The sequence below is a fragment of the Clavelina lepadiformis genome, chromosome 3 (genome assembly GCF_947623445.1).
Source record: "Clavelina lepadiformis chromosome 3, kaClaLepa1.1, whole genome shotgun sequence".
NCBI lineage: Eukaryota > Metazoa > Chordata > Ascidiacea > Aplousobranchia > Clavelinidae > Clavelina > Clavelina lepadiformis.
This window is the reverse complement of record NC_135242.1, coordinates 1528341-1585599: the sequence shown is the minus strand read 5'-3', so window position 1 is coordinate 1585599 and position 57259 is coordinate 1528341. Positions and strand designations below refer to the sequence as shown.

At 34.6% G+C, this 57259-nt stretch overlaps 5 protein-coding genes and 1 pseudogene across 7 annotated transcripts; all 6 read right to left on the bottom strand.

The window, feature by feature from the left end:
• Positions 1 to 2191: 2191 nt before the first annotated feature.
• Positions 2192 to 10583, bottom strand: LOC143448581 (uncharacterized). The gene is made up of 3 exons (XM_076948388.1): positions 8780 to 10583; positions 7948 to 8131; positions 2192 to 7198 (listed from the first exon to the last, which is right to left on the bottom strand). Exons 1-3 carry the CDS (start codon positions 9943 to 9945, stop codon positions 5588 to 5590), a joined length of 2961 nt encoding a protein of 986 aa, XP_076804503.1. The 5' UTR covers positions 9946 to 10583; the 3' UTR covers positions 2192 to 5587.
• Positions 10584 to 17754: 7171 nt separating this feature from the next.
• Positions 17755 to 25364, bottom strand: LOC143448580 (uncharacterized; annotated as a pseudogene).
• Positions 25365 to 28475: 3111 nt separating this feature from the next.
• Positions 28476 to 33486, bottom strand: LOC143449188 (uncharacterized). Its single transcript, XM_076949284.1, has one exon. The coding sequence runs from the start codon at positions 33450 to 33452 to the stop codon at positions 31872 to 31874; it is 1581 nt and encodes a 526-aa protein (XP_076805399.1). The 5' UTR covers positions 33453 to 33486; the 3' UTR covers positions 28476 to 31871.
• Positions 33487 to 33491: 5 nt separating this feature from the next.
• On the bottom strand, positions 33492 to 36230 carry LOC143448579 (uncharacterized). Its single transcript, XM_076948386.1, has 2 exons — positions 35751 to 36230; positions 33492 to 35692 (listed from the first exon to the last, which is right to left on the bottom strand). The coding sequence occupies exons 1-2, from the start codon at positions 36228 to 36230 to the stop codon at positions 35063 to 35065; spliced, it is 1110 nt and encodes a 369-aa protein (XP_076804501.1). The 3' UTR covers positions 33492 to 35062.
• Positions 36231 to 40931: 4701 nt separating this feature from the next.
• Positions 40932 to 56426, bottom strand: LOC143449195 (uncharacterized). Of its 3 annotated transcripts, XM_076949295.1 has the most exons (4): positions 54095 to 56426; positions 46912 to 47191; positions 43334 to 45342; positions 40932 to 43300 (listed from the first exon to the last, which is right to left on the bottom strand). In XM_076949295.1, exons 3-4 carry the CDS (start codon positions 44185 to 44187, stop codon positions 42778 to 42780), a joined length of 1377 nt encoding a protein of 458 aa, XP_076805410.1. In that variant the 5' UTR covers positions 44188 to 45342; positions 46912 to 47191; positions 54095 to 56426; the 3' UTR covers positions 40932 to 42777. The 3 variants fall into 3 exon arrangements, with proteins under 3 accessions (XP_076805410.1, XP_076805408.1, XP_076805409.1); XM_076949293.1 differs by having other exon boundaries at positions 40932 to 45342; XM_076949294.1 differs by lacking the exon at positions 54095 to 56426 and having other exon boundaries at positions 40932 to 45342; positions 46912 to 48390.
• Positions 48667 to 50510, bottom strand: LOC143449199 (uncharacterized). The gene has a single exon (XM_076949300.1). It carries the CDS (start codon positions 50471 to 50473, stop codon positions 49145 to 49147), a length of 1329 nt encoding a protein of 442 aa, XP_076805415.1. The 5' UTR covers positions 50474 to 50510; the 3' UTR covers positions 48667 to 49144.
• Positions 56427 to 57259: the final 833 nt, after the last annotated feature.

Below are 57259 nucleotides of genomic sequence, written 5' to 3'. Positions count from 1 at the left end.
CAATAAATTTTAACTCCACACGCACTTAGCACCCTGGACTCTGCAGTCTCAATCTGCAATGCCCATTCGACTCCATTTAAAAATTGAATTTGAGGGTTCACCAAACCATTTTTCAAAAAACAAAAAAAAATGGAAACAAAACTTTTCTATTAAATAACAAGGATTTCTACTTTCTAGTGCCAACAGCCAGACCTATCAATCATTGCGATTGGGGTTTGTGTAAATTGTGTCATACCTGGCTTCTTGTTAACCTGTGCCACTCAAAAAGTAGTTCAAAGAGTAGTTCCATTTAAAAAGTGAATTTGAGGGTTTAAGGTTCAAGGTTCAAGGATCACAGGTTTTCTATTAAATAACAAGGGTTTCTACTTTCTAGTGCCAACAGCCAGACCTATCGATCATTGCGATTGGGTTTGTGCCATACCTGGCTTCTTGTTAACCTGTGCGTCCTATACCATGTTTAGCATTCTTGAACAAAAACGGTAATTACCCTTTTACGCGACCAAAGTTTACGATGAATAAATGTGATGCATAGATATCTTATATATAAAACCTAGATATCCAACTCCGGCTGAAAAGTGAAGTAAATCTGCGAAGACACTTGCTCCCTAAAGCGTTGGGTTAGAGCAAAGCAAAGGCTTTAAGCTCGTTGTACATTGGATTAGTTCTGTGTAGCCCTAATTCTATTGAAGTTTTTCGAAAGGCCGAGGTGTTTGTACCGCATTATCACTGACTGTTTTTGTAAATATTTGTATTTTTGCGGTATCGATGAATAAGCTTGCCTAAGGTAATTGCCTATCGGTACCATTTAGCATAATGCAAACGGGTAACCCTTCATTAGAGTAAGAAGTATTTTTATATATAAGTCGTCTATGAGATGACCCCATGGCTTTTAGATTATTATATTACACCATATAGACACAAATTACACGTTGACACAAATTACTACGAAACTGCTTTAATTGAATATCAGTTTAGTGCAGCAACCATCTATATTAAACCATTCAACAGAGCCCATTTTAAGCCCCACTTATTACATAAAAGCTCAAAGTTATTGAATTAGACAATGGAAATTTTTGCTATACTTGCGACTGTAAATATTTTTTTAAACTATTAAACTAATGCTGTCTTCGCAAACCAACCCGAAGCTAGAAAGTTGAATATGACATTGAACTTTGGATGTCCGACAATTTATTTCAAAACTGAGAAGAACTCTGTATTGTACATCACCAAAACAGAAACAAAATTAAGAAATTGGAAAGTATAATTATATTATCGAATGCTATTTACCAACTACAACAATGCAAAGCTGTATTTTACTTAAGTGGAAAATACGATGTTGAAAAAGGTAAAATTGGAAATCCAAAACAAAATTTACTCGGATACAGAATCAGGGTGAGAAGCTCCTAAATATTTTCTATGAACGCCACTTAGTAAAAGCTTTCTCACAATACTCGCATAATTATGTGATCGTGACCTATTTGCTGTCACCAACTTCCTTCAACTTCCCATTAACTAAAATGATTTTCACACTAAGGACAGTAGCGTGGGTGTTCTCCAGTGTAACTTTGTAAGTGGTCATTTAAGTTTGCAAAGTGGCACATTGCGAAAAAGATTTTCTTGTTTAATTTCGTATCGGTTCATTTCTACTTGTGACACACTTGCCAATAATAATTGCGCATTCTTGAATGAATAGTCATGTAAGTACATAAATTGCAACTTTGAGTAAATGATTTGTGATAAACATGACACAGACAAGGTCGTTCGAATGGGTTCTGATCTGACTGTGCAAGTCATAGCTGAAATAAAATTCATTGTTACACACCCGCTATTGACAAGGTCACTTTCCAGTGTGGATTCTCAAATAAGCCTGCAAATCTCAATTTCTATCAAATGACTTGCAAACCTGGCATTAATAAGGATGCTCTCCAGTGTGGGTAGCAGTATGAGTATGCAAATGGCTCTTTTGGGAAAATGACTTTTGACATACGTGGCATCGATAAGGTCGCTCCTGAGTATGGATTCTACTATGATCTTGCAAATGGCTGCTTCTGGTAAATGACTTGTAATGAAAAGTGGTTGAATGGTACCTTAGCCTGTAAGGTTTGCCCACTTACACTACAAAGTCTATTTCCTTGTGAATATCTTAACAGTGAACTTTGATAGACTTCAGCAATAATGACACAGGAATGACTACTGTATAATCTGATTATATTTGAAGCTTCTTTGAACGAATACATCAAGATAGAACATTATGACAGCAACAGCACAGAGACATGTTGCGGCGTTGAACGTACGACTGAAAAGGGTGAATTAATCAAAATGCACGCACAAGGGAACAATCGATTACGTCACGCAGTGTTATGCTTCACTGATTCGATAGACGAGAATTCTATGTAGTACACAATTTTATATTACATTAATTGATATATTTATCACATAACCTTCCCCAAGAAAAGATCGTAAGTTTTGAAAAAACTCACGATTTTTTATGATCAGGATAAAAACAATTCTCGGTGAACAATAATTAAAACAATAGTGTTGATAACAAAAGTCAATATAACACGTAAAATGTAGATTACATAACAATAAACGTTGAAACATAGTTACAATGCAATACATATTGGCAATATATTCGCAAAAAGATAGTAATATGTTTTCTGTAATTTATAAAGCAAAATTATTATACAAAACAAACAATGATGACATTTATGTCACGACTTTAAATAGAAAACAGAGCACAGGATGTCATTTGACACATCACGCGTATGCTAGCTGTGGTTTCTTGCGCAGGATAGCAAAATGAGGAAACGGCTGCAAATGTTTCATCTCACATGTCGTGACGCCGATTTCCGTAAATAACTTTAGTATAAAATTCTCTTATGCTCACGCGATTTCAGCATCTGGTTTTACCAGTATAGCTGTGTGAATATTTCACTTGGAAATACGCGTATTACAAAATATATATAAAATTAGTCAAATACGTTTTGTAATTGACATTCAACATAGTGTATCGGTGTTAGCCTTGGGCATTTGTTTAACCTTCGAAAACAACCGCTATGTTTTAAAGCATAACAAAATAACACAAAGAAAAATTTCTCCACGGCATGACTTAAACCGTTTAGAGATTATGGCCACTAAGCCACCATCATTTAAGGTAAACTACACAATAACGCTATAATATATACCACATAGAGAAAAAAACAAACAAAAAATCATTACTAAATGTCCAAATACCGACAAAGTTCCTTTACTGGCCTTCCACGCGTCGTGGATGGATCAGCGTGCTTTGTGTGTCGGTCATTCTTGCATTCGAAGTTGGTTGAATTCCAGGCGATTCTTCGTCACCGTCGTTGTAGTTGATTTGTTCGAATATCATATTGTCGAGATGTATGTCGGCTAGATCCAATGAGTGTTGCATGGGTTTTAGACGATACATATCTTCGAAACTTCTAGTCTGAGATCACTAGACTTCTCTCAACCTCAAATTTAATTGTTCATAGGTTGCTCAAAAAAGAAAAGCGTAGTTCTCAGCTATTTCGGCTCCACCACACTTGTAATGGAAATGTCTTTTTTTTATCGTCAATTCGTCCTCACTCGGCTGCATCAGTTTGTAATGAAATGGTGGTATATGTTACCTTAGCCTGTAAGGTTTGCCCACTTACACTACAAAGTCTATTTCCTTGTGAATATCTTGACAGTGAACTTTGATAGACTTCAGCAGTAATGACACAGGAATGACTACTGTATAATCTGATTATATTTGAAGCTTCTTTGAACGAATACATCAAGATAGAACATTATGACAGCAACAGCACAGAGACATGTTGCGGCGTTGAACGTACGACTGAAAAGGGTGAATGAATCAAAATGCACGCACAAGGGAACAATCGATTACGTCACGCAGTGTTATGCTTCACTGATTCGATAGACGAGAATTCTATGTAGTACACAATTTTATATTACATTAATTGATATATTTATCACAGACTTGTGGCAAGCCTGGCATCGATAAAGTCATTCCCCTGTGTGGATTCTCATATGAATCAGCAAATCGCTGTTGCTGGTAAATGGCTTTTGACACACACGCATTGATAGGGTTTTTGTCCGGTATGTTTAGTCATGTAAGTGCGCAAATGGCTCTTTTGGAAAAAGATTTGTGACACACCTGGCATTGATAAGGTCGGTCACCAGTGTGGATATTCATATGAGTTTGCAAACTGCCATTTTGGGTAAAAGACTTGTGACACAATTGACATTGCTAAGGACGCTCACCTGTGTGAGTTCTTTCGTGAGTATTCAAGTTTGCTTTGTGTCGGAATAATTTATCACAAAACTTGCAAAACAAACATAATGCAACCTATAACCGTAATGGGAGTCTTGGGAAAACACATACTTGTGATCTGACACTAATGGTAGTGATGTTTCTTCGGTGGGACATTGCATTGTTCATGGTTTCAGTTTCTTTTGTTTCTTCCATCTTCATATCCAGTCGCATTGATTTGAAATCTTGTGATATCATATTACTGATTGTTTTCAATAAAACACCAACTTGCACTTTGTCTGGACGACACTCCATGACGGTGAATTAATAAGTAGTAAAATTATTTTGCAAATCTGTATGTCTTCTAGTTAATAACATGTTACACACCTGGCAGATATGAGGTTGCTATTAGGAGGGAGTTATCATATGAGTTTTCAAATTGCTGGTTTGGGTAAATAAATGTTCACACAACTGGCATTGATCAGGTCGCTCTCCAGTGTGGATTCTCAAATGATTTTTGAAATATAAGCTTTGGGAAAATGAGTTTTCACCCTCATTGTATTGATAAGTTTGCTCTCCTGTGTGAGTTCTCAGATGAGCTTTGAAGTTTGTTTTGCGTTTGAAGGATCTGTGACAAAAATTGCAAAAAAATTTTTTGGTTTTGTTATTTCCAACAAACAGCTGAGCATTAACTTTGCAAGCATTAATTCTATCACTAGCGCTTGGTTCATCGAAAAACATTTCTGCAGAATCACTGCATTCTTCTCCTGAATTTCTTTCAACACAACTTTAAGGATCAACCATTTTAATTGTGGCAGTTACTCCAACCTCCGATTGTTAAGAAAACATTTTTGAAATGGATAAACTTGATCGATTAGTTTCAGAAACATCCCAGTGCTGCAACAGCAAAGGTTTTTCTATGAAAGCTTCAACAAGAGGAAAAACTGATATAGTCCCTGAATGAACTTCATGAAAAAGCAACCTATTTGTCAAAAAATAACCACATAGTGCAAATTTATGTTTCATGACACATACGAAGTTATTGATAAAAGTGGACAAATAAAACACAAACAAATGGATGCAGCATCTGGATAAATGGTTTGTAAATTTTTTTCAAAGCTAATTTTTTGTCCAAAAATCTTTTTGAAATATTTACATTGCCCCAATGTGAGTTTTAACATGTGTTAATAATTATTGTTTCAACGTAATTGACTTGCGACAAAAAAACAAGCATTGTCAATGTCACTTTCCAATGCGAAAAATTTCATGACTCCGCAAAGTGCTCTTTTGGGAAAATCAATTTTGACATATACGGCATTAATAAGGTCAATCTCCATTGTGGATTTTCATATGACTTTTTAAATGGTTGCTTTGGGTAAAAGACTTTTGACACAGCTGGCATTGATAAGGTCGTTCACCAGTGTGAATTCTCATATGATGTTTTAAATTGCGGCCATCGGTGAATGACTTTTCACACACCTGGCATTGATAAGGTCGCTCTCCAGTATGGATAACCACATGAGCTTTTAAAATGCTGCTTTGTGTGAAGGACTTTTGACACACATCGCATTGATAAGGTCGCTCTCCAGTGTGGATTCTCATATGACCTTTTAAATGGTTGCTTTGGGTAAATGACTTGTGGCACACCTGGCATTGATAAGGACGCTCTCCAGTGTGGATTCTCATGTGAGTTTTTAAATGGCTGCTTCGAGTAAATGACTTTATACATTCCTGACATTGATAAGGTCGCTCTTCAGTATGAGTTCTCATATGAGTTTTCCAATTGCTGCTAAAGGAAAATGACTTGTCGCAAAAATCACATTTGTAAGGTTGCTCTCCAGTGTGGATTCTCATATGAGCTTGCAAACATCCATTCTTGATAAAACACTTGTGACAAATTCGGCATTGATAAGGTCGCTCACCTGTGTGAGTTCTGATATGATTATTCAAACTGCTGCTAATGGAAAATGACTTGTGGCACACATCACATTGATAAGGTTGCTCTCTAGTGTGGGTTCTCATATGAGTTTTCAAACTGCTGCTAACGGAAAATGACTTGTGGCACACATCGCATTGATAAGGTCGCTCTCCAGTGTGAGTTCTCATATGAGTTTCTAAACTGCTGTTAATGGAAAATGACTTGTCGCACACATCACATTTAAAAGGTCGTTCTCCAGTGTGATTTCTCATATGAACTTGGAAATTGCCATTCTGGATAAATGACTTGTGGCACACATTGCATTGATAAGGTCGCTCACCTGTGTGAGTTTTTAGATGAACATTCAAGTTTCTTTTGCATTTGAATAATCTTTCACAAAAATTGCAAGAAAAATGCTTTTCTTTGTTATTTCCAACAAGCAACTGAGCATCAACTTTGCAAGCATTAGTACCTTCAATTGCAGTGGATTTATCGAAAAACATCTCCACAGAATCGCTGCATTCTTCATCTGAGTTTCTTGCAACACAGCTTTGTGGTTTAACAATTTTGACTGTGGCATTCACTCCAATATCTGATTGAAGAGGAAATTTGTTTAACATGGATATATTTGGGTCATCAATCTCAGTCTGTGAATCCTCATACTTTTCCAACAGCAAAGGTTCTTGTTTGATAACTTCAACAATAGGAAAAACTGGTGCCTTCTCAGAATAAACTTCCTCAATATTAAGGCTGATATCTGATTTTACAACTGTTATTTGTGATGTTTCTTCAACTGGTATTGCATTGTTCATGGTTTCAGTTTTCTTTATCTCTGCAAGAAGTGTTGAAATCACATCTTCCATGCTTTCTTGCATTTGTACAAATTCCTTCCTCATATCTTGCCGCATTGATTTAAATTCTTGTGAAATCATATCACTGATTGCTTTCAATAAAACGTCAACTTGCATACCAACTGGATGAGACTCCATTGTCTGATTATTATTATACAATTTTATAATCTATTTCCTGAAAAGAACGTAAAATATTTGAGGATTTTCTTGATAGAGGAAAACTGATAATATGTAACCAAAACTGTTGAAATAAAAATAATAAATCTAAATAATTTTCTCTACATTTACTACAAAGTAAAGAACAGCAGTGACTGTCACATACAAAAACGAAAAATAAAAGATTCCCTGTTGCTTTGAAAAAATGTTTATTAAGACTTCTGCCTAGTTTCAACATGTAAAACACACAAAATCATCTTAAATGACATTACACACCAGTTTGACCTAAACTAACCCAAATTTGGCACACCATAAACATTACTCAAATCAATTAAAAATCTGAGAGCAACACATTTACGAAAGTTATATCCGAATTAATTGTTAAGTCTGTTTGATGTGTTGTTGAAAATCACTGATCAATGACCATTGATTTGATTGAAACATTTTAGGTTCACCTCATATCATCATATCATGATATTTGTACTAGTAAAAACTATTCCAACCGTTTCAACAGTTTCGTTTATGATATCATTGTTTAATTTATTGATGATTGGTAACGTTACGAAATGCCTTGCTTGGTTGAGTTTTCAACTTGGTTAAACAATCGTTTTAATATAAACAATGCCTCAGCGGGATGCGATAAAATTTGCTCACACACAATGTTAGTAGACATTACTTTGTCATACTGCTAAAGAATTCAAGGGAAAAGACAAACAAAATGCAATGCATAACGGTAATAGGAGTCTTGGGAAAACACATACTTGTGATGTTTCTTCAGTGGAACCTTGCGTTGCAAAAATGGCAAGAAAAATGATTTTCTTAGTAATTTCCAAAAAACAGCTGAGCATCAACTTTGCAAGCATTGAGCAAGCATTTGCCCTGGGTTCATCGAGAAACAGTTCTACAGAATCGCTGAATTCTTCATCCGAATTTGTTTCAACACAACTTCAAGGATCGACAACTTTAACTGTGGCTTTTACTTCAATCTACGATTGATGAGAAAACATATTTGAATTGGACATACTTGGATGATCAGTTTCAGAAACCTCCCTATGCTGCAACAGCAAAGGTTCTTCTTTGATGGCTTCAAAAAGAGAAAAAACTGAAGCATTCTCAGAATTAACTTCCAGAAAAATCAAACTATTTTCCACAAACAACCACATACATTGCCCCAATATGAGTTTTAATAATATTATTAATATTAATAATAAATTTTAATACAGTGAATTTACTAAAAGACTGATTACCCGAAAAATCCTCCATGGGGCTCTCTGAAATTTTGCATGTCAATTTACTATGCTTTGAACTGGCATTTCAAAAAACGCCATAAAAAACCATGATTCAAAATTTTTTACAGATTTTGGCATAATTCTGCACGCGACATGGGACATTGAAGCACGTCAACTGCTAAGGCTATTCCCAGGCTGGAAAACAACATCTTCCATGCTGAATTCTGATTGGTCTAAACATGTTTTCTAAAGCTCTACGTAGGACATCCAACAATTTCATAGAGATCTGAGTATTAGGTGTTTGACGCCTACTTTACAATAATCGCTTCATTGTAAATAACTTTTGACAAAAAATAAACCTTGTTAAGGTCGCTTTCCAGTGTGAATAGTTTCATGATTCCGTAAATTGCTCATTTGGGAAAATGACTTGTGGCACACCTGGCATTGATAAGGTTGCTCTCCAGTGTGGATTCTCATATGAGTTTTTAATTGGCTGCTTTGGGTAAATGACTTGCGACAAACCTGGCATTGATAAAGTCGCTCTCCAGTGTGAGTTCTTATATGAACTTTCAAACTGCTGCTTGCGGAAAATGACTTGTGGCACATATTGCATTCATAAGGTTGCTCAGCATCGTGAGTTGTCATATGAATTTTCAATTGGTTGCTAAAGGTAAATGACTTGTGGCACACACCGCATTGATAAGGTCGCTCTCCCGTGTGAGTTCTCAAATGAGCTTTCAAACTGCTGCTTTGGGTGAATGACTTGTGGCACACATCGCATTGATAAGGTTGATCTCCAGTGTGAGTTCTCATATGAGTTTTCAAATTGCTGCTGACGGAAAATGACTTGTGACAAACTTGGCATTGATAAGGTCGCTCACCTGTGTGAGTTCTTATATGAACTTTCAAGTTTCTTTTGCATTTCAATGATCTATCACAAAAGTTGCAACAAAAATGCTTTTCTTTGTTTTTTCCAACAAACACCTGAGTATCTACTTTGCAAGCATTGATTCTTTCAATTGCAGTAGATTTATTGAGAAACATCTTCACAGAATCGCTGAATTTTTCATCTGAGTTTCTTGCAACACAGCTTTGTGGTTTAACAATTTTAACTGTGGCATTCACTCCAATATTTGATTGAGAAGGAATTTTATCTAACATGGATATATTTAGGTCATCAATCTCAGGCTGTGAAACCTCATATTCCTCAAACAGCAAAGGTTCTTCTTTGATAGCTTCAACAAGAGGAAAGTCTGGTGCCTTCTCGGAATAAACGTCCTCAATCTTAAGGCTGATATCTGATTCTACATGTAATGGTTGTGATATTTCTTCAATTGGAATCGCATTGTTCATGGTTTCTGTTTTCTTTGTTTCTGCAAGAATCTTTAAAACCATATCTTCAATGTTTACTTGCAATTGTGCAAATTCCATTTTCATTTCTTGTCGCAATGATTTTAATTCTTGTGAAATAAGATCACTGATTGCTTTCAATAAAACATCAACTTGAATTATGCCTGGATCACACTCCATGGCTTGATTGTTATGAGAAACTTAAAATGTAATTGCTGAAAAAAAAAAAAAAATCTAAAATTTTTTAACAAAAAAGCTAACATTATAATACGTTATCTACAATATGAGTAATAATATAAAAATTTAAATTCGAAAAGTTTAAAACAAAATTGTAATAACAGTTTTTGCTGTGACAATTGCTGGCATTTATGTGTTTCATGTAATTGGTTGAAGTTGCGAGCTTACATATGGAAAATATCGATTGTACGCAACCTAACATTGGTTTAATTTAAAGAAGTTCCTTAAAGAAATTTACAGCAAGTATTAGCAGTATGCTAAGATTAGGCATTTAATATGTCTTTTTAACCAATATTTTAACAAGCCGGCTCTTATATACCAGTGATCACACGAGTTATGCTAATTTCTTAAAACCGAACACGTTCACATTTTTTTACTCTTGTACTTGCTTACTTTGCACAAAAAAAACGCTGTAATCATAACAGCAAGAGACTATACACCACAAGTATAGGCTAGATCAGGAGTGTCCAACCTTTTTCCTTAATGGGCCAAACAGATGATAGATTCTCAGACAGATTTTATACATAGGAAACAGTATAAGCTATAAGGCTAAATTGTAATGAATGTTGTCGCTGCTCAAGACAAAACAGATGTAAGCCAGCTTTGTAGGCTTATGATCAAGAAAAAATAATAAAATTAAATAATTTCAAAATATAGACGTCAGATATTATTATCTGTATAAACGTTATGTGTTAACAATATGAGCAACATAAATAGCTGATGTCCATGTTAGCATGGTAAAACAACAACAAAACAACATTGATGCCACCTCAACTTGGATCAATGGCTTTATTCACTGATACGGTAAATTTCTACTCTGAGAAAAGACCAGTGCATGGAACAGTGTGTGCATGTTTTTGCATTAAATGAAAATGACTGGGACAGAATTTCCTAAAAACACTCAATTTTTAGCTTATAAAGAGATTGAATTATTTAATTCCTCTGTAATTTCACAACTAAATGCCCATAATTGCGCACTTCTAATGACTGTAAGTAAGGTGGCCGGGTACAATGAAAGGTTGAGAACCACTGCCTTAGGGCATTTCTGTTCTACACTGGACGTGTTTTGATGGAAAATTACAACAAGATGAATCAATGGCCTTTGTATGCGCAATAAATTTTAACTCCACACGCACTTAGCATCCCTGACTCTGCAGTCTCAATCTGCAATGCCCATTTGACGCCTTTTAAAAAGTGAATTTGAGGGTTCATCAAACCATTTTTTCAAAAAACAAAAAAAATGGAAACAAAACTTTTCTATTAAATAACAAGGGTTTCTACTTTCTAGTGCCAACAGCCAGACCTATCGATCATTGCGATTGGGGCTTGTGCTATACCTGGTTTCTTGTTAACCTGTGCGTCCTATACAATGTTTAGCATTCTTGAACAAAACGGTAATTACCCTTTTACGCGACCAAAGTTTACGATGAATAAATGTGATGCACAGATATCTTATATATAAAACCTAGATACTGTATCCAACTCCAGCTGAAAAGTGAGGCAAATCTGCGATGACACTTGCTCCTTAAAGCGTTGGGTTAGAGCGGTGATTCCCAAACTGTGTGCCGCCACAGATTCTCAGGTGTGCCGCGAATCTTTTTGGAATTTTGGAAAAGAACTGTATAAATATTTAAAATAAGGCATGCAGACAAGCATAAGCGACTTAAAAGCTTTCTAGCTGCTTCAATAGCTGAGAAATAAGCACATGTGACGATGAAACCAATTATGGCATTATCGATAGAGTAGGGTAATTTTTTAAAGCAACATTTCTTCTCTTGTAAGTGTGCCGCGAGCGTTTTCTAATTTTTCTAGTGTGCCACAAGCTGAAAAAGTTTGGGAACCACTGGGTTAGAGCAAGGCAAAGGCTTTAAGCTAATTGTAATTTGGATTAGTTCTGTGCAGCCCTAATTCTATTGAAGTTTTTCGAAAGGCCGATGTGTTTGTACCGCACTATCACTGACTGTTTTTGTAAATATTTGTATTTTTGCGGTATCGATGAATAAGCTTGCCTAAGGTAATTGTCTATCGGTACCATATAGCATAATGCAATCGGGTAACCCTTCATTAGAGTAAGAAGTATTTTTATATGCAAGATGTCTATGAGACGACCCCATAGCTTTTAGATTATTATATTACACCATATAGACACAAATTACACGTTTTTTTCACTTTTCAATAACTCGTTTATACGTTCAATGTATGGAGATAATCTAAAGTTAGCCGCTTAGACTGTAAGTTAACCTTTATTTTTATTGCTTTTTTGCTATTGAATACTGGGTGGTAACACATACAGATAAAGAAAATGACGGCATTTGAGACGTTGTGGTATTTATTACACAACGCGTTTAAACTTGTTTTTGTCGGTCACCTTCGACATCCAATCGCCAAATTGACCTTCGTCATACGCTTTCACTACACGAGATGCACCCAAGCATTGATACTCATAACCCACATGGAAAAGTTAGCTGGTATGAGCAAGTAATTTTTATCTACGACGCCTGCTCACTTAGCAAACTTTCAAAGATATGCAAATTTTTGAAAAGGTATTTGAACATAAGTCCACCCTTAATATCATCTTTTGTTGTTGTTATTGTTGCCGTTTTACCATGTTAACATAGACATCAGCTATTTATGTTGCTCATAATATTAACACAATGTTTATACCATAGATATCTTATATATAATATAAGATAGCTAAGCCATAATGCCTTATATATAATGTAAGATATATATATCTTACATATAAGATATCTAAGGTTTATACAGATAATAATTGATGTCTATGTTTTGAAATTATTTAATTTTATTATTTTTCATTTATTATATTGCAACATTGTAAGCCTACAAAGCTGGCTTAAATCTCTTTTGTCTTGGGTTTTTGTTGTTGCTGCTAGTGAACAATTAAAAAGGAAATATTTATTTTGGGTTTAGCTAGGGCTACCATATGTCCTCTTTTCTAAAGAAAAATAAATTGTCCTCCGAGGACAGTGAAAAATGCCCAAATGTCCTCCTTTTCTGCATTTTGCGCTTTCTTTCTTATATTTTCAACAGAATTATAAGTTTATGTGACTTTTCGGCATGAGGCCTAAGCCAAGTCAAATGACTTTTCATTGACAGCATGAGGTCTAATCATTAATTTAGAGTCTAAATTTTAGACAAGCAACTGTGTCTTCTGATGAACTGCGGCAGAAGTATCCTTGTTTCAGTAAGCAACATAATGATTTTGAAGCTGAATGCATTACTTGTGCATATGCGTATAATTAAATTATCCAAAACATGTGATAAATTCTTTAAACGTAAAACTCTATTTGCATTGTACTTGCTGGCGAAATTGTCCTCTTTTTTGGCGATGAAAATATGGTAGGCCTAGTTTAGCTGACACTATTTCATTGGCTTTCAACCTTTTACATGGAATACCTAAATGCTACCTATCGTCAGAAACTTTTGTTATGATTTTATTAACTAGAAAGTTTCTGTCTTTTGGGGACCTTTTGTTCGTTTCTGCTTTAAGTTGCTTCAAATTTAATTCCTCGATTTTTTCTTCCATTTTTATAAAATCCTTCTTTATATCTTTTCTAATCGATTTCAATTCTCGCAAAATCAATTTTCCTATTGCTTTCAATATATCATCATTATCAACTTGGACACCAGCTATTAAAGATTCCATACTTTCTTAGAAACACCCTGTAAAGAAAACAGTAAGTGAGAATTAGAAATTAAATATCAGGATTTAGAAAACAGTAATGACAACTATGTGACTGGAGTACCTTAAAATATGATAAAATGCAAAAATGTGATGAGATCAACATAGACAAATCAAGCATTAAACTGGAGATATTTGTCATGATTAATACAAAGTTTAGGACAAGGATGTCACAACTTTAACACAACTGGGTATCAAGCAAGGCTCGTAGTAGTCCTCTGAGTTTCAACTGCTCTGCTATTTAGCTGGCACTACATAGCATATCTATCGCAAGCATGTCAATATAACCTCGTAACATCAACAGAAAACTAAAAGTACATTTTGAAGTAATTTGCAAAAAATAGAATATGACATTAATCAACATATGGCCTGTATAGATGTACACATTGCCAATAAAAAAATTAATTGACTTTACATGATCAATAATTTTGTAATCTCAGCAGGAACGAATAAGAAAATCTATTACTTTTATATGGGTTTTTGATCATGATCATGATCACGACCAAAGCTGTCACAACAAAATAGGCAACAGTGTTGTTTTTCACTTGTGTAGCAAAGTTAATATTAATATCAAACATTTTCCAAAGGTGTGCACATTTCATCTATGTGTAGCAGCTTGTGTCTATTAAGATTGAATTTTTTCGCAAACTGCTTGCCGCAGAATTCACAAGTGCGTGAATCTTCTATAGGTCTAGGCTTTTCGCCTGTATGGAACAGCTTGTGTCTATCAAAATTAAACTTCTTTGCAAACTGCATACCACAAATTTCACAAGTGTGTTGACATTTTGTAGTGTCAGTTTCATCTGGGTGAAGACAACGCTTATGCCTGTTAAGATTAAATCTTTTTCCAAATTGCTTATCGCAGATTTCGCAGGTATACTGGCCTCTAGCGGTTTTAGATGACAGATGTAAGGGTTTTCGTAAATGTGCCTTGCTCATGCAGCCAACCTTAGTCACGGTTTCACGGCAACATATCCTAGTTAAACCTTTCTGATTAAAGGGCTGTTGAAAATGTTCTAAAGCACTACTTGCACAAGGTTCTTTGTTTGTTGCGTTTTCAAAACTTTTCGACTCCTGATCTGACAAAAACCCATCATTCACAGAATAATCGTCAATTCCAGAAGCATTACTTGAAACGTCTGATACATCACTACGACTCAGAGAGGTGTAGAAGTTGTTTTCAAAGTTTTCAGACAAATTCTCAGCTACATGTTTAGGAAATGTTTCAGATTTTTTAAAGTAAAACCGTTGCGAACTTTATTGTTCTTCATCTAACAAAAATTCTTCTTTAATCTTTTCAAAATGAGCAAAAATTGATGAGTTTTCACTGTAAGCTTCTTGATCACAAACATCAGATTGTATAGATGGTGAACCTGATGCTTGCTCATATGATAACGTGTTGCTCACAACTTCAGCTCTATCAGTTTCTTCCAGAAAATGCTTTAAAATCAATTCTTCAATTCTTTCTTCCAATTTTACAAATTCTTTCTCCACATTCATCTTGACTGATTTTATTTCTTGCAAGAACAAGTGTCGGATTGTCATTGTTGCACCATTACCATCAACCTGATTCTGGATCAGGTCAGTTTCCATTCTTTCTGTGTTTATATAAACTCAACATAAATATTTTTAATTGAAGCTGAAATAAACACATCAGCAAAACTGAATCAATAAGACAACAATTACACACACAGGGACAGAATAATACAAAACATGACAAATGTAAACTCTCTGTCCACTAGGCTATAAAATGTAAACATTGAATAAAATGTGAAGACTGCAACTATGTGTACTGTAGTAATCAGATTAAGAGACTTATTGGCAAAACCTGTGTGTGGGCGTGGCGTAATAAGTAATTACACACAAATGTGGTAAAAATGCAATTAAATTGCATCAACCTTGGGTCTTTAAAACATGAAAAACAATTAGTAAACAAAGCCTAAATTATACTAAAGCCAAAACACTTTTTCACAGAATTCACATCTGCGCAGGGCCAAGCAGAACAGATTTTCATGCACAGTATGTCTGTTCATTTGGAAATAGCGATAGCAGAAAAAAGCTTTACCTTAAAAACAATTTCTGGAAAAAAAATTATTTATTTGGAAAGAAATTAGTGTTTGCCGAATTATTTATCAGCAAACAAATGAATGAAACTTTGGATTAAAATTTATAGAAAAAGAATCGAAAAATGAATGCGGTTTTAACAAAAAAAAATAACGTTATTTGGTACCTTAACCTGTGTTTGTTTTATCAAAGTATGTGATGATTTAACAATTCAGCAACAAGTCACAATGGCAGTGGTAAGACAGTGCCAGTTGATGGTGTGAATGACATTGGCTGATTGACATTGATAAATTATTTATAAACCACATGAAAAAACACAAAAACCATCCAAAACGCAGTTAAAACATTAACAAATGTAGAGTGCTCTTATGAACAAAGTTTTTTTGGGGATTTGCATTGTGCATTTGTTCTAAATTTAATAGGTAGGGTAGGTATGTGAAAATGACTACAAATGGATTCATTTAAAACACATTCTATTGGTTGGCCGCAAAAGTTGAAGAAGTCAACAATTTTGCTTGTTCCTAGACCTTAAAAATACAATGCAAGTGAATGCATAAACTGATGCAATTTTACAACTAGTCTAGCCAAGCAACCACTGAAGACAATTTTATCCTTGCTTATAAAAATTTTTACAAGGTTAGCACCAGAAAATCATGAATCCGGCCCTGTATCATTTCCAGACAAAGATTTCCCAGAGTGACAAACTTCTTTTCAACGTAAATGACCTCAGACAAAAGGAACATTGATAAGGTCGCTCTCAAGTGTGGATTCTCATATGAATTTTCAAATGGATGCTTTGGGTAAATGACTTTTCACAGACATCGCATTGATAAGGGCGCTCTCCGGTTTGGATTCTCATATGCGTTTTCAAATTGAAGCTTTGAGTAAATGACTTTTCACACACTTGGCATTGATAATTACGCTCTCCAGTGTGAGTTCTCATATGATTTTTCAATTGGCTGCTATTGATAAATGACTTGTGGCACACATCGCATTGATATGGTCGCTCTCCAGTGTGAGTTCTCATATGAGTTTTAAAACTGCTGCTATCTGAAAATGACTTGTGGCACATATCGCATTTATAAGGTCGCTCTCCAGTGTGGGTTCTTATGTGAGTATTCAAGTTTGCTTTATGTTGGAATAATTTATTACAAAACTTGCAGAAAAATCGTTTTTCTTTGTTGTTTCCAACAAACAACTGAGTCTGGATTTTGCAAGCATTGTTTCTATCATTTGTTGCAGAATTATCAAAGAACATTTCCACAGAATTGCCGCATTCTTCATCGGAACTTCTTTCAATACAGTTTCTGGTATCAATCGTTTTAACTGTGGCTTTTACTCCAATCTCTGAGTGAGAAGTTAATTTATTTGATATGGATATATTTGGGTAATCAGTCTCAGTTTGCAAATCTGCATACTTTTGCAACAACAAAGGTTCCACTTCAATAACATCACATTGAGGATAAATTGATGCCTTTTCAGAATGATCTTCTTCAATACAGGTTTGGGGGTCATCAGTTTTAACTGCGGCATTTATTTCTATCTCCGATTGATGAGAAAACTTATTTGACATGGACATACTTGGATCATCCATTTCAGAAACCTCCCAATGCTGCAACAGCAAAGGTTCTTCTTTAATAGCATCAAGAAGAGGAAGAACTGATGCATTCTCAGAACGAACTTCTTTAATACAAATGCCGATATTATATTCTACATCTAATGCTTGTGACGCTTTTTTAATCGGTGTTGCATTTTTTATGGTTTCAGCTTTCTTTGTTTCTGGCAGAATCTTTGAAACCATATCTTCCATATTTTCTTTCAATTTTGCAAATTCCATCTTCATATCTTGTCGCATTGCTTTGAATTCTTGTGAAATTAGATCACTGATTGCTTTCAATAAAAATTCAACATGCATATTATCTGGATGACACTCCATGGTTTGATTGTGATACAATAAAACTATTATAAAACTATACAAATAATGGCTGAAAATGTGAAAGGTAAAAAGTTTTAATAAAAATAACATATTAATTTGACTAATAAGATGTCAAAACCAAAAAATTGAATTGAAAAAAGTAAAAATGCTTGCAGTGACAGAAAATGTATGATGTGTTTAAAGAGGAACACAAATAACAGGAAATAACCATTTAAATCCCTACACATGATGTCAGTAATCTATTTCAAAGTCATTTTTTCAAATGTAATTCAGTCAATTACAAAAAAACGTTTTTGCTTAACTCATGACAGCAATTGTTTCTTAATTAAATAAAACACTTGACTAATGCTTTCTCCACACATCAACATTAATTGTAAAATTAACATTGGACCTACGTGCTCCCAAAAATTGTGAACCAGGTCAAGCATCATGAACTTTATAGTTTTTCTTAAGTTTTAAAAAAAACATCATAATATATGAAATGGGGGGTAGTTGATCAGTTGAGTGACATTTCATTTGAGTGACAGCTCACTTGAGTAAAACATTTTTTTAACATTCATTTGAGTGACAAATAATTTAATTCATGCTCAACTGAGTGACACATTGGTGAGTACTGATCAAACTACTGTAATGGTTGAGAATTGAATGGCACATACGATATAAATGCAACCGATAACATGGTTTCCGATGCTCTTCACACAAGTAAAACAGAAACCATGTTATCACAACATCACACTAGAAAACATGGTTTCCGTTGCTCTTATCTTATCTTGTCTTATCTGTTTCATTTCACACAACATCGCACCGACGCAATAGGCCCTTTACTTAAATGCAACGGAAATCATGTTATCTGTTGCATTTTGCACAACATCACACCAACGCACAGAAAAAATGGTTTCCGTTGCATTTGTATAAAAAGTAACGGAAACCATATTAGTATAATTAGAAAGCAGAGCATCTCAGAATAACAGATTAGTTGTGTTACTCCAACTCGACGACTAATAACAATGGATGACTTCAGCTTCGTTCCCTCTATCCGTGGAAAGTCAAAGCTCGCCCTCAATGGATTTCTTTGTAGACACCAGCGGAGCCGTGGAGAGAATCATTATTTTCGTTGCGAACGGAATGATTGTCCTGGAACAGCGACACTGAGGGCGGTGAACTACAACGATACAAATGGAAAAGTAGATGTCGGAAAGTCCCATGTCCACGAGGCAGATGATCGAAGGGACCAGGTGTTACAAATGATTGGAAATATTCGGAAAGAAGCAGCAACATCCAATCTCCTGCCGATGACGATTGTACAACAACATCGACAAAATGTTGACGCTGAAGCTGCAAAGATTTTGCCTAGTGAATCAGCACTTTGGTAACTGGCACAACGATCGCGGCGGAAGCATCTGCCGAAGGAACCGGAGAATTTGAAAGAGTTGGTGATTCCTGAGCTCCATGTTTTATCGTCCAAGTTTTCTTGCACTTTATCGACCATATCGTCCATGTTTTCTTGCACTTTCGCAAATTCCATCTTCATATCTTGTCGCATTGATTTAAATTCTTGTAAAATGGCATTAACGTAACCGTTAGTTTTTAATGTAGCATCAACTTGCATTGTACCAAGGTCACGTTCCATAGTTCACGTTAATAATGAATGTAACTAATTACAACCTACTTCCTAAAGAAATTGGTTGGTGTAAAAAACAAGACTGATACAAGTAATGATAGGCGCCATATTAAAAGGATACAGGATGGCGATGTCAGTCGACGATTGTTACAACAGGGTGGAGGCAACCACAATGTTATGCCTCAATTTTATCACAAACACAACTTGCATTGCATCAGGTAAACTACTCGACAAACAACTACAACAATTTTTAGGACTCTATCTTCAAACTTTACTACAAAGTAAAGAACAGCAGTGACTGTCACATACAAAAACAAAAAAGATTCCATGTTGTTTTGAAAAAATAGGTTTCTAAAGACTTCTGCATAATTTGCAAGATGCAAAACACACGTAATAATACGAAATGACATAACACACCATAAACAGTGGTACACACACACACCTGGCACACACTATGAACAGTGCTCAAATCACTTAAAAATCTTAGAGCAACACTTTTAGGAAAGTTATATCCAAATTAATTTTTAAAGTCTGTTTGACGTGATGTTGGAAATCACTGATCAATGACCATTGATTTGATTGAAAGTTTTAGGTTCACTTCAGATCGTCATATCATAGTATTTGTACTAGTGAAAACTATTAAAAACGTTTCAAAAGTTTCGTTTATGATATCATTTTTTAATTTAATGATGATTAATAACAATTTGAATTGCCTTGCTTGGTTGAGTTTTCAACCTGGTTAAACAATCATTTCGATGTAAATAATACCTCATCGGGATGCGATAAAATTTCCTCAAACACAATGTTACTAGATACTACCTTGTCATATTGTCTAAGATATCAAGCAAAAAGACAAACAAAACGCAACGCATAACGGTAATGGGAGTCTTGGAAAAACACATACTTGTCATCTGACACTAATGGTAGTGATGCTTCTTCGGTGGGACATTGCATTGTTCATGGTTTCAGTTTCCTTTGTTTCTTCCATCTGCATATCCAATCGCATTGATTTGAATTCGTGTGATATCAAATCACTGATTGCTTTCAATAAAACATCAACTCGCATATTATCTGGATGACACTCCATGGTTTGATGATGCTATAATAAGTAGTCAAATGATCTTGTAAATCGGTGCTTCTGGGTAATGACATGTGACACGCCTGGCATTGATAAGGTTGCTCTTCAGTATGAGTTATCAAATTGCTAGTTTGGGTAAATGACTTTTCACACACCTGGCATTGATAATTATGCTCTCGGATATGGATTCTCATATGCTTTTTGAAATAAAGGCTTCAGGAAAATGACTTTTCACAAACAATGTATTGATAAGGTCGTTCTACTGTGTGAGTTCTTAGATAAGCTTTAAAGATTGTTAGGCGTTTGAATGATTTTTCACAAAAATTGCAAGAAAAATGAATTTCTTTGTAATTTCCAACAAACAACCGAGCATCAACTTTACAAGGCATTGTTTCTATCAATTGCGCTTGGTTCAACGAAAAACATTTCTACAGAATTGCTGCATTCTTCATCTGAATTTCTTTCAATACAACTTCAAGGAACAACTATTTTAACTGTGGCCCTTACTCCAATCTTAGATTGATGAGAAAACATTGTTGAAATGGATATACTTGGTCGATCAGTTTCAGAAATATCCCAATGCTGCAACAGCAAAGGTTTTTGTTTGATAGCTTCAACAAAAGGAAAAACTGACATATTCTTTGAATAAACTTCATGAAAAAACAACATATTTGCCAAAAATAAACAAATAGGGAAAATTTATGTTTCATGAAACATACAAAGTTATTGATAAAATTGGAAAAAAACAGCACAAAAAAATGGATGCAGCATCTGGAAAAATGTTTTGTAAATGTTTCACAAAGTTAATTTTTGTCCAAAAATATTTTCAAAATATTTACATTGCCCCAATATGAGTGTTAATAATTATCGTTTCAACGCAAATGTGTTTTCACAAAAAAACAAACATTGTCAAGGTCGCTTTCCAGTGTAAATAGTTTCATGATTCCGCAAATTGCTCTTTTGGAAAATTACTTTTGACACACTTGGCATTGATAAGGTCGCGCTCCAGTGTGGATTCTCATATGAGCTGTTAAATGATTATTTAGGGTAAAAGATTTCTCACACACCTGGCAATGAAAAAGTCGCTGTCAAGTGTGAGTACTCATATGAGATTTTAAACTGCTGCTTTGGGTGTAGGACTTGTGGCACACATGGCATTGATAAGGTCGCTCTCCAGTGTGAGTTCTCATATGAGCTTTCAAACTGGTGCTTTCGGAAAATGACTTGTGGCACATATTGCATTGATAAGGTCGCTATCCAGTGTGAGTTCTCATATGACTTTTCAAGCTGCTGCTTTCGGAAAATGACTTGTGGCACATATTGCATTGATAAGGTCGTTCACCAGTGTGAGTTCTCATATGTATTTTTAAATAGCTATTATTGAAATATAACTTGTGACACACTTCGCATTGATAAGGTCGGTCTCCAGTGTGAGTTCTCATATGAAGTTTTAAATTGTTGGTTTGGGTAAATGACTTGTGACACACTTCGCATTGAAAAGGTCGTTCTTCAGTGTGAGTTCTCATATGAGTTTTTAAACTGCTGCTTTGGGTAAATGACTTGTGGCACACATTGCATTGATAAGGTTGCTCTCCAGTGTGGATTCTCATATGAGTTTTCAAATTGCCGTTTTGAGTAAATGCCTTTTCACACAGCTGGCATTGATAAGGTCGTTCTCCAGTATGAGTTCTCATATGAGTTTTCCAATTGTTTCTAACGCAAAATGACTTGTCGCAAACATCACATTTATAAGTTTGCTCTCCAGAGTGAGTTCTCATATGAGATTGCAAACTGTCATTCTGGATAAATGACTTGTGGCACACATCGCATTGATAAGGTCGCTCACCTGTGTGAGTTCTTAGATGAACTTTCAAATTTCTTTTGCATTTGAATGATCTATCACAAAAATTGCAGGAAAAATGCTTTTCTTTGTTATTTCTAACAAGCAACTGAGCATCAACTTTGTAAGCATTAGTTCCTTCAATTGAAGTAGATTTATTGAGATTCATCTCCACAGAATCGCTGAATTCTTCATCTATGTTTCTTGCAACACAGCTTTGTGGTTTAACAATTTTGACTGTGGCATTCACTCCAATATCTGATTGAGGAGGAAATTTATTTAACATGGATATATTTGGGTCAACAATCTCAGGCTGAGAAACCTCATATTCTTCCAACAGCAAAGGTTCTTCTTTGATAACCTCAACAAGAGGAAAGACTGGTGCCTTCTCGGAATAAACATCCTCAATATTAAGGCTGATATCTGATTTTAGAACTGTTGTTTGCGATGTTTCTTCAACTGGCATTGCATTGTACACGGTTTCAGTTTTCTTTATCTCTGCAAGAAGCGTTGAAACCACATCTTCCATGCTTTCTTGCATTTTTACAAATTCCTTCCTCATATCTTGTCGCATTGATTTAAATTGTTGTGAAATCATATCACTGATTGTTTTCAATAAAACGTCAACTTGAATACCAACTGGATGACACTCCATTGTCTGATGGTTATTATACAAAACTTATAACATATTTGCTGGAAAAAAACTTAAAATGTTTGAAGATTTTCTTGATAGCGGAAAACTGATAAAATGTAATCAAAACTGTTTGAATAAAAATAATAAATCTAAATAAATTTTATCTAAATTTACTACGAAGTACAGAACAGCAGTGATTGTCACATACAAAAACAAAAATTAAAAGATTCCCTGTTGTTTTCGAAGAATGTTTCTAAAGACTTCTGCATAGTTTCAACATGTAAACCACACGAAATCATCTTAAATGACATTACACACCAGTTTGACCTTACGAAAGTTATATCCAAGTTAATTGTTGAAGTCTGTTTGATGCGTTGCTGAAAATCACTTATCAATGAACATTGATGTGATTGAAAGTTTTAGGTTCCCTTTAGATTGTCATATCATAGTATTTGTACTAGTGAAAACTATTCCAACCGTATCAACAGTTTCGTTTATGATATAATTGTTTAATTTATTGTTGATTAATAACGTTTCAAATTGCCTTGCTTGGTTGAGTTTTCAACCTGGTTAAACAATCGTTTTAATGTAAACAATGCCTCAGCAATGCAACATATAACGGTAATGGTAGTCTTGGGAAAACACATACTTGTGATCTGACACTAATGGTAGTGATGTTTATTCAGTGGGACATTGCATTGTTCATGGTTACAGTTTCCTTTGTTTCTTCAATCTGCATATCCAAACGCATTGCTTTGAATTCTTGTGATATCATATCACTGATTGCTTTCAATAAAACATCAACTCGCATATTATCTGGATGACACTCCATGGTTTGATGGTGCAATAATAGATAGTCGTATGATCTTGCAAATCGGTGCTTCTTCTGGTTAATGACATGTGACACACCTGGCATTGATAAGGTTGCTCTTCAATGTGTGTTATTATATGAGTTCTCAAAATGCTGGTTTGAGTAAATGACTATTCACACAACTAGCATTGACAAAACATCCTGAAAAAACAACCTATTTTCCAAAGACAACCACATAGTGCCATTTTATGTTTCATAAAACATACCAAGTTATTGATAAAACTTGTAAAAGTGGACAAATAAAACATAAACAAAAGGATCTGGATAAATGGTTTGTAATTGTTTTTCAAAGCTAAGTTTTTGACCAAACATCTTTTCGAACTATTTACATTGCCCCGACAGGAGTTTTAATATTTATTAAGAATTATCATTTCAACGTAAATGACTTTTGCCAAAAAATAAACTTCGTTAAGGTCGCTTTCCAGTGTGATTTGCAATATGAGTTTTCAAATTGGTGCTATCGGAAAATGACTTGTGGCACACCTTCCATCGATAAGGTTGCTCTCCAGTGTGGATTCTCATATGATTTTTTAAATAGCTGCTTTGTGTGAATAACTTGTGGCACACATCGCATTGATAAGGTTGCTCTCCAGTGTGAATTATCATATGAGTTTTTAAACTGCTGCTTTGGGTGAATAACTGGTGGCACACATCGCATTGATAAGGACTCTCTCCAGTGTGAGTTCTCAAATGTCTGTTCAAATTGCTGCTATCGGAATATGACTTGTGGCACGCATTGCATTGATAAGGTCGCTCTCCCGTGTGAGTTCTCATATGAGCTTTCAAACTGCTGCTATCTGAAAATGACTTGTGGCACACCTGGCATTGATAAGGTTGATCTCCAGTGTGAGTTCTTATATGAGTTTTCAAATTGCTTCTGACGGAAAATGACTTGTGACAAACTTGGCATTGATAAGGTTGCTCACCTGTGTGAGTTCTTATATGAACTTTCAAATTTCTTTTGCATTTGAATGATCTATCACAAAAATTGCAATAAAAATGCTTTTCTTTGTTATTTCCAACAAGCAACTGAGCATCAACTTTGCAAGCATTGATTCCTTCAATTGCAGTGGATTTATCGAGAAACATCTCCACGGAATCGCTGCACTCTTCATCTGAGTTTCTTGCAACACAGCTTTGTGGTTGAACAATTTTTACTGTGGCATTCACTCCAATATCTGATTGAGGAGGAAATTTATTTAACATGGCTATATTTGGGTCATCAATCTCAGGCTGTGAAACCTCATATTCTTCCAACAGCAAAGGTTCTTCTTTGATAGCTTCAACAAGAGGAAAGACTGGTGCCTTCTCGGAATAAACATCCTCAATATTAAGGCTGATATATGATTCTACATGTAATGGTTGTGATATTTCTTCAATTGGAATCGCATTGTTCATGGTTTCAGTTTTCTTTGTTTCTGCAAGAATCTTTAAAACCATATCTTCAATGTTTACATGCAATTGTGCAAATTTCATTTTCATTTCTTGTCGCAATGATTTTAATTCTTGCGAAATAAGATCACTTATTGCTTTCAATAAAACATCAACTTGAATTATGCCTGGATCACACTCCATGGCTTGATTGTTATGAGAAACTTAAAATGTAATTGCTGAAAAAAAAAAAAAAATCTAAAATATTTTAACAAAAAAGCTAACATTATAATACGTTATCTACAATATGAGTAATAATTTAAAAATTTAAATTCGAAAAGTTTAAAACAAAATTGTAATAACAATTTTTGCTGTGACAATTGGTGGCATTTATGTGTTTCATGTAATTGGTTGAAGTTGCGAGCTTACATATGGAAAATATCGATTGTATGCAACCTAACATTGGTTTAATTTAAAGAAGTTCCTTAAAGAAATTTACAGCATGTATTAGCAGTATGATAAAATTATCATTTAATATGTCAATGAACTAATATTTTAACAAGCCAGCTCTTATATACCAGTGATCACACGAGTTATGCTAATTTCTTAAAACCGAACACGTTCACATTTTTTTACTCTTGTACTTGCTTACTTTGCACAAAAAAAAACGCTGTAATCATAACAGCAAGAGACTATACACCACAAGTATAGGCTAGATCAGGAGTGTCCAACCTTTTTCCTTAATGGGCCAAACAGATGATAGATTCTCAGACAGATTTTATACATAGGAAACAGTATAAGTATAGGCTAAATTGTAATGAATGTTGTCGCTGCTCAAGACAAAACAGATGTAAGCCAGCTTTGTAGGCTTATGATCAAGAAAAAATAATAAAATTAAATAATTTTAAAATATAGACGTCAGATATTATCTGTATAAACGTTATGTGTTAATAACATGAGCAACATAAATAGCTGATGTCCATGTTGGCATGGCAAAATAACAACAAAACAACATTGATGCCACCTCAACTTGTATCAATGGCTTTATTCTCTAATACGGTGAATTTCTACTCTGAGAAAAGACCAGTGCATGGAACAGTGTGTGCGTGTTTTTGCACTAAATGACTGGCACAGAAATTCCTAAAAACACTAAATTTTTAGCTCATAAAGAGATTGAATTATTTAATTCCTCTGTAATTTCACAACTAAATGCCCATAATTGCGCACTTCTAATGACTGTAAGTAAGGTGGCCATGATCCATGAAAGGTTGAGAACCACTGCCCTAGGGCATTTCTGTTCCACACTGGACGTGTTTGGATGGAAAATTGCAACAAGGTGAATCAATAGCCTTTGTATGCGCAATAAATTTTAACTCCACACGCACTTAGCACCCCTGACTCTGCAGTCTCAATCTGCAATGCCCATTCGACTCCATTTAAAAATTGAATTTGAGGGTTCATCAAACCATTTTTTCAAAAAACAAAAAAAATGGAAACAAAACTTTTCTATTAAATAACAAGGGTTTCTACTTTCTAGTGCCAACAGCCAGACCTATCGATCATTGCGATTGGGTTTGTGCCATACCTGGCTTCTTGTTAACCTGTGCGTCCTATACCATGTTTAGCATTCTTGAACAAAAACGGTAATTACCCTTTTACGCGACCAAAGTTTACGATGAATAAATGTGATGCATAGATATCTTATATATAAAACCTAGATATCCAACTCCGGCTGAAAAGTGAAGTAAATCTGCGAAGACACTTGCTCCCTAAAGCGTTGGGTTAGAGCAAAGCAAAGGCTTTAAGCTCGTTGTACATTGGATTAGTTCTGTGTAGCCCTAATTCTATTGAAGTTTTTCGAAAGGCCGAGGTGTTTGTACCGCATTATCACTGACTGTTTTTGTAAATATTTGTATTTTTGCGGTATCGATGAATAAGCTTGCCTAAGGTAATTGCCTATCGGTACCATTTAGCATAATGCAAACGGGTAACCCTTCATTAGAGTAAGAAGTATTTTTATATATAAGTCGTCTATGAGATGACCCCATGGCTTTTAGATTATTATATTACACCATATAGACACAAATTACACGTTGACACAAATTACTACGAAACTGCTTTAATTGAATATCAGTTTAGTGCAGCAACCATCTATATTAAACCATTCAACAGAGCCCATTTTAAGCCCCACTTATTACATAAAAGCTCAAAGTTATTGAATTAGACAATGGAAATTTTTGCTATACTTGCGACTGTAAATATTTTTTTAAACTATTAAACTAATGCTGTCTTCGCAAACCAACCCGAAGCTAGAAAGTTGAATATGACATTGAACTTTGGATGTCCGACAATTTATTTCAAAACTGAGAAGAACTCTGTATTGTACATCACCAAAACAGAAACAAAATTAAGAAATTGGAAAGTATAATTATATTATCGAATGCTATTTACCAACTACAACAATGCAAAGCTGTATTTTACTTAAGTGGAAAATACGATGTTGAAAAAGGTAAAATTGGAAATCCAAAACAAAATTTACTCGGATACAGAATCAGGGTGAGAAGCTCCTAAATATTTTCTATGAACGCCACTTAGTAAAAGCTTTCTCACAATACTCGCATAATTATGTGATCGTGACCTATTTGCTGTCACCAACTTCCTTCAACTTCCCATTAACTAAAATGATTTTCACACTAAGGACAGTAGCGTGGGTGTTCTCCAGTGTAACTTTGTAAGTGGTCATTTAAGTTTGCAAAGTGGCACATTGCGAAAAAGATTTTCTTGTTTAATTTCGTATCGGTTCATTTCTACTTGTGACACACTTGCCAATAATAATTGCGCATTCTTGAATGAATAGTCATGTAAGTACATAAATTGCAACTTTGAGTAAATGATTTGTGATAAACATGACACAGACATGGTCGTTCGAATGGGTTCTGATCTGACTGTGCAAGTCATAGCTGAAATAAAATTCATTGTTACACACCCGCTATTGACAAGGTCACTTTCCAGTGTGGATTCTCAAATAAGCCTGCAAATCTCAATTTCTATCAAATGACTTGCAAACCTGGCATTAATAAGGATGCTCTCCAGTGTGGGTAGCAGTATGAGTATGCAAATGGCTCTTTTGGGAAAATGACTTTTGACATACGTGGCATCGATAAGGTCGCTCCTGAGTATGGATTCTACTATGATCTTGCAAATGGCTGCTTCTGGTAAATGACTTGTAATGAAAAGTGGTTGAATGGTACCTTAGCCTGTAAGGTTTGCCCACTTACACTACAAAGTCTATTTCCTTGTGAATATCTTAACAGTGAACTTTGATAGACTTCAGCAATAATGACACAGGAATGACTACTGTATAATCTGATTATATTTGAAGCTTCTTTGAACGAATACATCAAGATAGAACATTATGACAGCAACAGCACAGAGACATGTTGCGGCGTTGAACGTACGACTGAAAAGGGTGAATTAATCAAAATGCACGCACAAGGGAACAATCGATTACGTCACGCAGTGTTATGCTTCACTGATTCGATAGACGAGAATTCTATGTAGTACACAATTTTATATTACATTAATTGATATATTTATCACATAACCTTCCCCAAGAAAAGATCGTAAGTTTTGAAAAAACTCACGATTTTTTATGATCAGGATAAAAACAATTCTCGGTGAACAATAATTAAAACAATAGTGTTGATAACAAAAGTCAATATAACACGTAAAATGTAGATTACATAACAATAAACGTTGAAACATAGTTACAATGCAATACATATTGGCAATATATTCGCAAAAAGATAGTAATATGTTTTCTGTAATTTATAAAGCAAAATTATTATACAAAACAAACAATGATGACATTTATGTCACGACTTTAAATAGAAAACAGAGCACAGGATGTCATTTGACACATCACGCGTATGCTAGCTGTGGTTTCTTGCGCAGGATAGCAAAATGAGGAAACGGCTGCAAATGTTTCATCTCACATGTCGTGACGCCGATTTCCGTAAATAACTTTAGTATAAAATTCTCTTATGCTCACGCGATTTCAGCATCTGGTTTTACCAGTATAGCTGTGTGAATATTTCACTTGGAAATACGCGTATTACAAAATATATATAAAATTAGTCAAATACGTTTTGTAATTGACATTCAACATAGTGTATCGGTGTTAGCCTTGGGCATTTGTTTAACCTTCGAAAACAACCGCTATGTTTTAAAGCATAACAAAATAACACAAAGAAAAATTTCTCCACGGCATGACTTAAACCGTTTAGAGATTATGGCCACTAAGCCACCATCATTTAAGGTAAACTACACAATAACGCTATAATATATACCACATAGAGAAAAAAACAAACAAAAAATCATTACTAAATGTCCAAATACCGACAAAGTTCCTTTACTGGCCTTCCACGCGTCGTGGATGGATCAGCGTGCTTTGTGTGTCGGTCATTCTTGCATTCGAAGTTGGTTGAATTCCAGGCGATTCTTCGTCACCGTCGTTGTAGTTGATTTGTTCGAATATCATATTGTCGAGATGTATGTCGGCTAGATCCAATGAGTGTTGCATGGGTTTTAGACGATACATATCTTCGAAACTTCTAGTCTGAGATCACTAGACTTCTCTCAACCTCAAATTTAATTGTTCATAGGTTGCTCAAAAAAGAAAAGCGTAGTTCTCAGCTATTTCGGCTCCACCACACTTGTAATGGAAATGTCTTTTTTTTATCGTCAATTCGTCCTCACTCGGCTGCATCAGTTTGTAATGAAATGGTGGTATATGTTACCTTAGCCTGTAAGGTTTGCCCACTTACACTACAAAGTCTATTTCCTTGTGAATATCTTGACAGTGAACTTTGATAGACTTCAGCAGTAATGACACAGGAATGACTACTGTATAATCTGATTATATTTGAAGCTTCTTTGAACGAATACATCAAGATAGAACATTATGACAGCAACAGCACAGAGACATGTTGCGGCGTTGAACGTACGACTGAAAAGGGTGAATGAATCAAAATGCACGCACAAGGGAACAATCGATTACGTCACGCAGTGTTATGCTTCACTGATTCGATAGACGAGAATTCTATGTAGTACACAATTTTATATTACATTAATTGATATATTTATCACAGACTTGTGGCAAGCCTGGCATCGATAAAGTCATTCCCCTGTGTGGATTCTCATATGAATCAGCAAATCGCTGTTGCTGGTAAATGGCTTTTGACACACACGCATTGATAGGGTTTTTGTCCGGTATGTTTAGTCATGTAAGTGCGCAAATGGCTCTTTTGGAAAAAGATTTGTGACACACCTGGCATTGATAAGGTCGGTCACCAGTGTGGATATTCATATGAGTTTGCAAACTGCCATTTTGGGTAAAAGACTTGTGACACAATTGACATTGCTAAGGACGCTCACCTGTGTGAGTTCTTTCGTGAGTATTCAAGTTTGCTTTGTGTCGGAATAATTTATCACAAAACTTGCAAAACAAACATAATGCAACCTATAACCGTAATGGGAGTCTTGGGAAAACACATACTTGTGATCTGACACTAATGGTAGTGATGTTTCTTCGGTGGGACATTGCATTGTTCATGGTTTCAGTTTCTTTTGTTTCTTCCATCTTCATATCCAGTCGCATTGATTTGAAATCTTGTGATATCATATTACTGATTGTTTTCAATAAAACACCAACTTGCACTTTGTCTGGACGACACTCCATGACGGTGAATTAATAAGTAGTAAAATTATTTTGCAAATCTGTATGTCTTCTAGTTAATAACATGTTACACACCTGGCAGATATGAGGTTGCTATTAGGAGGGAGTTATCATATGAGTTTTCAAATTGCTGGTTTGGGTAAATAAATGTTCACACAACTGGCATTGATCAGGTCGCTCTCCAGTGTGGATTCTCAAATGATTTTTGAAATATAAGCTTTGGGAAAATGAGTTTTCACCCTCATTGTATTGATAAGTTTGCTCTCCTGTGTGAGTTCTCAGATGAGCTTTGAAGTTTGTTTTGCGTTTGAAGGATCTGTGACAAAAATTGCAAAAAAATTTTTTGGTTTTGTTATTTCCAACAAACAGCTGAGCATTAACTTTGCAAGCATTAATTCTATCACTAGCGCTTGGTTCATCGAAAAACATTTCTGCAGAATCACTGCATTCTTCTCCTGAATTTCTTTCAACACAACTTTAAGGATCAACCATTTTAATTGTGGCAGTTACTCCAACCTCCGATTGTTAAGAAAACATTTTTGAAATGGATAAACTTGATCGATTAGTTTCAGAAACATCCCAGTGCTGCAACAGCAAAGGTTTTTCTATGAAAGCTTCAACAAGAGGAAAAACTGATATAGTCCCTGAATGAACTTCATGAAAAAGCAACCTATTTGTCAAAAAATAACCACATAGTGCAAATTTATGTTTCATGACACATACGAAGTTATTGATAAAAGTGGACAAATAAAACACAAACAAATGGATGCAGCATCTGGATAAATGGTTTGTAAATTTTTTTCAAAGCTAATTTTTTGTCCAAAAATCTTTTTGAAATATTTACATTGCCCCAATGTGAGTTTTAACATGTGTTAATAATTATTGTTTCAACGTAATTGACTTGCGACAAAAAAACAAGCATTGTCAATGTCACTTTCCAATGCGAAAAATTTCATGACTCCGCAAAGTGCTCTTTTGGGAAAATCAATTTTGACATATACGGCATTAATAAGGTCAATCTCCATTGTGGATTTTCATATGACTTTTTAAATGGTTGCTTTGGGTAAAAGACTTTTGACACAGCTGGCATTGATAAGGTCGTTCACCAGTGTGAATTCTCATATGATGTTTTAAATTGCGGCCATCGGTGAATGACTTTTCACACACCTGGCATTGATAAGGTCGCTCTCCAGTATGGATAACCACATGAGCTTTTAAAATGCTGCTTTGTGTGAAGGACTTTTGACACACATCGCATTGATAAGGTCGCTCTCCAGTGTGGATTCTCATATGACCTTTTAAATGGTTGCTTTGGGTAAATGACTTGTGGCACACCTGGCATTGATAAGGACGCTCTCCAGTGTGGATTCTCATGTGAGTTTTTAAATGGCTGCTTCGAGTAAATGACTTTATACATTCCTGACATTGATAAGGTCGCTCTTCAGTATGAGTTCTCATATGAGTTTTCCAATTGCTGCTAAAGGAAAATGACTTGTCGCAAAAATCACATTTGTAAGGTTGCTCTCCAGTGTGGATTCTCATATGAGCTTGCAAACATCCATTCTTGATAAAACACTTGTGACAAATTCGGCATTGATAAGGTCGCTCACCTGTGTGAGTTCTGATATGATTATTCAAACTGCTGCTAATGGAAAATGACTTGTGGCACACATCACATTGATAAGGTTGCTCTCTAGTGTGGGTTCTCATATGAGTTTTCAAACTGCTGCTAACGGAAAATGACTTGTGGCACACATCGCATTGATAAGGTCGCTCTCCAGTGTGAGTTCTCATATGAGTTTCTAAACTGCTGTTAATGGAAAATGACTTGTCGCACACATCACATTTAAAAGGTCGTTCTCCAGTGTGATTTCTCATATGAACTTGGAAATTGCCATTCTGGATAAATGACTTGTGGCACACATTGCATTGATAAGGTCGCTCACCTGTGTGAGTTTTTAGATGAACATTCAAGTTTCTTTTGCATTTGAATAATCTTTCACAAAAATTGCAAGAAAAATGCTTTTCTTTGTTATTTCCAACAAGCAACTGAGCATCAACTTTGCAAGCATTAGTACCTTCAATTGCAGTGGATTTATCGAAAAACATCTCCACAGAATCGCTGCATTCTTCATCTGAGTTTCTTGCAACACAGCTTTGTGGTTTAACAATTTTGACTGTGGCATTCACTCCAATATCTGATTGAAGAGGAAATTTGTTTAACATGGATATATTTGGGTCATCAATCTCAGTCTGTGAATCCTCATACTTTTCCAACAGCAAAGGTTCTTGTTTGATAACTTCAACAATAGGAAAAACTGGTGCCTTCTCAGAATAAACTTCCTCAATATTAAGGCTGATATCTGATTTTACAACTGTTATTTGTGATGTTTCTTCAACTGGTATTGCATTGTTCATGGTTTCAGTTTTCTTTATCTCTGCAAGAAGTGTTGAAATCACATCTTCCATGCTTTCTTGCATTTGTACAAATTCCTTCCTCATATCTTGCCGCATTGATTTAAATTCTTGTGAAATCATATCACTGATTGCTTTCAATAAAACGTCAACTTGCATACCAACTGGATGAGACTCCATTGTCTGATTATTATTATACAATTTTATAATCTATTTCCTGAAAAGAACGTAAAATATTTGAGGATTTTCTTGATAGAGGAAAACTGATAATATGTAACCAAAACTGTTGAAATAAAAATAATAAATCTAAATAATTTTCTCTACATTTACTACAAAGTAAAGAACAGCAGTGACTGTCACATACAAAAACGAAAAATAAAAGATTCCCTGTTGCTTTGAAAAAATGTTTATTAAGACTTCTGCCTAGTTTCAACATGTAAAACACACAAAATCATCTTAAATGACATTACACACCAGTTTGACCTAAACTAACCCAAATTTGGCACACCATAAACATTACTCAAATCAATTAAAAATCTGAGAGCAACACATTTACGAAAGTTATATCCGAATTAATTGTTAAGTCTGTTTGATGTGTTGTTGAAAATCACTGATCAATGACCATTGATTTGATTGAAACATTTTAGGTTCACCTCATATCATCATATCATGATATTTGTACTAGTAAAAACTATTCCAACCGTTTCAACAGTTTCGTTTATGATATCATTGTTTAATTTATTGATGATTGGTAACGTTACGAAATGCCTTGCTTGGTTGAGTTTTCAACTTGGTTAAACAATCGTTTTAATATAAACAATGCCTCAGCGGGATGCGATAAAATTTGCTCACACACAATGTTAGTAGACATTACTTTGTCATACTGCTAAAGAATTCAAGGGAAAAGACAAACAAAATGCAATGCATAACGGTAATAGGAGTCTTGGGAAAACACATACTTGTGATGTTTCTTCAGTGGAACCTTGCGTTGCAAAAATGGCAAGAAAAATGATTTTCTTAGTAATTTCCAAAAAACAGCTGAGCATCAACTTTGCAAGCATTGAGCAAGCATTTGCCCTGGGTTCATCGAGAAACAGTTCTACAGAATCGCTGAATTCTTCATCCGAATTTGTTTCAACACAACTTCAAGGATCGACAACTTTAACTGTGGCTTTTACTTCAATCTACGATTGATGAGAAAACATATTTGAATTGGACATACTTGGATGATCAGTTTCAGAAACCTCCCTATGCTGCAACAGCAAAGGTTCTTCTTTGATGGCTTCAAAAAGAGAAAAAACTGAAGCATTCTCAGAATTAACTTCCAGAAAAATCAAACTATTTTCCACAAACAACCACATACATTGCCCCAATATGAGTTTTAATAATATTATTAATATTAATAATAAATTTTAATACAGTGAATTTACTAAAAGACTGATTACCCGAAAAATCCTCCATGGGGCTCTCTGAAATTTTGCATGTCAATTTACTATGCTTTGAACTGGCATTTCAAAAAACGCCATAAAAAACCATGATTCAAAATTTTTTACAGATTTTGGCATAATTCTGCACGCGACATGGGACATTGAAGCACGTCAACTGCTAAGGCTATTCCCAGGCTGGAAAACAACATCTTCCATGCTGAATTCTGATTGGTCTAAACATGTTTTCTAAAGCTCTACGTAGGACATCCAACAATTTCATAGAGATCTGAGTATTAGGTGTTTGACGCCTACTTTACAATAATCGCTTCATTGTAAATAACTTTTGACAAAAAATAAACCTTGTTAAGGTCGCTTTCCAGTGTGAATAGTTTCATGATTCCGTAAATTGCTCATTTGGGAAAATGACTTGTGGCACACCTGGCATTGATAAGGTTGCTCTCCAGTGTGGATTCTCATATGAGTTTTTAATTGGCTGCTTTGGGTAAATGACTTGCGACAAACCTGGCATTGATAAAGTCGCTCTCCAGTGTGAGTTCTTATATGAACTTTCAAACTGCTGCTTGCGGAAAATGACTTGTGGCACATATTGCATTCATAAGGTTGCTCAGCATCGTGAGTTGTCATATGAATTTTCAATTGGTTGCTAAAGGTAAATGACTTGTGGCACACACCGCATTGATAAGGTCGCTCTCCCGTGTGAGTTCTCAAATGAGCTTTCAAACTGCTGCTTTGGGTGAATGACTTGTGGCACACATCGCATTGATAAGGTTGATCTCCAGTGTGAGTTCTCATATGAGTTTTCAAATTGCTGCTGACGGAAAATGACTTGTGACAAACTTGGCATTGATAAGGTCGCTCACCTGTGTGAGTTCTTATATGAACTTTCAAGTTTCTTTTGCATTTCAATGATCTATCACAAAAGTTGCAACAAAAATGCTTTTCTTTGTTTTTTCCAACAAACACCTGAGTAATCTACTTTGCAAGCATTGATTCTTTCAATTGCAGTAGATTTATTGAGAAACATCTTCACAGAATCGCTGAATTTTTCATCTGAGTTTCTTGCAACACAGCTTTGTGGTTTAACAATTTTAACTGTGGCATTCACTCCAATATTTGATTGAGAAGGAATTTTATCTAACATGGATATATTTAGGTCATCAATCTCAGGCTGTGAAACCTCATATTCCTCAAACAGCAAAGGTTCTTCTTTGATAGCTTCAACAAGAGGAAAGTCTGGTGCCTTCTCGGAATAAACGTCCTCAATCTTAAGGCTGATATCTGATTCTACATGTAATGGTTGTGATATTTCTTCAATTGGAATCGCATTGTTCATGGTTTCTGTTTTCTTTGTTTCTGCAAGAATCTTTAAAACCATATCTTCAATGTTTACTTGCAATTGTGCAAATTCCATTTTCATTTCTTGTCGCAATGATTTTAATTCTTGTGAAATAAGATCACTGATTGCTTTCAATAAAACATCAACTTGAATTATGCCTGGATCACACTCCATGGCTTGATTGTTATGAGAAACTTAAAATGTAATTGCTGAAAAAAAAAAAAAAATCTAAAATTTTTTAACAAAAAAGCTAACATTATAATACGTTATCTACAATATGAGTAATAATATAAAAATTTAAATTCGAAAAGTTTAAAACAAAATTGTAATAACAGTTTTTGCTGTGACAATTGCTGGCATTTATGTGTTTCATGTAATTGGTTGAAGTTGCGAGCTTACATATGGAAAATATCGATTGTACGCAACCTAACATTGGTTTAATTTAAAGAAGTTCCTTAAAGAAATTTACAGCAAGTATTAGCAGTATGCTAAGATTAGGCATTTAATATGTCTTTTTAACCAATATTTTAACAAGCCGGCTCTTATATACCAGTGATCACACGAGTTATGCTAATTTCTTAAAACCGAACACGTTCACATTTTTTTACTCTTGTACTTGCTTACTTTGCACAAAAAAAACGCTGTAATCATAACAGCAAGAGACTATACACCACAAGTATAGGCTAGATCAGGAGTGTCCAACCTTTTTCCTTAATGGGCCAAACAGATGATAGATTCTCAGACAGATTTTATACATAGGAAACAGTATAAGCTATAAGGCTAAATTGTAATGAATGTTGTCGCTGCTCAAGACAAAACAGATGTAAGCCAGCTTTGTAGGCTTATGATCAAGAAAAAATAATAAAATTAAATAATTTCAAAATATAGACGTCAGATATTATTATCTGTATAAACGTTATGTGTTAACAATATGAGCAACATAAATAGCTGATGTCCATGTTAGCATGGTAAAACAACAACAAAACAACATTGATGCCACCTCAACTTGGATCAATGGCTTTATTCACTGATACGGTAAATTTCTACTCTGAGAAAAGACCAGTGCATGGAACAGTGTGTGCATGTTTTTGCATTAAATGAAAATGACTGGGACAGAATTTCCTAAAAACACTCAATTTTTAGCTTATAAAGAGATTGAATTATTTAATTCCTCTGTAATTTCACAACTAAATGCCCATAATTGCGCACTTCTAATGACTGTAAGTAAGGTGGCCGGGTACAATGAAAGGTTGAGAACCACTGCCTTAGGGCATTTCTGTTCTACACTGGACGTGTTTTGATGGAAAATTACAACAAGATGAATCAATGGCCTTTGTATGCGCAATAAATTTTAACTCCACACGCACTTAGCATCCCTGACTCTGCAGTCTCAATCTGCAATGCCCATTTGACGCCTTTTAAAAAGTGAATTTGAGGGTTCATCAAACCATTTTTTCAAAAAACAAAAAAAATGGAAACAAAACTTTTCTATTAAATAACAAGGGTTTCTACTTTCTAGTGCCAACAGCCAGACCTATCGATCATTGCGATTGGGGCTTGTGCTATACCTGGTTTCTTGTTAACCTGTGCGTCCTATACAATGTTTAGCATTCTTGAACAAAACGGTAATTACCCTTTTACGCGACCAAAGTTTACGATGAATAAATGTGATGCACAGATATCTTATATATAAAACCTAGATACTGTATCCAACTCCAGCTGAAAAGTGAGGCAAATCTGCGATGACACTTGCTCCTTAAAGCGTTGGGTTAGAGCGGTGATTCCCAAACTGTGTGCCGCCACAGATTCTCAGGTGTGCCGCGAATCTTTTTGGAATTTTGGAAAAGAACTGTATAAATATTTAAAATAAGGCATGCAGACAAGCATAAGCGACTTAAAAGCTTTCTAGCTGCTTCAATAGCTGAGAAATAAGCACATGTGACGATGAAACCAATTATGGCATTATCGATAGAGTAGGGTAATTTTTTAAAGCAACATTTCTTCTCTTGTAAGTGTGCCGCGAGCGTTTTCTAATTTTTCTAGTGTGCCACAAGCTGAAAAAGTTTGGGAACCACTGGGTTAGAGCAAGGCAAAGGCTTTAAGCTAATTGTAATTTGGATTAGTTCTGTGCAGCCCTAATTCTATTGAAGTTTTTCGAAAGGCCGATGTGTTTGTACCGCACTATCACTGACTGTTTTTGTAAATATTTGTATTTTTGCGGTATCGATGAATAAGCTTGCCTAAGGTAATTGTCTATCGGTACCATATAGCATAATGCAATCGGGTAACCCTTCATTAGAGTAAGAAGTATTTTTATATGCAAGATGTCTATGAGACGACCCCATAGCTTTTAGATTATTATATTACACCATATAGACACAAATTACACGTTTTTTTCACTTTTCAATAACTCGTTTATACGTTCAATGTATGGAGATAATCTAAAGTTAGCCGCTTAGACTGTAAGTTAACCTTTATTTTTATTGCTTTTTTGCTATTGAATACTGGGTGGTAACACATACAGATAAAGAAAATGACGGCATTTGAGACGTTGTGGTATTTATTACACAACGCGTTTAAACTTGTTTTTGTCGGTCACCTTCGACATCCAATCGCCAAATTGACCTTCGTCATACGCTTTCACTACACGAGATGCACCCAAGCATTGATACTCATAACCCACATGGAAAAGTTAGCTGGTATGAGCAAGTAATTTTTATCTACGACGCCTGCTCACTTAGCAAACTTTCAAAGATATGCAAATTTTTGAAAAGGTATTTGAACATAAGTCCACCCTTAATATCATCTTTTGTTGTTGTTATTGTTGCCGTTTTACCATGTTAACATAGACATCAGCTATTTATGTTGCTCATAATATTAACACAATGTTTATACCATAGATATCTTATATATAATATAAGATAGCTAAGCCATAATGCCTTATATATAATGTAAGATATATATATCTTACATATAAGATATCTAAGGTTTATACAGATAATAATTGATGTCTATGTTTTGAAATTATTTAATTTTATTATTTTTCATTTATTATATTGCAACATTGTAAGCCTACAAAGCTGGCTTAAATCTCTTTTGTCTTGGGTTTTTGTTGTTGCTGCTAGTGAACAATTAAAAAGGAAATATTTATTTTGGGTTTAGCTAGGGCTACCATATGTCCTCTTTTCTAAAGAAAAATAAATTGTCCTCCGAGGACAGTGAAAAATGCCCAAATGTCCTCCTTTTCTGCATTTTGCGCTTTCTTTCTTATATTTTCAACAGAATTATAAGTTTATGTGACTTTTCGGCATGAGGCCTAAGCCAAGTCAAATGACTTTTCATTGACAGCATGAGGTCTAATCATTAATTTAGAGTCTAAATTTTAGACAAACAACTGTGTCTTCTGATGAACTGCGGCAGAAGTATCCTTGTTTCAGTAAGCGACATAATGATTTTGAAGCTGAATGCATTACTTGTGCATATGCGTATAATTAAATTATCCAAAACATGTGATAAATTCTTTAAACGTAAAACTCTATTTGCATTGTACTTGCTGGCGAAATTGTCCTCTTTTTGGCGATGAAAAGATGGTAGGCCTAGTTTAGCTGACACTATTTCATTGGCTTTCAACCTTTTACATGGAATACCTAAATGCTACCTATCGTCAGAAACTTTTGTTATGATTTTATTAACTTCCTTCTTTATATCTTTTCTAATCGATTTCAATTCTCGCAAAATCAAGTTTCCTATTGCTTTCATTATAACATCATTATCAACTTGGACACCAGCTATTAAAGATTCCATACTTACTTAGAAACACCCTGTAAAGAAAACAGTAAGTGAGAATTAGAAATTAAATATCAGGATTTAGAAAACAGTAATGACAACTATGTGACTGGAGTACCTTAAAATATGATAAAATGCAAAAATGTGATGAGATCAACATAGACTCACAGACAAATCAAGCATTAAACTATAGATATTTGTCATGATTAATACAAAGTTTAAGATTGAACCTTTTTCCAAATTGCTTACCGCAGATTTCGCAGGTATACTGGCCTCTAGCGGTTTTAGATGACAGATGTAAGGGTTTTCGTAAATGTGCCTTGCTTATGCAGCCAACCTTAGTCACGGTTTCACGGCAACATATCCTAGTTACACCTTTTTGATTAATGGGCCCTTGAAAATGTTCTAAAGCACTACTTGCACAAGGTTCTTTGTTTGTTGCGTTTTCAAAACTTTTCGACTCCTGATCTGACAAAAACCCATCATTCACAGAATAATCGTCAATTCCAGAAGCATTACTTGAAACGTCTGATACACCACTACGACTCAGAGAAGTGTAGAAGTTGTTTTCAAAGTTTTCAGACAAATTCTCAGCTACATGTTTAGGAAATGTTTCAGATTTCACATACTAGCCATCTTCATACTTGCCACAGTTTTTCAATAAATTGTCGCACAAGTGTGTTGTGGACTGCATTAAATCTATTTTTTAACTACATAAACTGCATAGGAAAGTCGTTTTACGATACTAATTTTTTCTGAAAAAAATCATGTGGCCCGCGTTGTCATTCAAAATTTTGTATTTGGCCCTCCAGTGAAAAAGGTTGCACATGCCTGTCATATGATAACATGTTGCTCATAACTTCAGCTCTATCAGTTTCTTCCAGAAAATGCTTTAAAATCAATTCTTCAATTCTTTCTTCCAATTTTACAAATTCTTTCTCCACATTCATCCTGACTGATTTTATTTCTTGCAAGAACAAGTGTCGGATTGTCATTGTTGCACCATTTCCATCAACCTGATTCTGGATCAGGTCAGTTTTCATTCTTTCTGTGTTTATATAAACTCAACATAAATATTTTCAATTGAAGCTGAAATAAACACAACAGCAAAACTCAATCAATAAGACAACAATAACACACAAAGGGACATAATAATACAAAACATGACAAATGTAAACTCTAGGCTATTATAATAGCTCCACTAGACTATTATAAAATAAAATGTAACTATTGACAAATGTAAACTCTCTGTCCACTAGGCTATAAAAGGCAAACATTGAACACTTTCATCATAAAAAAATAAAAGTGATGTGAAGACTGCGACTATTTGTACTGTAGTAATTAAATTAAGAGACTTATTAGCAAAACCTGTGTGTGGCGTAATAAGTAATTACACACAAATGTGGTAAAAATGCAATCAAAATTGCATGTCCTTGGGTCTTTAAAACATGAAAAACAATTAGTAAACAAAGTATTATTATACTAAAGCCAAAACACTTTTTCACAGAATTCACATCTGCGCAGGGCCAAGCACAACAAATTTCCATGCACAGTATGTCTATTCATTTGGAAATAGCGATAGCAGAAAAAAGCTTCACTTTAAAAACAATTTCTAGAAAAAAATTAATTACTTGGAGAGAAATTAGTGTTTGCCAAAATAATTATCAGCTAACAAATGAATGAAACTTTGGATTAAAATTTATAGAAAAAGAATCGAAAAATGAGCGCGGTTTTAACAAAAATAACAACGTGATTTGGTACCTTAACCCATGTTTGTTTTATCAAAGTATGTGATGATTTAACAATTCAGCAACAAGTCACAATGGCAATGGTAAGACAGTGCCAGTTGATGGTGTGAATGACATTGGCTGATTGACATTGATAAATTATTTATAAACTACATTAAAAAACACAAAAACCATCCAAAACGCAGTTAAAACATTAACAAATGTAGAGTGCTCTTATGAAGAAAGTTTTTTTTGGGGAATTTGCACTGTGCATTTGTTCTAAATTTATAAGGTAGGGTGGGTAACTGGGTATGTGTAAAATGACTACAAATGGAATCATTTAAATGCAAGTGAAAGCATAAACTGATGCAATTTTACAACTAGTCTAGCCAAGCAACCACTGAAGACAATTATCCTTACTTATAAAAAAATTTACAAGGACAATGATCAGAAAATTGAGGCCCAGATCCTGTATCTTGAACTTTATAGTTTTTCTTAATAGTTCATCAACAAAAACATCATAATATACAAAATGGGGACACCAATTCTAAACTAACAAATAAATACCCAACAAACGAATATATGAAAACACTCGAACCAAATTTTCACCATTTTTTCATTAAGTAGTTTTCCTTCACAATTAAATTGATACACATCTTTTAACTTAATCACAATTGGAAAACTGAAAATTTTAAAATTATAAAATGTTTTTTGCCAAAAACAACCAATATAATGCAATTTTATATTTCACAAACTATAGAAAGTTACCGATAAAACATGTAAAAATAGAAAGTTGCAGATAAAACATATAAAAGTGGACAAATAAAGCACAAACAAATGGATGCAGCATTTGGATGAATGGTTTGTAAATGTTTTTTAAGGCTAAGTTTTTGTCCAAACACCTTTACAAAATATTTACAGTGCCCCAATCTGAGTTTTAATATGTGTTAATAATTATTGAATCAACGTAAACGATTTGTGACAAAACAAAAAAAAACATTGTCAAGGTCTCTTTCCAACGTGAATAGTTCCATGAATTTACAAATTGGTCTTTTGCGAAAAGAAATTTTGACACACTTGGCAATAATAAGGTCAATCTCCTATGTGGATTCTCATATGAGCTTTCAAAGTGTTGCTTTGGGTAAATGACTTGTGACAAACCTGGCATTGATAAGGTCGCTCTCCAGTGTGGATTCTCATATGAGTTTTCAAACTTCTGCTAACGGAAAATGACTTGTGCCAAACTGGCATTGATAAGGTCGCTCACCTGTGTGAGTTCTCTTATGATTTTTCAAAATGCTGCTAACGGAAAACGACTTGTGGCACACCTCGCATTGATAAGGTCGCTCTCCAGTGTGTATTCTCATATGATATTTTAAACTGCTGCCAATAAAAAATGACTTCTGGCACACATCACATTTATAAGGTCGCTCTCCAGTGTGAGTTCTCATATGAGCTTGCAAACTTCCATTCTGAATAAATGACTTGAGACAAATTTGGCATTGATAAGGTCTCTCTCCAGTGTGAGTTCTTATATGAACTTTCAAACTGTTGCTTTCGGAAAATGACTTACGGCACAAATTGCATTGATAAGGTCGCTCTGCAGTGTGAGTTCTCATATGATTTTTCAAATGGTTGCAAGTGGTAAATGACTTGTCGCACACATCGCATTGATAAGGTCGCTCACCTGTGTGAGTTCTTAAATGAACTTTCAAGTTTCTTTTGCATTTAAATGATCTATCACAAAAATTGCAAGAAAAATGCTTTTCTTCGTTATTTCCAACAAGCAACTGAGCATCATCTTTGCAAGCATTGATTATTTCCATTGCAGTAGATTTATTGAGAAACATCTGCATAGAATCGCTGCATTCTTTATCTGAATTTCTTGCAACACAGCTTTGTTGGTTAACAATTTTGATTGTGGAATTTACTGCTACATCTGATTGAGGAAGAAATTTATTTAGCATGGATATATTTGGGTCATCAATCTCAGCCTGTAAAACCTCATATTTTTGCAACAACAAAGGTTCCTCTTCAATAACATCAAATTGAGGATAAACTAATGCCTTTTCAGAATGATCTTCTTCAATACAGGTTTGGGGTTCAACAGTTTTAACTACGGCATTTACTTCAACCTCCGATTGATGAGAAAACTTATTTGATATGGACATACTTGGATCATCCTTTTCAGAAACCTCCCAATGCTGCAACAACAAGGGTTCTTCTTTGACAGCTTCAACAAGAGGAAAAACTGATGCATTCTGAGAACAAACTTCTTTAATACAAATGCCGATATCAGATGCTACATCTAATGCTTGTGACGTTTTTTTAATCGGTATTGGATTGTTTATGATTTCAGCTTTCTTTGTTTCTGCCAGAATCTTTGAAACCATATCTTCCATGTTTACTTGCAATTGTGCAAATTCTATCTTCATATCTTGTCGCATTGCTTTGAATTCTTGTAAAATAAGATCACTGATTGATTTCAATAAAAAATCAACATGCATTTTATCTGGATGACACTCCATGGTTTGATTGTGATACAATAAAACTATTATAAAACTATACAAATAATGGCTGAAAATGTGAAAGGTAAAAAGTTTTAATAAAAATAACATATTAATTTGAATAATAAGATGTCAAAACCAAAAAAATGAATTGAAAAAAGTAAAAATACTTGCAGTGTATGATGTGTTTTAAGAGGAACACAAATAACAGGAAATAACCATTTGAATCCCTACACATGATGACAGTAATCTATTTCAAAGTTATTTTTTCAAATGTAATTCAGTTAATTACAAAAAAAATGTCTTTGCTTAACTCATGACAGCAATTGTCTCTTAATTAAATAAAACATTTAACTAATGCTTCCTCCACACATAAACATTAATTGTAAAATTAACATTGGACCTACGTGCTCCCAAAAATTGTGAACCAGGTCAAGTATCATAAACTTTATAGTTTTTCTTAAAAGTTTTAAAAAAAACATCATAATATATGAAATGGGGGGTAGTTGATCAGTTGAGTGACATTTCATTTGAGTGACAGCTCATTTGAGTGACACATTCTTTTAACGTTCATTTGACTGACAAATAATTCATGCTCAACTGAGTGACAGTTCATTTGAGTGACACATTGGTGAGTACTGATCAAACTACTGTAATGGTTGAGAATTGAATGGCACATACGATATAAATGCAACCGATAACATGGTCCGATACCGATGCTCTTCACACAAGTACAACAGAAACCATGTTATCACAACATCACACCAACGCACTAGAAAACATGGTTTCCGTTGCTCTGATCTTGTCTTATCTGTTGCATTTTGCACAACATCGCACCGACGCAAAAGGCCCTTTACATAAATGCAACGGAAATCATGTTATCTGTTGCATTTTGCACAACATCGCACCGACGCAATAGGCCCTTTACATAAATGCAACGGAAATCATGTTATCTGTTGCATTTTGCACAACATCACACCAACTCAATAGAAAACATGGTTTCCGTTGCATTTGTATAAAAAGCAACGGAAACTACATTAGTATAAGTAGAAAGCAGAGCATCTCAGAATAACAGATTAGTTGTGTTACTCCAACTTGACGACTAATAACAATGGATGACTTCAGCTTCGTTCCCTCTATCCGTGGAAAGTCGAAGCTCGCCCTCAATGGATTTCATTATAGACACCAGCGGAGCCGTGGAGAGAATAATTATTTTCGTTGCGAACGGAATGATTGTCCTGGAACAGCGACGCTGAGGGCGGTGAACTACAACGATTCAAGTGAATAGCTCTATTCGGATTTTGAAATGGAAATGAAATTGCTTCTAACTACTAATTATGACTATATTTTGAAATATAAAAATTTGTACTTTATGAACGTTGTGCTGACTTAAAGTAAAAAATCAGAGATGACACATGCAACGGAGTCAATTTGTGGCCCAACATTTTGCTGACAACTGTTTTTTGGTTCTCTCTAATTTAAATGAATGCACTGGGGTTTGGCTAAACTTCCCAAACTCCTCTCTCAAAATTTCCAGCCTCCTGCCCGAACCAAATTATATGTTTAATTTAATTAGATTTTGCTATTTAGATTAGATTGATATCTATTATTTAGATTTTATTATAATTATATTCTATTACTTCTGAATACCTGTCCTCCATGTTATATCCTCTGTCAAATTGTACCGATTCGAGCAGTTTGGTTATGCGAATGATTTTCTTTATTTATCTATTACGTCGCTATGGATTTTGACATTACCTTATGGACACTTGAGTATTTATTTCGAAAATATTTTTGCCTACATTTTAAATCTGACAAAGCAAGCTAAAGCTTACGAAAAATCCTGTTTAAATGAATGAAACTTACTTAATTTTCATGCATGATGTATTGATACATTTTAATGATATCACAAAAATCTCCAGAAAGAGAACAAGAACAACAAAGTTATGTCACAATTATGAATTAACAATTATGTCTACTGAAATGCTGTGTCAGTTCAGCTCTTCTTAAGTTTTAAGCAGTTATAATTATTAGCATATTGGAATACTTTAACCGATTTTGGACAGTTTTATCGCTAATCTCGTGTCTAGATTCACTGCCCACAAATCTTATCATTGGTGGGCTACATAGCTGAACTCTAGTTGATCTAATGCTTGCGCTGTCAGCCAAACAAATCGAAAGCATTCAAGTGATGCAAAAAGTTTATCAAAACGACTTAACTAAATTTTTGGAAGACTTAATTGCTGAATTAAAAGTATGGTTCAGAAAATTTAGTCGGTTTAGCGAAACAGAAAAACCAAGCGATGCAACTGGCTACATATTCATTGCTTAGAATTTTTTAACTCTTTCGGTGACCACATGTACAAGTGAACGTTCTTTTTCTACACTTCGCTAACTAAAACATATTTGCGCAATACGAGTGGTGAACCTGAATGAACAAACCTGCTATGTTAAACATCTACAAAAATAGTGTACTTTGTCCAGAAGAGATTATTAACAGGTTAATCGCCGAACAGGAGTTTGAGCATGAATTTGTAACAATTTAACTTGGAATATTTAAATTTGTAAGTTTTATCACATGTGCATGCTGCTCTATAGTTTTCTCTTCAAAAGCTCGTTTTTTATTGAAACTCCAAAAATCGTAATCTGTCATTACATGATTTTATGCAAATCCTCAAAAATAAATTTCTACATACACCACTCCTGATATAGTTTTTAGTCAAATATTACAGACAAGTCCAATTAAAATAACCAATTATTATCAAAAAATGTGTTTACAATAGCCTACAAATCCAGAATTACCCTACTTCAAAAAATTTTGGCATGCTTACTGACCCATTGGTATGAAGCACTGATCTACAGACAGTTAGATACCGAATGGTCATGATCATTGAAATCTCCTTGTTCTTCACTTAGGAGCTGTGGATAGGTTGATTTAACGCAAACTCAGACACGATTCACATTTTTATTTTTCCACAGCAAATGCAGTTGATTGAGATGGGTGCATTGTTCACCAAGTCAAACACAGCAATTTCATTGAATTGCTGATTATGGCAAACATTGTCTCTGTTTTCAAGCTAAACACTCATTAAATCTAATTCATTTCTGCATCCACCTGCACATACAAAAAGACAAGGGTTAACTTGAATTATGATCTTTTACAAATTTTGTGCATGGAATTCAAAAAACATAACAACACATCACATAAAAAGAAAAACCCATAACGGCATGTTGATTGCCACAAGGTCAAAACACAACTTGGCACACAAAAAACAGCAATAAAACATCAAAATTGTCAAATTTAGAAATCATGCCTTCGAAACTTTGCAACTAATCGGAATTCGAATTTGTAATCAGGAAAAACCTTTGTCTAATCCCAAGACAAAAAGTATAAGAGATAAATATAAGTCAGAAGAACAAATGACATCATTGCAGCAATAACAAATACATACACTCATGTCTGGCAGCGCACACACGCCAGGTGCTGGTATTACTGTACAACGTTTAAATCCTAAATGAAGATTAAAAACATCCATGAAGCAATCTTTAAAAACAAAGATGTTATTACAAATGCTATATATACAAGATATAATTTAGCCGCCGCCACCCCTAGCACCAGTTAATTAGAACAGAAATGACAAATAACTATTATTACAGTTACAGTACAACTTACAATATTTGATGATTTTCTTGATAGAGGAAAACTGATAATATGTAACCAAAACTGTTGGAATAAAAATAGTAAATCTAAATAATATTCTCTAAATTTACTACAAAGTACAGAACAACAGTAATTGTCACATACAAAAACGAAAAACAAAAGATTCCCTGTTGTTTTGAAAAAACGTTTATAAAGACTTCTGCATAGTTTCAACATGTAAACCACACGAAATCATCTTAAATGACATTACACACCAGTTTGACCTAAACTAACCCACAATTGGCACACAACATAAACAGTGCTCAAATCACTTAAAAATATTAGAGCAACACATTTACGAAAGTTATATCCGAATTAATTGTTAAGTCGGTTTGATGTTATGTTGAAAATCACTGATCAATGACCATTGATTTGATTAAAACGTTTTAGGTTCACTTCAGATCGTCATATCATAGTACTTGTACTAGTGAAAACTGTTCGAACCGTTTCAACAATTTCGTTTATGATATCATTGTTTAATTTAATGATGATTAATTACGTTTCAAATTGCCTTGCTTGGTTGAGTTTTCAACCTGGTTAAACAATGCAATCGTTCTAATGTAAACAATGCCTCAGCAAGATGCGATAAAATTTCCTCACAAACAATGCTTCTAGACATTACTTTATCATATTGCTAAAGAATTCAAGGGAAAAGACAAACAAAATGCAACGCATAACGGTAATGGTAGTCTTGGGAAAACACATACTTGTGATCTGACACTAATGGTAGTGATGTTTCTTCGGTGGGACATTGCAATGTTCATGGTTTCAGTTTCCTTTGTTTCTTCCACCTGCATATCGAATCGCATTGGTTTGAATTCTTGTGATATCATATCACTGATTGCTTTCAATAAAACATCAGCTTGCATATTATCTGGATGACACTCCATGGTTTGATGGTGTTATAATAGGAAGTCTCATGATCTTGCAAATTGGTGCTTCTGGATAATGACATGTGACATGCCTGGCATTGATAAGGTTGCTCTTCAATGTGAGTTATCATATGAGTTTTCAAATTGAAGCTTTGAGTAAATGACATTTCACACACCTGGCATTGATAATTATGCACTCCGATGTGGATTCTCACATGATTTTTGAAATAATTACAATGGGAAAATTAGTAAGTGTTAATAGTTATCGTTTCAATGTAAATGACTTTTGACCAAAAAAAAACAAACATTGTCAAGGTCGCTCTCCAGTGTGGATGGCTTTGTGAATATTTTCAGGAGTTCTCAAATTGCTCTTTTGGGAAAAAAAATGTTCACACACCTGGCATTGATAAGGTCGTTCACCAGTGTGGATTCTCACATGACGTTTTAAATTGCGGTCATCGGTGAAAGACTTGTGACACACCTGGCATTGATAAGGTCACTCTCCAGTGTGGATTCTCATATGATGTTTTAAACTGTTGCTTTGGGTAAATGACTTGTGGCACACCCGGCATTGATAAGGACGCTCTCCAGTGTGGATTCTCATATGAGTTTTTAAGCTGCTGCTTTTAGTAAATGAGTTTTCACATTCCTGGCATTGATAAAGTCGCTCTTCAGTATGAGTTCTCATATGAGTTTTCCAATTGCTGCTAGTGGAAAATGACTTGTCGCAAACATCACATTTATAAGGTTGCTCTCCAGTGTGGGTTCTTCTATGAACTTTCAATTTGGTGCTTTGGGTAAATGACTTGTGGCAAATATTGCATTGATAAGGTCGCTCTCCAGTGTGAGTTCTCATATGATATTTTAAATGGCTGCTTTGGGTGAATGACTTGTGGCACACATCGCATTGAAAAGGTCGCTCTCCAGTGTGAGTTCTCATATGAAGTTTTAAAATGCAGCTTTCGGAAAATGTCTTGTGGCACACATCGCATTGATAAGGTCGCTCTCCAGTGTGAGTTCTTATATGAGTTTTTAATCTGTTGCTTTGGGTGAATGACCTGTGACACACCTGGCATTGATAAGGTCGCTCTCCAGTGTGGATTCTCATATGAGTTTGCAAACTGCCATTTACAGGAAATGACTTTGGACAAACCTGGCATTGATAAGGTCGCTCACCTGTGTGAGTTCTTAGATGAACTTTCAAGTTTCTTTTGCATTTGAATGATCTTTCACAAAAATTGCAAGAAAAATGCTTTTCTTTGTTATTTCTAACAAGCAACTGAGCATCAACTTTGCAAGCATTAGTTCTTTTAATTGCATTAGATTTATTGAGATTCATCTCCACAGAATCGCTGAATTCTTCATCTGAGTTTCTTGCAACACAGCTTTGTGGTTTAACAATTTTGACTGTGGCATTCACTCCAATATCTGATTGAGGAGGAAATTTATTTAACATGGATATATTTGGGTCATCAATCTCAGGCTGTGAAACCTCATATTCTCCCAACAGCAAAGGTTCTTCTTTGATAACTTCAACAAGAGGAAAGACTGGTGCTTTCTCAGAATAAACATCCTCAATATTAAGGCTGATATCAGATTTTACAACTGTTGTTTGCGATGTTTCTTCAACTGGCATTGCATTGTTCATGGTTTCAGCTTTTTTTATCTCTGCAAAAAGCGTTGAAACCACATCTTCCATGCTTTCTTGCATTTTTACAAATTCCTTCTTCATATCTTGTCGCATTGATTTAAATTCTTGTGAAATCATATCACAGATTGTTTTTAATAAAACGTCAACTTGCATACCAACTGGATGACACTCCATTGTCTGATTGTTATTATACAAAATTATAACCTATTTGCAAAAAAAAAACTTAAAATGTTCGAAGATTTTCTTGATAGCGGAAAATTGATAAAATGTAACCAAAACTGTTTGAATAAAAATATTAAATCTAAATAAATTTACTCTAAATTTACTACAAATTACCGTATTTTACGGACCTTAAGGCGCACTTTAAATGCTTTTTTTTCCTCATAGATTGATCGTGCGCCTTATAAGCCTAATGTATGAATCATAATGCGCATGCGTACGTTAACATGCGCGCAACGTAATTTAATGGGCTTTACATGGTAACAAATGCGCCTTAAAGTTCGTAAAATACGGTACAGAACAGCAGTGATTATCACATACAAAAACAAAAATCAAAAAAAATCCCTGTTGTTTTAAAAGAATAGGTTCAAAAGACTTGTGGATAGTTTCACCATGTAAAACACACGAAATCATTTCAAATGAAATTACACACCATAAACAGTGGTACGCACACACACCTGGCACACACCACAAACAGTGCTCAAATCATTCAAAATTCTTAGAGCAACACATTTTGAAAAGTTATGTCCGAATTAATTGTTAAAGTCGGTTTGATGTGATGTTGAAAATCACTGATCAATGACCATTGATTTCATTGAAACGTTTTACGTTCACTTCAGATCGTCATATCATGTATTTGTACCAGTGAAACCTATTCCAACCGTTTCAACAGTTTCGTTTATGATATCATTGTTTAATTTAATGATGAATAATAACTATTCAAATTGCCTTGCTTGGTTGAGTTTTCAACCTGGTTAAACAATGGTTTTAATGTAAACAATGCTTCAGCGAGATGCGATAAAATTTCCTCACACACAATGCTTCTAGATATTACTTTGTCATATTTTCTGAGAATTCAAGCAAAAAATGAACAAAATGCAACGCATATGAGGTGTCAAAAACATGCTTAGCTTTAATGAAATTTCACACACCCGATATGGATAAGGTTGCTTTTCCGTGTGAGTTCTTATATGACACTGGAGCGGGTTTAGTTCGGTAAATGATTTGTGACACAACTGGCATTGATAAGGTCGCTCATCCAATCGAGATCAAGTTTGTTTTGTGTTGGAATGATTTATCACAAAAATTACACAAAAATTGTTTTTCTTTGTCACTTTGACCAGACATATGATCATCGAGCATGTACTGACTTTACTAATTTCGGCAGACTCATCAAGGAATATTTCCACAGAATCGCTACATTATTTATTTGAAATATTTCAATACAGCTTTGTGGCTCAACAGCTTTAATTGCGGCATTAATCCATCTTTGAGAGAGGAGGAAATTTGTTTAATATGGATATACTTGGGTTATCAGATTCAGTTTGTGAAATTTGAAATTCTTCCAATAGCAAAGATTCTTCTTTGACAGTTTCAATAAGAGGAAGGACTGGTGCCTCCTCAGAATAAACTTCCTCAATACAAATGCCATTAGCAGGTTCTATATCCAATGGTGGCGATGTTTCTTCAATTGGTCTTGCGTTGTTTATTGTTTCAACTTTCTTTGTTTCTGCAAGAATCTTTGAAGCCATATTGTCCATGTTTTTTTGCACTTTTGCAAATTCCATCTTCATGTCTTGTCGCATTGATTTAAATTCTTGTAAAATGGCATTAACGTGACTGTTATTTTTCAATGCAGCATCAACTTGCATTGTACCAAGGTCACGTTCCATAATTCACGTTAATAACGTAGGAAACTAATTACATGCTACTTCCTAAAGAAATTGGTTGGTGTAAAAAACAAGAATGATACAAGTAATGATAGACGCGGAATTAAAAGGATACAGGATGGCAATGTCAATCGACGATTGTTACAACAGGGTGGAGGCAACCACACTGCCATGCTCCAATTTTATCGCAAACACAACTTGCATAGCATCAAGTAAACTACTCGACAAACAACTACAACAATTTTTAGGACTCTAACTTCAAACTTTACTACAAAGTGAAAAGCAGCAGTGACTGTCACATACAAAAACAAAAACGAAAAAGATTCCATGTTGTTTTGAAAGAATAGGTTTGTAAAGACTTCTGCGTAGTTTCAAGATGCAAAACATACTTAATAATACTAAATGACATAACACACCATAAACAGTGCTCAAATCATTTAAAATTCTTAGAGCAACATATTTAGGAAAGTTATATCCGAATTAATTGTTAAAATCTGTTTGATGTGAAGTTGAAAACTACTGATCAATGACCATTGATGTGATTGAAATATTTTAGGTGGTTGCATTGATGCATTCTATTTCACCTTGTTGTGATGCGGCACACAACAGTCAAAACATTTAAAACAACATAATGAAAAATTTGCTCAAGGTGATAGTATGAGCAATTCTTTTGTATCATGCAAACGTATTTGATTACAAAATAATACTTGTCTTGTTGTCTTCTCCAAGTATTTGAAAATGGATTTTCTAATATCATTTGAAATCACTTATTAATGGAAATTTCTGTTTGGGGCAAAAGTGTGCCCGGGATCATCTAAAGCAGTGCTTCCAACATTTTTCAATTTGTGGCCCAACATTTTGCGGACAAATGTTTTTTGGTGCTTACTAATTTAGATTTCTGCACTGGGGTTTGGTTAAACTTACCAATCTCAAACTCCCAAACTATTCTTTCAAATTTCCCAGCCTCTTGTCTGGACCAAATCATATGTTTGATTTAATAAAATTTAGAATATATCTAATATTTAGATTTTTTTATAATTATATTCTATAATTTCTGAATACCTATCCTTCATGTCATATCCACTGTCAAATTGCATCAATTTTGACGAGCAGTTTGGTTACGTGGATAATTTTCTTTATTTATCTATTACGTCGCTATGGATTTTGACATTACCTTATGGACACTTGAGTATTTATTTCGAAAATATTTTTGCCTACGTTTTAAATCTGACAAAGCAAGCTAAAGCTTAAGAGAACTCCTGTTTAAATGAATGAAACTTACTTAATTTTCATGCATGATGTATTGATACATTTTAATGATATCAGAAAGATCTTCAGAAAGAGAACAAGAACAAAAAAGTTATGTCACAATTATGAATTAACAATTAGGTCTACTGAAATGCTGTGTCAGTTCAGCTCTTCTTAAGTTTTAAGCAATTATAATTATTAGCAAATTGGAATACTTATCCCGATTTTGGATAGTTTTATCGCTAATCTCGTGTCTAGATTCACTACCCACAAAGCTATCATTGGAGGGCTACATAGCTGAACTCTAGTTGATCTAATGCTTGCACCGTCAGCTAAACAAATCAAAAGCATTCAAGTGATGGGAAAAGTTTATCAAAATTTGTAAGTTTCATCACATGTGCATGCTGCTCCATAGTTTTCTCTTCAAAGGCTTGTTTTTATTGAAACTGCATTTATCGTAATTTGTCATTACATGATTTTATGCAAATCCTCAAAAATAACTTTCTACATACACCACTCCTGATATAGTTTTTAGTCAAATATTACAGACAAGTCCAATTAAAATAACCTATTATCAAAAAATGTGTTTACAATAGCCTACAAATCCTACTTAACAATTGCCACATTTTGTTAGAAACATTTTGGCATGCTTACTGACCCGTTGGTATGAAGCGCTGAACTATAGACAGTTAGATACCGAATGGTCATGATCATTGCAATCTCCTGTTCTTCACTTAGGAGCTGTGGATAGGTTGATTTAACGCAAAATCAGACACGATTCACATTTTTATTTTTCCACAGAAAATGCAGTTGATTGAGATGGGTGCATTGTTCACCAAGTCAGACACAGCGATTTCATTGAATTGTCGATTATGGCAAACATTGTCTCTATTTTCAAACAAAACATTATAATTATTAATTATTATAACATTATAATTATAAAATATAATTCATTTCTGCATCCACCTGTACATACAAAAAGACAAGAGTTAACTTGAATTATGATCATTTACAAATTTTGTGCATTAAATTCAAAAAACATAACAACACATCACATAAAAAGAAAAACCCATAACGGCATGTTGATTGCCACAAGGTCAAAACACAACTTGGCTTAGAAAAAAACAGCGATAAAACATCAAAATTGTCAAATTTAGAAATCATGCATTGGACACTTTGCAACTAATCGGAATTTGAATTTGTAATCAGGAAAAACCTTTGTCTAATCCCAAGACAAAAAGTATAAGAGATAAATATAAGTCAGAAGAACGAATGACATCATAGCAGCAATAACAAATACATACACTCATGTCTGGCAGCCCACACACGCCAGGTGCTGGTATTACTGTACACCGTTTAAATCCTAAATGAAAATTAGAAACATCCATGAAACAATCTTTAAAAACAAAGACGTTATTACAAAAGTTATATATACAAGATATAATTTAGCCGCCGCCGCCCCTAGCATCAGTTAATTAGAACAGAAATGACAATTAACTATTATTACAGTTACAGTACAACTTAAAATATTTGATGATTTTCTTGATAGAGGAAAACTGATAATATGTAACCAAAACTGTTGGAATAAAAATAGTAAATCTAAATAAAATTCTCTACATTTACTACAAAGTAAAGAACAGCAGTGACTGTCACATACAAAAACAAAAAACAAAAGATTCCCTGTTGTTTTGAAAAAATGTTTATAAAGACTTCTGCATAGTTTCAACATGTAAACCACACGAAATCATCTTAAATAACATTACACACCAGTTTGACCTAAACTAACCCAAATTTGGCACACCATAAACAGTGCACATACTTGTGATCTGACACTAATGGTAGTGATGTTTCTTCGGTGGGACATTGCAATGTTCATGGTTTCAGTTTCCTTTGTTTCTTACATCTGCATATCCAATCGCATTGATTTAAATTCTTGTGATATCATATCACTGATTGCTTTCAATAAAACATCAACTTGCATATTATCTGGATGACACTCCATGGTTTGATGGTGTTATAATAGGAAGTCGCATGATCTTGCAAATTGGTGCTTCTTGATAATGACATGTGAAACGCCTGGCATTGATAAGGTTGCTCTTCATTGTGAGTTATCATATGAGTTTTCAAATTGAAGCTTTGAGTAAATGACATTTCACACAACTGGCATTGGTAATTATGCACTCCGATGTAGATTCTCACATGATTTTTGAAATAATTACTATGGGAAAATTAGTAAGTGTTAATAGTTATCGTTTCAATGTAAATGACTTTTGACCAAAAAAAAACAAACATTGTCAAGGTCGCTCTCCAGTGTGAATGGCTTCGTGAATATTTTCAGGAGTTCTCAAATTGCTCTTTTGGGAAAAGAAATGTTCACACACCTGGCATTGATAAGGTCGTTCACCAGTGTGGATTCTCACATGACGTTTTAAATTGCGGTCATCGGTGAAAGACTTGTGACCAATGTTCCCTCTAATTTTTCACGAGTCTGAGCAAACACACTAACTCCCTGAGCGGTCCCTTGGACAGCTGTGAGCAACATCAGACGTGCCACGTGCGCACTGTGGCCACTATTATGCGTTTATTTTATTTTCAATTCAGGTTGGATTTTTTTCTTGTGCGCAGCACAGATTTTCTGTGCGCGGAGACCGTGTCAGCAGTGCGCATTTGCGCACGCGCGCAGCTTAGAGGGAACATTGCTTGTGACACACCTGACATTGATAAGGTCACTCTCCAGTGTGGATTCTCATATGATGTTTTAAACTGTTGCTTTGGGTAAATGACTTGTGACACACCTGGCATTGATAAGGACGCTCTCCAGTGTGGATTCTCATATGAGTTTTTAAGCTGCTGCTTTTAGTAAATGACTTTTGACATTCCTGGCATTGATAATTACGCTCTCCAGTATGAGTTCTCTGCTGCTGCTGCAGTATCAGTTCTGGCTAGATCAGGAGTTGTCGCTGCCCAAGACAAAACAGATTTAAGACAGCTTTGTAGGCTTATGATGAAGAAAAAATAATAAAATTAAATAATTTCAAAATATAGATATTATTATTTCAATATATAGATATTAAATATTATCTGTATAAATGTTATGTGTTAATATTATGAGCAACATAAATAGCTGATGTCTATGTTAACATGGTAAAACAATAACAAAAGATGATATTTAATGATAGATGTATGTCCAATTAACTTTGCACACAACTTGGAAAGTTTGCTAAGTGAGCAGGCCTGTCAGATAAAATTTAATTGCATGTCAGCTAACTTTTCAATGCGGATTTTAACCATAAGCATCAATGCTAGGGTGCATTTCGTGTAGTGAAAGCGTCCCTTTTAAGATACCTTGAAGGTCAGTTTGCCATACATTATAACTGCACCAAAGACGTTATGCTAACTTCAATCTTTATAAAAGGAGACACTGTGATCTTTTTCGTCTAAATAACAGTAAATCAAAAAAGCAAAGTGAATACAGACTTGCCATGGTTGCCCTAAAGCAGAGCTTCTCAACCTTTTTTTTGCGGCGACCCAAATATTGAACGTAAATTAATAGCGATGCTGAGGCGACCCATCTTCTCTAACCAAAAATTGGGTATTTACAAAAATTTAGCTTTGAATCGAATGTAGCTAATCTAAAGTCTCGCAGCAAATAATTATCAAGATGTTTCTTCACTTGTGTTTCCGCAACAATGCACTATGACGGGATTGTTCAAATGGCGGATCGCGATCCGGATCTTTTCAACTTTTTGTGTGGATCTTCAAATGTAGCCTTGAAAAAAAAAATTTTAACAGTATTTTCATGTGGATACTAATTGTCAGTGTT

Coding starts and splice junctions, on each gene's coding strand:
- LOC143449199 (XM_076949300.1), bottom strand. CDS start 50,473: ATGGAGTGTCATCCAGTTGGTATGCAAGTTGACGTTTTATTAAAAACA.
- LOC143448581 (XM_076948388.1), bottom strand. CDS start 9,945: ATGGAGTGTGATCCAGGCATAATTCAAGTTGATGTTTTATTGAAAGCA. Junction 8,132..8,779: donor CACACTGGAAAGCGACCTTA/ACAAGGTTTATT, acceptor CGATCCTTGAAG/TTGTGTTGAAACAAATTCGG. Junction 7,199..7,947: donor CCACTGAAGAAACATCACAA/GTATGTGTTTTC, acceptor TTCAGGAAATAG/ATTATAAAATTGTATAATAA.
- LOC143449188 (XM_076949284.1), bottom strand. CDS start 33,452: ATGGAGTCTCATCCAGTTGGTATGCAAGTTGACGTTTTATTGAAAGCA.
- LOC143449195 (XM_076949293.1), bottom strand. CDS start 44,187: ATGTTATTTTTATTAAAACTTTTTACCTTTCACATTTTCAGCCATTAT.
- LOC143448579 (XM_076948386.1), bottom strand. CDS start 36,230: ATGGAGTGTGATCCAGGCATAATTCAAGTTGATGTTTTATTGAAAGCA. Junction 35,693..35,750: donor ATGAAAAATTCAGCGATTCT/GTGAAGATGTTT, acceptor CTTGCAAAGTAG/ATTACTCAGGTGTTTGTTGG.